Source organism: Euphorbia lathyris, chromosome 2 (assembly GCF_963576675.1).
Source record: "Euphorbia lathyris chromosome 2, ddEupLath1.1, whole genome shotgun sequence".
Lineage (NCBI taxonomy): Eukaryota > Viridiplantae > Streptophyta > Magnoliopsida > Malpighiales > Euphorbiaceae > Euphorbia > Euphorbia lathyris.
In genome coordinates, this window is record NC_088911.1 from 125,805,794 (window position 1) to 125,877,882 (window position 72,089).

General features: G+C 36.1%; 3 protein-coding genes across 3 annotated transcripts; 2 read left to right on the forward strand and 1 right to left on the reverse strand.

The window, feature by feature from the left end:
* The first annotated feature begins 10,805 nt into the window (after positions 1-10,805).
* LOC136219853 (S-adenosylmethionine decarboxylase proenzyme 4) lies at positions 10,806-12,774 on the forward strand. The gene has a single exon (XM_066007412.1). The coding sequence runs from the start codon at positions 11,373-11,375 to the stop codon at positions 12,396-12,398; it is 1,026 nt and encodes a 341-aa protein (XP_065863484.1). The 5' UTR covers positions 10,806-11,372; the 3' UTR covers positions 12,399-12,774.
* Positions 12,775-38,176: 25,402 nt separating this feature from the next.
* LOC136219854 (probable protein phosphatase 2C 35) lies at positions 38,177-42,255 on the forward strand. The gene is made up of 4 exons (XM_066007413.1): positions 38,177-39,948; positions 41,090-41,218; positions 41,441-41,647; positions 41,758-42,255. The coding sequence occupies exons 1-4, from the start codon at positions 39,034-39,036 to the stop codon at positions 41,767-41,769; spliced, it is 1,263 nt and encodes a 420-aa protein (XP_065863485.1). The 5' UTR covers positions 38,177-39,033; the 3' UTR covers positions 41,770-42,255.
* A 2,600-nt stretch (positions 42,256-44,855) lies between these two features.
* Positions 44,856-55,485, reverse strand: LOC136219855 (SAC3 family protein B). Its single transcript, XM_066007414.1, has 16 exons — positions 55,069-55,485; positions 54,423-54,518; positions 54,204-54,299; positions 53,678-53,905; positions 52,651-52,776; positions 51,694-51,927; positions 51,347-51,603; positions 50,955-51,055; positions 50,594-50,809; positions 49,582-49,809; positions 49,411-49,502; positions 49,240-49,333; positions 48,015-48,107; positions 47,124-47,911; positions 46,929-47,043; positions 44,856-46,728 (listed from the first exon to the last, which is right to left on the reverse strand). Exons 1-16 carry the CDS (start codon positions 55,230-55,232, stop codon positions 44,998-45,000), a joined length of 4,659 nt encoding a protein of 1,552 aa, XP_065863486.1. The 5' UTR covers positions 55,233-55,485; the 3' UTR covers positions 44,856-44,997.
* Positions 55,486-72,089: the final 16,604 nt, after the last annotated feature.

The window sequence follows — 72,089 nt, forward strand, 5'->3', positions numbered from 1 at the left end:
ATATGCCAATTACTTAAAAATATCAAGAGCGACAAGAAATCAGTTTGTTTATGATAATAAATAGTTATCACGTAAAAATCTGTTGCTAATTTTTTATTAAATGTTGTTGAAACACTATTTTCATAAGTTTTTTATTATGACAATTATTAAGGCAATTAGATCTCAAAATATTTAATTTCAAAACTAAATTAAGTTTGAATTAGTTAATGAGTTTGTTTAATGTTGATTATAACTTAAGCATTAAACCAAATACAATTTAAAAAGGTATTAGAAAGATTAAAGGTACAAGCTTTAATTGTGGCCCAGAATCCGGAAGCCCAGAAGCGAGAACCGAAACATAGAAAGCGTTGACATTACATCAAATCACGTCGTTCCCAAATAAGCAAAAAGACAAGTTACTGAAGTCATGTCCCCCCAACATCTCTCTTTATTATCCAAAAATGACACAATATACTTTGGCCATCTACCTAACAGGCTCGTGACTGAGTGACAAGTATGGGTTTGATCAGATATGTTGTGAATTATGCCTAAGAACCATGAGTAGCAGTAAGCGGATTGCTAGTCTTCAATAAAAGGGAAGATATCACTAGTCACTTGATTAGTAAAACTAAGAAGCATGTAGTCATACCTGAATGAAACTAATGCTTATTCGAACTTAACCAAAAGCTATAAAACAATGTCCTTAAAGTCGTAAATCATATCATAAAAACAAGTATAGAACGCAATTAAACCAAATATCTAAAAATAATAAACACAATTCACAAATAACTATATGATAATGTTCAAAAGTGAATTATAAAAAAAAAGTTTGTATTCATCCAGATGGCTAAAAATCGCCTATGGAAACAAAAAGCTTCCAAATGAACTAATCAGATAAAATCGGAACGGATTCTTGATTTCGAGTGTCTTTGCGAAACCTAGACAGTCCGAACGGCGTTCTTCTTTAACACTATATATGTATGTATATAATAACAAATTATGTTGTTAGGATTCAAAGCATACATCTCTTGGTCTAAGATGTTGATAGTATGAGAATAAACAATTAGATCCATAAATCTTAAATAGGTAAATTGAATTAGATATAATAAAAAGCAATTAATGAAGTTAAAGCATTAAAATAAAAGGAGCACATGTGTGAAAATTGTGCGCATGCAAGAGTAGAGAAGAGGAGAGGGATTAAGTATGGCGGCTAAAGGCGAGATAAGTTGGGCAACAATGTCCAACAAATGTGGGGACTAAATCAAGAATGGACCCCTTATGTGCCTACAAGTTGGGGCACACAATAGATGATGTGTAGTTCTGTGGCCCCCAACGACGGTGGTTGTCGGGGACACTTCTATGAGTGGGACAAATCATGGGTTCTTTGGGTTTGCCTGCATCATTTTAGTGGAAGGGGTGTTTTGTGTTAGGGTTCTAAACTTCACTTGTGGGCTCCATTGCTTCATTATTTTGCGGGACGAACACTTTAAAAATTTTCACTAGTCAAACCTTTAATAATTAGGTTATGTCGATTTTTTTTAAAACAATTTTACCCTTAATCTTTTAACCACAAATATAAGTTTTACTATATCTTTATTTATCATTTTACACAAACAGTTAAACCTTGTTTTATCAAACAAGTTTACAAAATAAGCTAGTCAAATCAACTAACAGCTATTTTTCAAAATGACCTATATCTTATAAAACATATTGTTAATCATATGACTTATTTAAAATGATAGTATGTTACTATCACTTAAAGCAAGTTCGGAAGTTAACAGAACATTCGGAAATATGGCAAAATGATCTTTTAACGATAGCAGGGTGGATGCTCCCTCTCCTCTCTCTAGCTTCGCCACTGGATAGTGGCAAAGTTATTCTTTATCTGCTTTGAGTATAAAAAAAATATATTCAGTCCATATAGATTGTGCTTACAAAAATTTACCCCCACGAGGGAAAAAAATAGAAAATAAAATGTAAATTTTATTTGCTTGGGATGTAATCAATTAAGCATCTCGGAGATGAAGATGAAGGAGCGGATAAGATCAAACCACCTGTATAAGTAGTGTTTCCAAAGGCTCAAAGTATGCTACTACTCATGTCGTTGGCTTCATTTTTAGACCTAAATAAGAATCATATTTTATTAATTTTGTTACTTAAATCTAAAATTGCTACATATACTGTCAATTATTTGGATTCAAAATTACTTGAAGTTATAAATATTTTATATATGAAATTTCCTAAGAAAAAAGTTGGATCTCATTCTTTAATTTCAGGACAAAAGTTAAGTTTGCCTATAAAATTATTAGGAAAAATTTCTTGTATAAAATAATCTAATTTTTTTCTTATTGTAAAAAGAATAGCTCAATTTTATCTCGTAATAAAAAAAAATCTAATTCAATTTTATTATTTCCAAAGTAAATGTTGATGAAAATAAATGAAACATTTTATGAAAAGTAGTAAAATTGAGAAAAAATTATTAGCATATAGATAAAATTAAACCACTATTTCTGGCCTTAAACTTCCCAAGAGTCTGAGTTTAAAGAAGTTGATTGTAGAATCTGACAACCTTGAGGCTATCAAAATGATTTCTGATAATAATGCTATTTGTTTAAATAGCCAAAATCTAATCAAAGGTATTAGAAGATTTTGCTCTTCCTTTGATTTCATAAATTTCAGCCATATATTCTGAGAACAGAACCGGGTAGCGGATCGTTTGGCGGCTGCTGATCATGAGGGGATGTTGGGCGTCACGATCTTTTCTTATCCTTCTGGTTATCTTTCTTCTCTTCTTTTTGTAGATGTGGTGGAGTTAGCTTTCCTAGGCTAATCTCAGACTAGATTTTTTGTTTTTATTTTTATTTTTTTTCTCTTTTCCTGTTCCTACAAAAAAAAAGGGTAAAACTGATCCTAACCCATTAGTTTACATTTTTTTAATAAAAAAAAAATCTTAATGGATTTTATTTTCTTCCATTAAAAAGGGGAAGAAGATTTAGGTTACATCTTTTGATGTAAAAGGTAGGATTTTTTTATGGTTGAGGAAGAAGAAGTTGATACTTTTGAAGTAAAGATGTGACTCGACATTTGGACTTATAGTCCAAAGTGGTTGACTATTTATATATAGTGTGATATGTATTGTATAATAAATGGAGGATATGGTTACGTCTTTGTATTTGGGAATGGAATGGCGATAGTGAATTGAGTTTGGTGGGTGCGCGTGCAGCTTAAGATGTGCCAAATGTGGTCATAATGGTAGCTGCCAGCCACATCTTTATATTGAATCATTCTCTTCTCTACCCTTCATTCCCCCAAAAACAAAATGGGAGAATATGTAAAAATACCATTAATCTTGATATTTAAAGTAATTTTAGTTGGAATGTTTAAAATAGTATAATTTCGACATTAGCATGGGTAGGTTTCATCAATTTGAAGAATAATTTATATTCAAATTTATCAAACTGTTTTCTTAGTCATCATGTTATCACTCATTAGTAACATATTACTATTATAAACATATGGATACACACTGATATCACACATTTTAATATAATACACGTTGACTAATGAGACTCGTTTTCTCAAGAGTAACCATAGAAACCATGCGGACTCAATCAAAAGAGAACTCAAGATCGCATTTGACACCATGATTGCGGAATCACAAAGCAGCCGTTATAACCGTTTCTGGTTGACAACACACTTTCACCATTAATTGACTGTCATATGGACATCGGCTCTAATTTTAGGACATCCAACCTAATTCTCCTGCAAGGTAGATAGTATACTAAAAGGTACTTAATTCATTCTCTATGCTTACGTGACCTTTACAAACTACTCAATAACCTTTTCTCTCACTCTCTTAGGCATCGAAACGAAATCGGCGATCTCTGGCCCTCTTTGATCCTTTTATGTCTTATTAAGGTCCTATTAAGCTAAGTTATTGTATCACATCAAATTGGTGCAATGAATGTGGACCTAAAAGATTGACGTTATGACTCAGTTAAATATCTTTGTGATTTTGACATCCTTTAACATTCATTCGACATCAACTCAACCCTCGACGAATAGAGTATTTGTGGATGCCAATGACAATCAGCTAGAACTTCTTCAAGTTACACCAGAGTTCAACCAGCGAATTGAGACTTGTTTGGGCTCTTTGGATTAGAGAAAAGAAAGTTCATGGATGAAATTACCATGTAGTTCGGGTTTGATCCAAGAATTCATGAATATCCTTAGAGCTGACCATGTCAGATTCTCACTAGGATATAACTAGAGACATATCAAGGGGACATGAATCCAGCCCTTGCCATCATTCCAAGACACAGCCTTACAAACATCGTCACTACTCTCATGAATCCGAATCACCTAAGCGTAAGAGGACTATTCGTCAAAACTTTATTGAATCTCATTACAGAGGTCAAAATGAGAATTGCCTCACAGCTTCGAGTCCAAGATCGAACGATCGGCGGCAACCCAAATTGAATCAAAAAACTATAGATGGTGAGACTACTCTTATCAAAGAGGAAATGTAGAACCTTATTTGTAGGTAGGGAACTTCAGAACATTATGACAGACGCCAATATTAACTTCAGGATCCCTAAAATAACGGACACAAACTCACCACTTTTGTGCATACATTTTGACCATTCCTCTACACATGAAATTCAAATATCCTGCCTTCAAAGAATATAACGAATTGACATATCTCACTATTCATGCCAAAAACTTTCGAAGGTCCTTGAAAATGGCTACTATTATAGATACTCTCATGTGCAGGCTCTTTCATGTACCACACTCAAGGAAGCTACATCTTATTGGTATGGGCAACTTTTGCTTAGATCTATCTGAACGTTCAACTAGATGAAAAATGAGCTAGTTGAATATATACTAGAGAGAAAAACGATGCAAGACATAAATTAATTGGTGCAGGAACCTCACATGGACCTTCGAATGGGTTGAAATGTTCTAGAAAATGACAATTTAAATTCGCCAGCTGAATGTAAATAGAATTGTTGATTCCATGACCTCCAAATGCATAAGCAAGGACTTATCAAATGAACTCATAAATAGACAACCTAAAACGTTTTGAGATTTCATGTGACGGGTCAGGGATTTCATGAAGTGGGATGCATATTTCTTCAATCCTTTGCTGGAAAAAAAAAATGAATCCGATTAACACCTTAAAAAGATCCAAAGATGATAAAGATAAAGGCCAAGTGATACCACGAGAGCATGTGGATGCACTAATTTCTACTTAAAAAAATACTACATTGGGTTGAAAAGAACAAACAACAAATTCAATACCTGTAAAGTTCAAATTTAATAGTAATTATCGCTACAATAACAAACTTTTGCTTTCCCAAGTTCGGTAGGAAATGAACTAGTATGTCGATGTCCTATAATGTGAATGGTCACAATCTTTTTTAATACTACTGAGAGTTTTATACATCTGATCCGACTATACGAAAATTGTAATTTCTAAATAAATTTGAAAAAAACACAATACACATGAAATATGAGTTATTTCTTTTTAACCTAATTTGATAGTTACTTGTTAACCCGAATATGATTAATTGATCAAAAGTTTAATATGTTAAAAAAGATTAAAAAAGATTAAAAAACTTAAAATAGCAATAAAAAAGATTAAAAACTTAAAATAGCAATAAAAAAGATTAAAAACTCATCTCATTATAAACTCACCATTTACCATCATTGCCTCTCCCACTCTTTTCTCTATCTCTCCCTTGCTATTATACTCAATTCATTTTGTATTGCTATAATCTTCTTTAATACTATATACTAAATAAATTCTCTTTGTTCTATTATAGATGATTTTTGTGTATTTATTTTCATGATTTATGTACAACTAGCTACGTGCTTTAATTAATTACCCTATCTCCAAACATATATGTTTCTTCTTCACTTCTCTTCCTACTTTATTAATTATTATTCATAATCTTGTTTCTAAAGTCTTCAATTAATTATAACCCAAGATGCCTCAAAATTAAATAAATAAATCAATTCCTTCTATCTAATTTGGCTTACCAACCACTATTTAATTAATTACTCTTCCATTCCAATAATACTTGTACATTTTTCACTTAACTATTGCTTCATAAATTAATTATATTTTGGATAGATATATCAATATGATGAGAAATTAAAGTTCAAAGTATTTTAAAATATGAAATGGGAGAAAAACAGATAATTATCCAATAGAGAAGAAGATGAGTTAAACAAGATTGATTAAAAGGGAAATTTGGAGTTCTTTTATCTCTATTGATGTTCAATGGATATAGGTTTTGTCATCTGACAAATTTCGTTTTGTCTTATCATTTGATAAGTTTCTTCTTTTCTTTTCAATTATTGCATCAAAAGTTCTTTTTCCATCTATGGAATCATCAAGTAATCACTCTAGATAATGCATTCTAGCAAAGATGAGAGTTTTTCAAAGAAATCCGGTCCTCAGCTAGCCGATGCCATGACTATGAAAGAAGCTTTAAGTTGGATTAAGAAGCATTGCCCCAGTGAGAAAATTCAAATTCAATCGGATTGTCTTGTCATAGTCAAGACAATTCAAATGGGTTTAGAAAGTCCTTCGTATTTAGTTGACATTATTTCTGATTGTATTCATTTATTACGAGATTTAGAGTTGTGCTCTATCTCCTTTATTAAGCATTCAGCGAATTCGGCTGCCCATGCTCTAGCAAAAGCGGTCAATTTTGTGTCCATTCAGGGTGAATCAGCATGTCCACCACCATTTCTTAACAATATTCTTTCATTTGATTTAAGTTAATACAACTTGGCATTATTTTAAAAAAGGTAATTAATTTATTAGTCCCCATATTTTGACAAAACACACTATTTAGTCCATGTATTTTCAAAAACACACGGTAAAGTCACTAACCTTTTTCTCAATGAACTGTTTAGTCTAACGTTTTTCTCGGTGAACTGTTTAGTCCCTACCGTTAGACTCTAATGAAGATTCCATTAGTCAATTTGGATTTGCATTCTTCTTTTCCTTTATTTTCCTTTCCTTTAAACTCTACTGCATCTGAAATCAACTTTGAGTGTTCTTCTTCTTGATTTTCTTCTTAATCGTTCAATTCGTAAGCATTGGGTCTGATCTTTTTCTTGTTCTCCATACAAATAGCTTATTCTTCTAAATTGGATTTCCTCCTCTGAAATTTGAAGGTAAATAGTAAATGGTAATTTAGTCATTTCTAAATTCATAAACAGTAAAAAATCCAACAAACAGATGGAAGGACTAAACAGTTCACTGAGAAAAAGGTTAGAGATCTTACCACATGTTTTTGAAAATACAGTGACTAAACAGTGTGTTTTGTCAAACTATAGGGACTAATAAATTAATTACCCTTTTAAAAAAAATATATATTCTGGCTAAATGCAATTAAATCAAATGTTTAGTAAAAAGAAAAGTTAATTAGTCAATAAAATTTTGACATCTAAGTGATTATCATTATGCATGGTTTAAACCTTTTCAAAAGTTTTTAGATTAATTAATCTCTTAATTTTGTTTAAGAGAAGGGAAACCAGCAGGTAACTTTTAATTAATTTAGTAATTAGTAATTAATTAATGGTTCCCCTTGGCTTTCATATGAAATATTGCATGGAGAATAAACATGATGTGAGTCAGTGCTTTTTTATTCACGTACGGGAAATTTTTTCCCTAATTCAAGGATATTCTCATTATATATCTGCCACGCTTGATTTTATTTATTTTTTATTTTTTAAAATTCCCTTTATTTATTTTTATGTGCATAGGTGTTAAGAGGGTTTTTGTGGAGTCATATAACTTGGAGGCCATCAATATGATTTTGGGTAGTCATGCTATGGGTTTTTATAGCCGCAACCTTATTAAAGCTATTAAGAGGCTTAGCCCCTCATTTGATATCCTTGAGTTCAGCCACATTTTTCGGGAGCAGAACCGTGTTGCAGATCACTTGGCGGCGGCAGGCCATGAGGGGGTGTTAGGTGTTTCTACCCTTACCGTTCCCCCTATCGCTCATTCTCCTCTTCTTTTAGAGGATAGGATTGGAGTTAGCTTTCCTAGGCTAATCCCGGTGTAGTTGCTTCGTTTTGCTTTGCTTTCCTTTCCTTTTCTACCAAAAAAATTAAAATTACGGTAATATATTGATGATATTTGGGCACGTCTAGCTTTTCCATTTTCTAATTTAATCTATGAAAACGACAAGCTGGTCTCTAATTTAAAAAATAAATATGTATGTAGCAGTAAATCTGTAATTCTGAGATTGGTCTGTACTTCCGGAAGCTACTTGAAAAGGTCTATAAACGGCAAATTTAATAAGATGTGATTAAAGAATTAATTAGGGTTAGTTAATTAATTAATTACTTTGAAATCCTAATAATTGTAGTGATGCATATATAAAAACATATAGCTGATCTAGCATATGATTATGTTTGTGTTCCATAAAAAAGTGTCAATATTGCGAATGACTTAGTAACAGTAGTAGTTCTTGAATTTGACCTCCTGGCCCCATTTATTATTTTCTCTGTTTAATTTCGATTTGATGTTAATCACAATTAATGTCTGATTAATCTGTATTAATTGTAGCATATAATAAAGAAATTAAAGAAAAAAGGAATTCAATGATTTGGTCCCTGTCTAGAAAAAAATGTATAATGAAAGTGAATTTTATTTTAGAGACAAAATGAATTAAAAGAGAAACATATATATATTGGAAGTGAAATCTAAATGTTCCATCTGTCCCAATAATACCATGCTATAACTTTTTACCAATTTATTAATTATTAATTTAAGCCCATCCATATGGTGTGGTATGGTAAAGTTCATCATTTGAGCTTCAAGGGGATTTTTTTTTTAAAATTGTGATTATTTTGTTTATTTCAATTGTTATTTTTTACTATTAGCTGGTTTTTTTAATAGTTATAAATGTTTTTTTTTTATTATAATCAAATACAAAAATAAAAAGTTACAAAAAAGGATAACCAAATAGAAGCAGTAATTAAAAAAGGTAAAATTTGAAAGAAAAAGTAAAATTTTATCAATTATCATTTAAAATGAGAGAATTTAGCTAAGGGGAGAGACACTTTTATAACCACTCCAACCAAGTACCAACAAGGGTATTGGTAAGGTTTAAATCTTTTCAAAAAGCATGTATATTCAATTCTTTCCTTCAACATAAGAATTGTAAATGAAATTCATTGTTTTTTTTAAAGGATAAAAAGAACTTATTTAAATTTTGCTTATTTACAAATATTTTTCAAAACAAAGCTCGCCTAGAGGCTCGAAATCGAGAATTCATTCTAACTTTTTTCCGATTACTCCCTCTAACTATTTTGTTAGCCCCTATGTGATTTTTAGCTGCATGGGCTAAGCTATCTCAATGCCGCCTAAGTGATGATGAACAAAAGCATTTTTTATTGCGAATTTATTTTTGTTTCATTATAATTCATTCTTGTCTCAATGATATTGTTATTGAAATGTTGATGTTTGTACATTTTTAAAAATATATGTTATAAATATACGTGTTTTTCTATATTAAATAATTTTATATTATTATTTTTAAATAATACAAGAGTCATTTTAATTGAATTTATATAACAATTTGTTGATTAACAAATAAAAAATATAAAAATACAAATCCGATTAATCCTCGAGAGTCCTATCCTCCCTACTAACGTCTAGCGTTTTTTTATTGCAAGAAAACATAAGGATTACATATATGGATGATAACGTGGCGAGTATCCGTATGTGATGTTTTTCTCATTCTCTTATATTTTTTATTTTTTGAACTATCTGATTCCATTCTATTACCCTATAGATAATGTTTTTTAAATTCTATACTACGTCTCATTTAATTTGTGGATGTTGGTGATTGATTTGATCTGTTCGGTGCATGTGGTAAGGTAAAAAGATGTCAGGACACCTCATCATGATGCCTAAGTTAGCATAGTATTGGATAAAGTACTAAGCAATTGAGAGTAATTGTAAAAAATGTGTATATGTCCTTGGTTGTAGCATTTTAGCTTGTATTTATAGGGTGTTTTGGGGTGGATCTATAGGGTGTTGTTATCCTTAGATTTCTCGGAAGATAGCTCGACCCATTTTAGGTAATTTGTATTATACATGATTTGGATTTCCTTGATTGTAGATGAGGTTGGCAGGTTACAATCTGAGATTGACTCAGATGTCTTTCTATTGGTCCACATGTCTGAAAATGAATGGTATTTCTATTTAGTTTGATCCGACATTTTTCTGGATTTGAAAGTCTCTGGTGATTTAGGATGAGAACGCATGTTGTAAATACAACCTAACTCACCCTAGAATGTATCTAAAATGATTAGAATTGTCTTACATATTTAAGGAGTCTCATAGCTTACCAATTTATCAGCGTGAGATGTTTAACAAGACCTCTTCACTCCCAATTCATTTATAAGTGACGCTAATATCTGCGAGGGCCCAACATTAAACCATGCTTACAATACCATAAAAACAAAGTAAGACTTACTTTATTAAAAACAAAGTAAGCATAGCCTAACGCATCCCAAAATATAACTCAAAGGGCTAGGATTAAAAGGTGAGGATTGTCTCATATATTTAAAGAGTCATATAATTTTTCAATTTAACAATGTGGGATATTTAATACATGTACATCAATGTTATTTTTATCTAATATCACACACTAAGAATAAATAGTTCATTACTACTATTCATTTTTTCCTCCACACAAGTTAGAATGTTATATGACGGATAACAAATAACGGGTATTTCCATTTCCGTCCCATAGTCACAGTTTTTTTTTTTTAAATTTCATTCCATCCCAATATCCAAAACATGTTTTTATACCATTTTATACGATATTCAAGTAGTCCCGTTAAAATCGGATGACAACTAGTCTATTTGCCAAATATACTAGTTATTTGAATATCGGTTATGATTGGAGATTGAAAGTAAGAAAGAGTGTGATAAGTTTTGATACATGTTTATTGTACTATGAATGAAGTGATTGCCTGCCAAATATAGTGCCTGGAAACCGACTGAGACAAATTGGCAGATCCACCAGAAAAACATCCCAAATCCATGCGCGTGGCCATAAAATCCATCACTTCCCTGCAACCAATTCTTCATTCGTAGATTAAAAATAAAAACTAGTAGTATTTCGTAAATTATCAAACAAAACCATATCATCATCTTATTCACTTCATTATGCCTGCAATCATGATTCTTGGTTGCCTCACCCGCATGCCCCTTTCTATCTCCTTCTTCCCCCAAACCCCACTCTCTCTCTCTCTTTCTATAAATCCCTCACTCCCCCTTCTTCTCTCTCTCACCTGTAGTTCCTCCTTCTTCTTCCTCTTCTTCAATTCTCTGTTCCTTCTTTTCAATTTCAATGGCGGTTTCCGGTTTCGAAGGCTTCGAGAAACGCCTTGAGCTTCAGTTTTTCGGGGATGATCCGGAAGGAGGATGTCAAATGGGGCTCCGTATTCTCGATTTTGATTCTCTGGTGAAAGTTTTAAATGCTGTACAATGTACTGTCGTTTCCGCCGTTGGTAACCAGTATTTTGATGCTTACGTGTTATCTGAATCAAGCCTCTTCGTTTATCCTACTAAGATTATCATCAAAACTTGTGGGACCACTCAGTTGCTTAAATCCATCCGTCCGTTGCTACACTACGCGTGTAATCTCGGCCTTTCGTTGTGTGCCTGTAGGTACACTAGAGGTAGCTTTATCTTTCCCGCGTCACAGCCTTTCCCTCACACCAGTTTCAATGAGGAAGTTTTTTACATCGAGGAAAATCTCCCTTCTAATCTCTGTTACAGAAAAGCCTCCGTTATGCCTTCCAAACTCGCTTCTCATTCATGGCATGTTTTCACCGCCGTTGATCAAACCAACTTTATCTCGTTAAATCATGATTTGTTCACTGTTGAGGTTTGTATGACGGAGCTTGACCGCGTCTTGGCGAGGAAATTCTTCCAACCGGCTGGTGACGGGAAGATCGGAGATGTTGCTGGGAAGGAGATGACGAAACTCACCGGGATTGATGAAATCAATCCCGGCGCTATCATTTGCGATTTCGCATTCGATCCGTGTGGTTACTCTATGAATGGGATTGATAACGATCGGTACTCCACGATTCATGTGACTCCGGAGGATGGTTATAGCTACGCTAGCTTCGAATGCGTCGGCTCTGTTTTCGACGATAATGATGATATTGTTCAGGTGTTAAAGAAGGCGGTGCAGGTATTCCGGCCGGCGACTTTGTCTGTTTCGGTTACATGCACAAGTCATGAAGTGTGGAGACGTGTAGCGGTTGCAGTGGAGCCACTGGGAATGAAATGCCGGAGTTGTACGGCGGATGAGTTCCCCGGGAGCGGAAGCGTGGTGTTTCAGACGTTCACTGTTCGCCGTAAATGAATCGGAAACGGAAGAAGGAAATCGGTAGATACATCGAGAGAGAGATAATTAGGGGTTTAGTGGTGAGTAGGAAAAGGAGAGAAAAATAGGGGATGAGGTGGAGGAATGTGATTGGTTAGAGGGTGATGAATGTGAGGTTGACTTGTGTAGAAAGATTTAAAAAAAAAAATTAAAAAAATGAAGAGATGAGGATGAGGTGGAAGCAATGCAAAAAGGGAGAATTTGGCAAGTATGATAATGCGCCCCACTGAGGCATGTCACGCCTAAGATTTTTGAGGTATTTTGTGTAGTGGGAAAGGTGAAAAAAAAAGTAATATTGTTTTTTTTTTTCAGGTTTATATCAACTTTTAATTTATTTATTTTTCTTCTTGGTTTATTTTTTCTTTCTTTTCACTCCCTCACTTAAATATTCTCTATTATGTTTTTAGATTAAAAAGAAATTACAATCTTCATGTATATTCTACCCCTACATTTTCTTAATTATCCTCATATCTTCTCTCTAAATATTTGATATTTCATGGTGACAATTCGGGTTGGAATACGTAATTTATATTTTCTTATGCGAATATCATGGAAATGCACTAATAATGATAAAGTTGTGTCGGTATTGCATGGGACTTAATTAATTATTTATTTAGGGGAGATATTTGTTTTGATGAAAATAATATATAGTAATTGTTTTATAATATTAATTAATTATTGGATTATTGGATAAGATATGCATATGCCCAACTTACCCACTTATCATGCTTTTCTTTATGCTCACTATATCAAAACTTGGGATGCTGCCAATATTATATATATTGGATTTAAATAAGGCGTCTATTCAATTAATTAAATATCAATGTCAAATATATATTCAATAACATTCATAAACATATGAATTCAAACATTTTAGTACTAATCCATGATGAACGTTTAAGAAATAAAATATACAAACGGAAAAAAAAAAAAACGAAAACTAAACCAAGTTGATGGATATAATTAGTTAACAGAAAAGGGAAGGTAAGATAGAGATTTTTCTTTAAGGATATATAATTATTTATTTAATATCTATTTAAGGGCTGGATATCCATACAAGCCCATATCTATTGGGCTGAACTTGTACTTGAGAAAATGATAGAGGAAATTACATAAAAAGAATTTATTTTACAATTAAGTATCCGCTATTTTTTAATATTCTCATAATCATGTAATTTAATTTTATAACATCAGATTTTGATGTAATTATTTTTAATTTTATCAAATTTACAGTTATCTAAAATTAAATTAATTATTTAATCAAATTCCACCACTCAAAAACCTATCAAAAACTCCTATTTAAAAGGGTTATCACGTTTTGTGTATAAAGTAGTTTATAATTTTAAAAATTTGACAATTTTAGAATTTTGTTAATAAATCTTATACATGTATAATAAAGTAACGAATACATGTTAAATGTGTAACTTACCCAAAATGATATTAGACTCCATTTGGTCACAAACCTATTTTTATATCGGGTTTTTTCAGAGTTTAAAAAATAGAACGGTATGATTCTATTAAGGAAGTATAACAATAAATCATATGATTTAGCCGGTTTATAACGTAATTTAAAAGTTTACAAACGATGGTTTGTTAAAGTTTCGAGTTAAAGGATGTGTGGGTTAACTTTTAGGTGAAATAATACTTGTGATTCAGTGAATTTACAAAGTCAAACCTTATACAGTAGAACCTCTATATAGGAATACTCTATATTAGAATAACCTCCCAATTGTTATACAAAAGTTTGGTCCCAAGTGCTGAGAGTCTTTGTTATACCAACCTCTATATAGGAATAACCTCCCAATTATTATACAAATAGTCCGGTCTCAAGTGTATTCTTATATAGAGGTTTTATTGTATATAGGATATGTTTTGTTAACAAAATAAAGCATTTGAAATTAAACCGGTAAATTCTTATTACAACCAAAGACATCTTTTTCTTTAACAAAAAAATTATATTTATATATTGACAAAACACATTTTCTCCAACACAGACTCGTAAACCGAAATAACAAAGCATATGGACAGAATTTTATGTTGTTTTACCAATTTAACAGTTATGAACTAAATTAATGTTTAAGTTCATTCTATACCTCTGCAATTCAATTTGGAAAATTGTGTTTTTTTAATAGGCTTAAAGCATTATTTGGTCTCTGACCTATTCAAAATTGTGGCATTTGGCCTCTGGCCTATTATTTGGTCACATTTAGCCCTTTATCTATCCCAAATTGGTGAACTTTCACCCAATTTAGATTCAAATTTAACTGAATCATTATCTCATTGATAAGTAACGATATTTTGACACTTGAACTTGAAACGTGATATTTCTTAAAGTTTCTTTTTCCACATTATGTGGAAATAAATAATTAGATTAAAAAATAAAAAAAATAAAAAACAGATCTTAAACTAAAATTTATTAAATTTAAGTGTCAAAATATCGTTACTTATAAATGAGATAATGGTTCGGTTAAATTTGAATCCAAATTGGGTGAAAGTTCACCAATTTGGGATAGATCAGGGGCCAAATGACCAAATAATAGGTCAAGAGCCAATTGACATAATTTTAGATAGATCTGGGACCAAATAGTGCTTTAAGCCTTTTTAATATGTAAATGTAGTTTTCTTTAAAGTGTTATTAATTGTAATTAGAACTTAACTGAACAATTTAAAATACTTTATTTTGTAAAAAAAACATATTGCATACTTCTATTCGTAAACTTTTAAACCACATGATGGATTTACATGCATTTTTTTTAGTTTACCCTGTATTATATTATATAATTTCAAAATAAAAAAAAAAAATATATATATATATATAGAAAGGTGGGCTTGTTTGGCTTGGCTCAATTTTGTGTTTAAGTGAGGCCTAGATTGAGCCCGGTTAAATTGATAATAGGGCTGGACTGGACTGGACTTCAGTTCCGTGTTTTTAGATGTAAGGCCGTGAGGGCATGTCCAATCCGAATAAAAGAAAAAAAGTCTACTTTCACAATTTAAAGGGTAAACTACAAAACTAGGTCAAACGAGAGGCCCATTTATATACTTAACCCATTTACTCAACCTACTAAATATCTAGACTGTTTTTGTGTGACTTTCCTATAATACCCTCAATATTTACGCGCATATGTCTCCCTCCCGTCTGACTTCGCAGATTCGATCATATACGAAGCCTGCGAAGCTAATCGATGGGTTTACTTGATGAATTTAATTAGCATATGCGAAGCCTGCGAAACTAATGTTTGGTTTACTTGATGAATTTAATTAGCATATTTGAAGCCTTGATGTGTTTTGAAGCTAATTCGCGAAGTGGTATATAACAAAAAATGCCAAACAACAACAGATTCTAACATTAAAATCATAACATTATCAAAATTTATAACAAGATTACCACAATAACAGCATTAAAATCGTAACATTATCAAAATTTACAATAAGATTGCCACAATAAACTCCTAACAAATCACTTCAAAGTGAACCTGTGTTGAAGAAAGATAATACAACAAACTGAAGCTTCCAGAAACTACAGCTGTCAACATACAGCTGTCAATATCTTCAACCAAACAAACTTACTCAGCTTGGCGGGAATTCTACAATTCTGTTAGATCTAGAAGTTGTAGAAATCCAGCTGTCAAGGCTATGTAACTTTTGTATAAATACCATCATCAACTATATTGTAATTACAACTTCAATAAATAAAATTCAGTTTTCTTCTTTCATCTTCATCATCATGTTTTCATCATGAACATTGAGATGGTATCAGAGCTATGGTGACTAGAAGAAAAAAAGGAAAGAAGAAAAATAAAAACAACAGATCGAAGTCGATAGAAGATCAATACAATCCAGAGATAGAGACTGAAGAAGAGAATCAGTTTTCAGAAGCGGAAGATTATTTCTCAGAACCAGAATCATCACAACCAGCACCTGAAGAAGAACAAATTCCAGAAATGACGAACAATTTCTTTAGTAGATCATCATCAAACAATGAAGTAATCACAGGAAATGCAAATTCAAACGCACATGCTTGTGGAAATGGAGATAATCCAGGATCTACAATTGTAAGTGTTCTTCTCACTAATGGAAATTACTTTTCCTAGAAACATGCTATGGTTAGATCTTTAACTGTTAAGAAGAAGCTTAAATTTGTTGAATCTGATGATGATCCACCTGCAAAAGAATCCACTGGCTATGATAGCTGGAAAGAATCAGATTGTTTAGTTACTGCTTGGATAATCAATTCAATTCATAAAGACTATGCAGAATCTTTTCAATATGCACCTACTTCTAGAGCATTGTGGTTAGAATTAGAGCAGCTATTTGGAGAAAACAATTCACCAATGCTTTTTAAACTTGCAAGACAGTTAGGAGCAACTATACAAGGAAATCTCAGTGTGTGTGCATATTTCACAAATTTGAAGAAGCTGTGGGATGAATTAAGTCTCTTAAGGCCATTACCTTCATGTAAATGTGGAGTTGCCAAGACTTGTGCATGTAATGCATTTAAAAGAATGCAAGATCAGTTAGATGAAGATAAGCTAATGCAATTTCTGAATGGATTGACTGATGGATATGAACATGTGATCAATCAAGTCTTATTGACAGATCCATTGCCATCCATTAATAAGGCTTTTTCAATGGTCTTAAAGATCGAAAAACAGAAGGAGATAGTGATTTCACATAATATAGAAATTGCTAATCATGCTAGTTCTTCTAATAGTTCTTTTCAAGGTGACAAGGGAAAAGGAGCTATTAGTGATCAATTGAGCAAAGAAGACAAGTTTTGTTCACACTGTAAGAAAGCTGGTCATTTGAAGATAGAATGATTTAAACTCGTAGGATATCCTGACTGGTTTAAAGATCCTAAAAGAGGAAAAGGTAGAGGTTCAAACAGGAATGGAGGTACAGACGGCAGAGGCAATTCAAACAATAGTCAAAACAACAGGTTTCCACCTCGAGCTTTCAATGTCAATGAGAACAAATTTACTCCTTTCGATGGAGATGCTGAAGAGGAAAAAGGGGAAAATATGAACTACATGATACAGGAGGTTTACAAGATGCTTAAAGGCAAACAAACTGCAGCCAGCAACACCTCTAACTCATCTGCACCAGACCTTTCGGCATTTGCTGGTTTTGCAGGTAAAGTTATCTCACAAACATCTCCTATATTGCCTATGCATAACAATCACAATCTTTGGATTATTGACAGCGGCGCCACTAGTCACATGAGTCCTAATCTATCATTGTTTCATTCTTATTGTGCTACAAGTAATAAAAGGCCAGTCGTATTGCCTGATGGCAGCAGTCAGCATGTTCTACATATGGGAACAGTTCATCTGCATACAAACTTGTTTTTAACAGATGTTTTACATCTTCCTAATTTTAAATACAATCTTTTATCCGTGAGCCAATTGCTACAACAATCACAGATTATGGTGGTTTTCTACTCAACTTGTTGTCATTTACAGGACCAGAAAACCTCTAATATAATTGCAGTAGGAAGATGTACACGAGGTCTTTATATCCTTGAACCTCAGTCTTTCCAACAACAAACAATACAAGAAGCTTCCATCCTTACACCATGTCTACCACAGCCCAGCAGTTTTACTTCTCAACATGATACTTCTCCAGATATTTGGCACCTAAGATTGGGGCATGCCTCAGATAAAGTGCTAGATCATATCTCACAAATCACCCTTACACACCCCACTGTTGCTTGTGATGTATGCCCTATAGCCAAGCAACACCGATTACCTTTTCAGTCTAGTTCAATAAAGACTACTTGTAAACTACAATTGTTACATATGGATCTGTGGGGTCCTTATAAAATAAGCTCAGTCACTGGAGCATATTACTTTCTGACTATTATTGATGATCATACTAGAGCTGTATAGGTTGTTCTATTGCAAAATAAATCACAAGTTTATAATGCTATTGAAGTGTTTATTGCTATGGTTGAAACATAATTTTCTTGTGCTGTCAAAATGATCAGGAGTGATAATGGCACTGAGTTTCTTAACTCTAAGTGCACTACTTTTTTCCAATCAAAGGGCATTGTGCATCAGAGGTCATGTAATTACACTCCTCAGCAGAATGGCACCGTGGAACGTAGGCATAGACAACTCCTAAATGTAGCTAGGGCTTTTATGTCTCAAGCAAATATGCCACTTCAATACTGGGGAGAGGCAATCCTATTAGCTACCACTGTCATTAATGATTTACTTACACCAGTTCTGCAATGGAAAACCCCTTATAAACTTCTCTATGACACAGACCCAAATTATACTACTTTCCATCCATTTGGTTGTCTATGTTATTACACTAACATTTATCCTCATAAAGATAAGTTCTCCCCTCGAGCACATAAAGGTGTTTTCTTAGGATTTCCTGTTGGCCAGAAAGGTTACAAAATCCTAGACCTTCAAACTAATGACATTCACATATCGAGAGATGTTATTTTTCATGACACTATATTTCCTTTCAACTCATCTATCTCAACATTGCCTACTCAGTCTCATGTTCCCTCAAAAGATACTCCACCAGTTACATCTTTACCTACTTCTATCCCTATGGAACCCCCTTTGTCACAAAATTCCACAGGTAGAACTCTTAAAAAACCCACCTGGATGCAAGATTTCGTTTGTTATTCTAACAACAATTTTCCTGAGCTACCTGTGGCAGTTTTGAAACCACCTCACCTTGATTTCATAGCACATGTCTCAAGTGATAAAGAACCTAAGAACTTCAAAGAGGCTTGCCAAGATCCTAAATGGGTTAAAGCTATGAATGAAGAACTTGCAGCTCTTGAAGATAATGGTACATGGACTTGTGTTCCATTACCTACAGAAAGAAATGTATACAGACAAGGTGGATTTTTAAAATTAAAAGAAAGCCAAATGGTGAAGTGGAGAGGTTCAAGGCTAGATTGGTTGCTAAAGGGTACAACCAAACTCATGGACTTGATTATTTTGAGTCTTTCAGTCCTGTGGCAAAAAATGTCACTGTCAGATTGCTTATAGCACTTACTGCAGCAAAAAATTGGTTTCTCCACCAACTAGATGTGAACAATGCTTACCTTCACGGCTACTTGGAAGAAGATATTTATCTTTCTCCACCTGAAGGTTATGACAAGTGTCCTGCACATATGGCTTGTAAACTTGTCAAATCTCTCTATGGCTTGAAGCAAGCAGGGAGACAGTGGCATAAGGAAATCTCACAAAAGTTAATGCAATTTGGTTTTCACTTCATTGTGACAATGCTTCTGCTATAGCTATAGCAAAGAATCATGTCTTCCACGACAAAATTAAACATGTGGAGATCGACTGCCATGTGGTTCGAGACTATGTTGCATCTGGTTTTCTATGTACTCCTCATGTGTATTCGCATAATCAGTTGGCTGATATCTTCACTAAGGTATTCAGTCAAAATGTTATGATGCCTTCCATGATTAAGATGGGTATGGTTACAATCGATCCAATACAAGGGAGAAGTGATTCTACTAAGCTTCAGCTTGAGGGAGGCATGTTGAAGAAAGATAATACAACAAACTGAAGCTTTCAGAAACTACAGCTGTCAACATACAGCTGTCAATATCTTCAGCCAAACAAACTTACTCAGCTTGGCGGGAATTCTACAATTCTGTTAGATCTAGAAGTTGTAGAAATCCAGCTGTCAAGGCTATGTAACTTTTGTATAAATACCATCATCAACTATATTGTAATTACAACTTCAGTAAATAAAATTCAGTTTTCTTCTTTCATCTTCATCATCATGTTTTCATCATGAACCTTGAGAACCTGACTAATTTGGACGGAAATTTCTCTCTCTAGAGGAAGTTCAGACCTTTTGGGATGAGAAATGGAAGTCCAGACCTTTTGGGATGGACGTGTCCCATGGTGCACACCAAGATTGGCACAATCTCTCCTAACCAATCATTTCAAAGTGAATGTGTCAATCTTGAGGGAAATTTCTCCCTATACAGGAAGGAAAGTCATCTCCCCTGCATCCGAGGACGTCGCTTTCTAGAAAGGGATGTTATATAATCAACCACCTTCAGGAAAAATTAATCGTGTTAGGCAAGGAAAAAGACGATTTTGGCTTCGCGAAATGAGGATTAGCGAAGCATGCGAATGTAAATGTGAAGGGAAAGAGATGATTTTACTTCGCTAATCGATGTTTTCGCGAGGTATGCGAGGTCTGAAACGTGACGATCTACGTCGCATATCGATCCTTTCGCGAAGTCTGCGAGTGAAATCATGAAATTTTCTACTTGCAGACTTCGCGAACTAATCGATTCGCGAAGTAGATCGTCACGTTTCAGGCTCTTTCTCTTTCCAGATCTTCGCGAAATCATCGACTACGCGAAGTGTTTTCATGGAAAAACGCAGAAAAAACAAGAGATACTTACATTTTTTGTGCCTTTCACCTTTAAAAGCGACAATAACAATTTGATAAACTGGGAAAAACGATGGAAATAACGTAGAATAACCATTTCTTTGATGGTAACAAGAAGAAAGAAACCAAGTAACGAGCAGGAACAGGAAGATGAAGAACCATGGCTTTCTAGGATTAGGAACACTACTAGAAAACAGCCGAACAGTGACGGAATTTTCCGTCACAAATCCTTCATTTCCGTCCCAAAATAACATTTATGACGGAATTTATGACGGATCAAAACCGTGGTTATATCGGTCGACGCAAATTCTTGTGACGGAATATTGAGACGGAAAGGTGACAGAATTCCGTCTTAAGGGGAGATGAAATTCGTGACGGAAATAAACGTTAAGACATCCTAACGTTTTTACAGACGTGTTTCCGTCACGCTTTTATGACGCATTATAAAGACAGAACAAAGCGTCTCAATATTTATTCCGTCACAAAGTATCATTCCATCACGACAATTTCCGTCACAAATATCAAATTCCTCCAGGTGTAAATATGTCACAAATTCAATCTGCTGACAAAATTCCATCTCAATATAATGTTATTTTAATATTAAATAATGCATTTAAATAAATATTTATTATATATATACTAAATACGAATACAGTATAAACCAAAATATGTTAATATAAATCCACAAGTATAAGGTCATAATTACAGAACTAGGCAAATTAGTTGCATATAGAATATTCTAGTAATCTAATAAAATGTTTTTAGATCTGAGCCTTCAAAATGAGGAAACCTCACTGTCAATCTAATATGTTAAAGTGTGTTGTCAAGGCCATACTTTTGCACGGCTCGCTCGCCCATTCTGTATCCATCTCCATATACTAGAGAAGTGTCAGATTCAATGAAAAAGTCTTCAAGCTTTCTCTCAAATGGAGATCTTGTGCCCCGTTTTGAAGATCTGGAAGCAGAGGAAGATGCAAGATTGGGGTTGAGCTGAGTCTCTAACCACATGTGTCCAAGCACCTGACAGATACCCTCTTCATCATCTTGACTCAGATGTTGGAAACCTTAAACAATTCAAAGAACAAAATGAAGCTCAGGATCACCAAAATACAGTCAACAATTGGGGTAACCTTTTGTCAGAAGAAATTGCTATCATATATTACCACAATTTATGTGAATGCTAAAAAGAATATGAACTAAAATAAATATAAATATAGGTACCTCTAAAGCCTTTTCATACTAGCAGCCATATGCAAATAACTTACAGAATCACTTGTTAGCTGCAATAGATGCAATGCAATTAAAATAAATTAAAGGAAAAGGTATCTGGGTGATATTTTTATACCCTATTGCACCTTATTAATAATTCAAGCGACACTGCAATAACATGTCCCTTAAGTTATTACCTAAATCTCATGGTATAAAGTTCAGAACTCCCAAAGATCTGTATGTTTCCTTAATAATAACTCTGCATTTTCTGACTCAAATCTGCTGTCATATAGTATTTGCATTGATTTTAACGTTTACATGGGTTTATCATATGGACTTCTTTCCATTTTTTTTACCAAGACAATATATTCTTGTTTCATTGCTACTCCACATGCTCGTTTCCTGTCATAGTTCTTGTTATAACCAGTGCTTTTATTTACTTGCAACTCATATTTCATAGAACAATAAATTTATATTGTTTACTATACCTTCGGTAGAAGTTGAATACCAAAAATATCTAAACATAAGATATACCTTGGGAGGCCAAACAATATGAGGATTGCTGTCACTTCACAACTGCGAGTCAATTTGTAAGGCTCTGTGACCAGTTCTGAGTCTCAGCTTCCTGCCCCAAACCTTGGCCGTCTTAATATCTGACCATTCAAAGCCGTTACGATACAATTTTCCCACCAATAAACACCTAAGTGCACCAGAATCCATTCCAATTAAAAATGCCCAACAAAGGTGTTGAAAGAAGTATTTCTTACCCGACTGATTGTTTGTTCTTCAGAAAGACAAAGTCCTCTGGTTTCTGGCATGTGGTAATGGCCCTGCCCAAGAAATAATCTTCAAAATCCAGCAATATATATATATATATATATAGGAAAAAAAAGACTTGATCGTATAAAGAATAAGGCCATTACCATAATTTTACTACATCGGAAACGACATGCAACGAGATTCAGAAACCAGAAGCATGCACCAATGACACACCAAACACATATGAGGCATAGATTAATATATATTTTTAAATCTAATAAGCCACTGTATTAAGAAAGGGTCATGGGGGTCTTTTCCTAATAATAAAAGAATAGTAATATATGGATTATGATATTTATCCCACCATCTGGGCAATGAAAAGTTGATAGAGCCATATAAATTATAATTGAAAAGATGCAAATCTAATCCACTGAGGGTTGTCATAATATGAATACATTTATTTGATCAAACTATATATTTGATCATACATCTCTCAAGTAATAAACATTATCTAAGTGCTGTAGAAGACTAAAGCATAAATAATCCTAATCAAACAAATAGCACTCGGGAAAAATGACTACAAACGACGTTAAGCACTAACTGTATATTAAATACATCCTTCAAAGTTTATATATTATTAAATACATCCTTCAAAGTTTATATATAAATTTAAGGAAAAATGACGTTAAGCACTAACTGTATACACCGTAACTAAGTAAGATGCTACATATCAAATTCTTTGACAACTGTAGGCCTCAGAGAACATATTTCCTACTCTTCATGATAAGGTTCGGAATGACAATCATTACATGGAATTCGATACGCATTAGTCAGCACCGATTCAACTGACACGACACCGAGTCTTGATCGAGTTCGATACTCCTATAGAGATGGCTCGAAACCTAGCTAACTTGACTAACTTATACAAATCGACTCACAACTCATACGAATTTGATAAGAGTGAGCACATGTATCTATAGCAGCCTAAGATGCTAACTTCAAACATCATTTACACTTCATCTAATGTAGCAGAAATGAAATTTGAGGGACAACTAAAATCCGACCTACTTGATATATTAAATAAACATCTCATTTAGGCACAATAAAAAAGCTGATATAATTATAACCCAAATCTGAATAGAAAATAAAGCAAATATAAATACAAAACAGGAACTATGTCTAACGGTTCAGTTAACTGGAAAATTCAGTTTGATTCATTTGGTTTCAGTTTAAAGTTCCGGCACTTTTTCTCTAGCCCCAATAATACGAAGGTTTTGTTAGTTGGCGAAATATAAGTGCAAAATCAATAAATTTAAGCTTCAAGAGATAAGCACCAACCCCTGAGAGTTATAGAACCTAAGTTGTCTTTTATGCTTGGTTGCTCCTTCTAACTTCTCAATAGGGTTAACAGGATTCAGGAAATCAATAAAGGCCCTTCTGTTGAGCATAGAAGAAAGCCAATAGCGCCACTGCAGCTAGCAAAAAAGAATCAGAAAATAAAAATCACTCACAATTAGAATTTAAAGCACACCAGTCCCTAAATCGGAAAAAAAAACAGAACAAAACCTCAGACGAAGGCCATAGACATGAAACCCTACAAAGTTAACAGCCAATCAGAGAAGGGAGCCAAAATTACTCAAAGAAATTGAAAACATAAAACACTAGAACCTTGAAAGTGGACTTACCAAGCATGAAATCAGGAAATAGTAGAAGAAATGCTCAAATCACCTGCGATACATAGAAACCCTAAACGTTTCGCACCAAAGAACATGAGAGAAAAAAATAAAATGGGAGAAAGTAGAAGGAACTACCGGACACACAGAAGATCGTCGGCGTCAAACGCACATCGACATCTTGGAGGCTAGGGTTAGGTTGAGAGGAGTTGAGAAGAAATGAGTGTAGAAATGAGGGGTTTGTTAGAATAAGACAGAAAGTATTATAAAAAAAAAAGAATAAGACAGAAAGGGAAATAGGAGGAAATGAAGGAGAGAAAGGGAAATACGTCGTCGTTTTCAAGGTAAGGAGAGGAAATGACCCACGTGACCCTATTGTGAGCAGAAAATTGTAAAGGTTCAAGGGCAAATGTGTATAGATATAATTTTATATAATAAGGTTTTTTTTACAGATAATGTTTTTTTTTTGAAGATAATGTTAATGTTAAGAAATTAAAGTAATTATATTTATTTTATAAGTCCTGGACATATAATTTTTTTGTTTTTTTTAAATCACTTTTATTTAAAAAATTATAAAAATACTTTCCATTGGACGGAATGGACAAAAACGTCTCTAAAAACGTCAACGCATTATGACGGAATAATTTTCGTCTCGCATTCTGTCACGCATGAGCGCAGGAATTCTCCCGCCAATGTGTTATGACGGAAAATTTCATTCCGTCTTAAATTTCCGTCTCAAGCTATGACGGAACACTTAGTGACGGAAATCCGTCTGAAATTTGTGACGGAATCTATTCCGTCACAACATTCCGTCACAGTTTCGCAATTTTCTAGTAGTTGAAGTTGCAAAATCAAGAGATGAAGAGAGGAAAAAGAGAAATACATTGTGATTTGGAGAAATGGTGCAGATTTCGTGCAATTTAAAGGAAGATAGAAAGATCAAAAGTCTTGGAATCATTAATGGAGGAGCCAACAGCCGTTTCGCGCACCCAATGAGAAGAGGGGAGAGAACGTTCGCGTAAGGGGAAGTGGGAAGGTTAGGGGTATTATGAGAAAGTCATACAAAATCAGTCTAGATATGTACATTAAAACCTCTATATATGAATAGCCGCTATTTCGTTATAGAAAAACGCGGTCCCAATTTGGGCCAGTTATAAATAGGAATAACCTCCCAAATGTTATTTGTTATACACTTTTCAAGTCTCACCTTTAGAAACTATGCCTCTATATAGTAATAATTATGTATATATTTAACAATTCAAACTAAATTATAAAATATAAAAAAAAACTATTAAAACTATCTACGAGTTGGAAACACAAACTACAACTTGAAATTCTAGATATTTAGTATTCTCATTGATTTTTACATTTTTCCCATAAAACTCTTCCAATTATCTATATATTGAAAACTTAAATTCTAAATATTTATTTTCTTCCATTAATGTCTATTGTTATTACATTGTATATAAACCATGCATGCCTATGATAAAAATTTAGAATTTTATGTGGTGAGAAATTTTATTATACCAAACTCTATTTAGTAATAACCTCCCAATTGTTATACGAATAATCCGGTCCCAAGTGTATTCTTATATAGAGGTTTTACTGTAGTAGGTTGAGTAAATGGGTTAAATATGTAAATAGATCTCTCATTTAACTTATTTTTTTTTGTAATTTTCCCCAATTTAAAATATGTTAAAAATGAAATATAGTGTAAACTGAAGTGACAAATTGTATCGAATACAATAATTAAAAAATCTAGCTAGATAAAGGATGAATTTGGTTCATAAATTTTGTTTCAATGATTAATATGGGTCAGAATGAATTTTAGATATTATATGAGGTGCCTTCTTTGATTATTTTGTAAAAAAGTAAGTCTTATTTTTGTGTGTTTTCATCATTGGATTAATTTTATGCTTCATCATCTAATAGTAAAAACACATAAAGTAAGGCTTACAATTATATGATATTTCAATTTAGCATTTGTGGTTAAAATGACACATAATAAAAAAATTAATACATAGCATATAAAAAAAATGTCACCAATTATACACTTGAATGGCGATTTTCTTTTGATGGGTTTAGAAGTGGGCCTTATTAGGCTTGGGTTTGGGTTTGGGTTTTGCTCTTCTTTCAAGTGAAGTCCAATTTCCATAATGGCCCAAAATCAAAATATTAAATAGAGGACAATACCATGATAAGAGAAATGGCTCTATGATTCGAACCAACTTTGGAGTCAAGTCTTTCATGCGAAATATGTTCGGACTAACCCTATAACCAATAACCTAGACTCTAATAGCACAAATGGTAAGGTATTGTAAAAGTAAAACATGTGATTGTGACAAGTTTAGATACAGAGTGGATGGGAAGAACACACTGTTTTGGATTGATAAATGGCTGAATTATTTCAACCATCAGTGTAGAGATTCTTCTCATGTAGAGGTTTAACACTGTTGCTTTTTACTCAGACTGGAGTGAATAGAGGTGGGATTTTCTTAATAAGTATATTACTGATGAAATTGTTAAACAGTATGATGATTAATATGGATCCTACCAACCCAGACAATATGTGCTGGACATTTTCTCCTAGTGACTCATTTACAAGCAAATTTGTAGAACATCGAATGTGAAAGTATTTAGCAGCTGAACTTAACTGATAAATTTTCAGAAATTCACCTATTGAGGTCCATGCCATAAAATCGATGTCGACAATGACTAGGAACCAAAAGATTCCACATCGCTCTAGCTCGCACACAATCCCTCACTATATGAAGCGTTGACTCTAGAAGCAAACACACACTACATGGATCATTATCACTCAAATGGCAAGCCCCGCGATGAGCATTAGAAAGGAGTTTGTCATGAAAGAGTAACCATAAAAAAAAACTTGAGCTTTTTGGGAACATGGAGCTTCCAAATCAAGTCCCAAGGCGAAGAAGAAACCAAATCTTGAAGCTGTAACTCTCGCTGCCCCGAAATGCAGAAACGACCGTAAAATTACTTGGGGAAGAAAGATGCCACCTCCACACATCCTTCACATTCACTTTCGGAAAAACATCAGCTGAACAAAGTTACATAAGTCTTCCTAGCGGCAACAGAGTTGCAAAATCATTCTATTTCTAACCGCATTCCGTCTGATAGTAAGATGTTATTGTACGCTTCAAATCTCCTTCATGGATTGCCCCACAAGCCACTCAATTAAAAGTATGACCCCCAATCAAAACATCGAGCCAGAATCTCGTATCCATGCCATTTCCAACAACTCGAGACAATCCCATTTTTAATAACTTCGACATCTTCACAACACGTTGCCAAATATGGCTTTGTAGAGGTCGCGGTCTGAACATATCCATATGTAACACTCGAACTCACATCGACTCGTCCTTCGAAAGCATCTATCATCCGACAACTTAATTTAGCCAATAAGGACAAATTAAAATCATGTGTTGGCCGAAGACCCAGGCCCTAGGCTTCCACGACAAGCAAATTATACGCCTATGATAAGGAGATGTTGCTCAAAGGTCCAAGGTCCACGTCCACATTTAATAATTATACCTTGTTCCATTGGATAAGAAAACTCAAACTGATATAGATTTGTCCCTAGCTTCATGACACACATTCCTTTACAAGGCCTCCAAAGATTTTTCATTATGTTCTTCATTATAAGAACTTTGATTCCCATGTAGTGAGGAATATGTCTACCAACCTCTATCTAGGTGAGCAAGGGACATTTAAAACATCATCATTTTATAGAACCAAATCTGATTCCTATTCTTCTTCAAACGTAACCTGAGCGACCAGGTCAGTCACTCACTCCACAACCTCCATCAAGAATGAGGAAAATCGAAAGGAAAACAACTAGGGAAGAAAACACAGTTTCGTTAATAATGAGACGAATCCGAAGAGGGTTTACGGGAGTTTGAGTATTCATTGGTTGTCGAAAAACGCTAAAAATTCTATAAAAACCATAAATGAGGCTTTAATTTTTATGTAAAAATATTTAAAAAAAATTAAAATAACATCTATAAATCACGATAAACAATCTAAGTCATAAATCTTGAAGATATAGACTGGTCAATAATAACATGTGATTTAGATTTAATGTTTATGTTACATGTTGACTTTGTGATATCCATATGGTAAGCCAACTTTTTTTTATGAAATGTGACATATGATCTCTTTCGTAATGGAAAATATTATGTTGGCAATAAGATAATATTATTTTTATGGAGTTACTAAATTAAAATGTGGATTTTATATCTAAATCCATTTAATGATGAATTAGTACTACGATTTTGACTTTAAATGTAATAAAAGTCAACATTTTGAGCTTTGAACAATCTTCTTCTACCGACTAGCTAGACTTTATTTCTTCATTTTCCACTTTTTTAGGTTAAATAATTTATTAGTCCTTTAGTTTTTACCTAACACACTGTTTAGTCCTTTTATTTTGAAAAACACATTATAAGCTCCTGAGTTTTTGCCAATATTAACTCATTGGTCCTTTTGTCTAGTTTTTTTAGACTTGTAACCGTTATATTTCAGTATAAATAGACATATATAAAATAACAGAGTAACATAGTCAACTTGTATTGTACTGTGGTTGTTCTAAAAGCTAAGATATGTTCGGTTAAAAATCTAAAAAAATAGATAAAAGGACCACAAAGTTAATATTGGTAAAAGATATGGACTTTAAAATTAGTTTTTTAAAATAGAAGGACTAAACAGTGTGTTAAGTAAAAACTATGAGACTAATAAATTATTTACTTTTTTTATATATAGAATTAAAATGTTAAGCTGGTTTTATTATCTTAGTTGAAGAGTACAACATAGGTTGAAATTTATCAAGAAATGAAGTTGTTAGAATTCGAAGTCTGATACTGATATTATGTTAATTAAGGAACCAAATGAATTAAAATTCAACCTGGTAGTTAAAGCTTAATAATAGTTATTATTATTATTTAAGCAAAATACACTCATAATGTAACTAGGGTCCGCCCTGGACATAGGCTAAAAATGTAGTTACCTAGAACACATGGTTAAAAGAGCATAAACCTTTTTTTTACTATATATATATATATATAATTTTTAATATTGATTCAGACCTAGAAGAGGACTAGCTAATATGATATTTTAGGTCTAAAATGAGTCTAAATTTTTATTTTAAACTTTTAAGTATAATGTTTTTTTTATTAAGGGCCTCTTATCTCTTTTTCGCCTAGGGCCCATAAAATGTCAGGACTGATACTAAATATAACATCCTGACACAATACCATATAGATATTGTCCATTTTGATCCAAATTCAATTCATTGGGCCTTACGGCTTTAAAACGAGTCTACATGTGTTGGAATCACACCTTACTAATAAACCACAATTGCTCTCTCTCCATTTTCAAATGTGGGATTCAGTTCATTCATGTTCCATCGCCACATCTTAGAGTCGCTCTTTGCTTATGCCTTCTACCTCGGCGCTACCCACTCCGAACTGGGTCATTACACATAACCTATTATATGATTTCTAAATTTCATATTTCATGCAATTAAAAATCTTTGAACTTTATAATACAGTAATATTAAGGCTCCATTTATTTGTCAGAAAATATTATGTTTTGAAAAATATTGAGTAATGAAAAATTATGAACATTTTCTGATGTTTCGTTACGACACCGAAAAACGAAAATAAATGGTGAATGATTACTATTTTTAAAAAGGTAAGAAGCAATGGATTAGAGTTTCAAAATTTTAGGAAAATATTCTACTCTTTTCATAAGGGGAAAATATTTTCCCCACTTTCTTCATAAATTTTCATATTATACCTAAAGTTTTCCGTTAACTTATTTTTCTAAGCAAATAAAAATGGAAAATTAAAAAAATATTTCCCTGTACAATATTCTCCGATAAATAAATTGGACCTAAATCTAATTTAAAGAAAATTCATTTACAAAATTAACAAAATGATAATTTTGACAAGTTAACTACATCGTTGACTCTTTTATCACCGTAAAATATGATAAAGTATCTATTTTTATCTCATGATTTCATTAGAGCATTTCTAACGGCCTCTTAAGTTGGCTCTTAAGTTAAAATTTGAGGAGAGAGAATGAAAAATCAGTTCCAACAGCCTCTTAGTGGCTTCTCAAATTACTAAGAGTCTCTTCATCATTTCTATTAATAGAGAGCATCTCTCCACCTCTTAGTGTTTCTTAATTCATTTTTTATTAATAATTTATTTATTGATGAGTCTCTCTCCTCTCACTATTGGTAAATATAACAACAGTTGATAATTTTAATATTAAAATAATAAATAAAGAGTGAATATAAAGAGTATTGTTGGAGATGATATGTCTTAGTCACTTTTAAATAACTAAGAATCAATTATTTATATTATTTTTAGAAAGTACACTAAGTCTCTTGAAAATGCTCTTAGTTTTTGTTATTATATCACGAAATTAAGTTTAAGGACTATGATATAGATATATTTTGGTGAACACATAAAAAAAATAATTATGAAATTATGAGATGGAGATTGAAGCTTACGATGGAAAGACCACACAAATTTTGGTATAGCTTAAAAGTGAGAGATGAGAAGCCTACTTTTTGGCCCCTTGTAATTAATTAAGTAGATATTATCAAAAAAAAAATTAATTAAGTAGATATTTGTTCAAAACCTTCCTTTTGTCAAAAAGCACACTTGGAAATTTGCTTTCAAACATTTCTCAATTTTGGCTTTTGCTTCTATCACATATATATAAATAAAATAAAATAATAATAATAAGTCACATCCAATATAATATAAGACTAGGAACATGCTAAAAATCCAAGCCAAAATATACCTAATAGATACCATTTGATTAAGACATCTTATGAAAAATCAAAATAAAAATCAAGGTTGGTTTTTTTTTTTTTAAGGTTGTTATTTAGAAGCCTAAATTTTAAAATTAAAGTGTATAGGTCTATGATAGCGTTAGAATTAGTAAGCCGAGTGGCAAGATCATTATGAACGAGGATGGTCAGAATTTGTGCTTTCAAGTAAGAATGTGGGTTCTCGAATCACCGAATCTTTGTGAAAAAAGATTTTCATGTTGACGTGATAGAGTCATTTGAGAAAGGCAGTGCATAAACCTTATACGGTTGCTGAAGAAACATATGTTTACTGTAAATAGAGTTTTAAGCCTTTAAGGCTAGTAGTTTTACTCTTCAACCTTTTTTCTAGTTTGTTGCTTTACATTCTCATTTTTCTATAAGTTTTTTTTTATTTTTTTTTGAGTAAAAACGGATTAATCGAGTCAAGACAAACTAATGGCAAAGACCCAAGGCAAGCCAAGAACAAGAACCAAATATTATAAATCAATAAAAAACAGAAAAATTCAGAGTTTACATCTCCTTTTTCTATATAAGTTACTTACATAAGCATCAATGATTTCTAGCCTTGTTCCCGACAGCTCTTTCTTTCTTCACAGATTTTGACTACTTTGGTCATAAAAAAAAATCAACTGCATTGAACAAAAGTTTTACTCAAAGCATCACTTATGAAATGGTGTCATGTTCGTGCTCAAAAAATTAAAGTTTTTATATCTCAATCTTGAATTATGTTATATTCTTTTAGATTACGGATTAATTAGTTGTATATATTATAAATACAATGTAGAAGTTAAGTTTATTCTTTATATATAAAGAAATAAAATTTGAGATTATATATATATAACTTATTGAAGCATATTAAATAAGTTTTATAGGGCAAATTGTAAGGACACTTCTCTTAGTAACATCTCTAGAGAAAAAAACAAGGATGTTCCGATGACTCGGTGGTATTGCCAATGACTAAATAAAATGAAGGAATTATTATGTTAGCTTTCAAGCTAATGCAAAATCCCCCTCCCCCCACCACATCTCATGAACTAGGTAGATCTGGTGAATGTTGATATGAGAGAGACAGTTCAAGATACAATTGATGTAAGATTCTAAAATTCTCGAAGAAAAAAGAATATATATGCTAGCGGACAAGGTTCCATTGATAGTGGTTGATAGTAATTGCATCCAGGGACAGATCCAGGATTTTCAACTACTATGGGCAAATCATATATGTAAAATAATAAATTCTCAAAAAGCAGCAACAATATAAAAAAACTAAAGAATAAAATAACTTAATTCAATATAGAAAAACCTATTAGTCCAAATATATATGATTTTTTATACCCTATAAGCGGAATCAAGTTATAATACTCTCTATATGCAGAATCAAATTATAATTAATCACACTCACCAAAAAAGTGGAGTTATTTGAGGAAAAAATTCTTAGCAGCAAAAGCAAAATGAGACTTGCAAGGTCTGGTTTCTTTCTTCAAAATCAAAACAAAATATGGGTTAAGTATGAATTATAGCAACAACAACCAACAAATTAGGTTCAATCAACAAAATAGCTAGCTACGTCAGAAATTAGAAACCCCATCGCACATTATAAAAATAACTTAGAATACACTGAACCAATATGTTGGCAAAAAATAATTTCCAGCATTATAACAAAAACTAAAAGGACCAAAATCAAAAGTATTGTTTTCAATTATATGTCATAAATCACCAAACTAAAAAGGAAAAAAACCAAAAATGAAAATTCCTAATTTGTATCTCATGTCTTTAATCCAAAAGGCCAAAACCCCTGATCTAAATTTCCCGAATCACCTTCAATCCAAAAAAGCCAAAACCAATACCTCTAATTTATCTTCCTAGCTATCTATGTATTCTCTCTAAAATTGATGTATTTATAAGAAAATATAGCAAAAACTAAAAAAAGTTACTGAAACTCCCTTCTATAAAATTGCTATTACCATGAAATCTGAAGAACTTATGCTCAAATCAAATGGAAAGTGATCGGACAGACTGGTGAATGGTGTGGTGAGTGGTCTTATGGATTTCAGATTTTAAGATTTTGATTTTCAAAATTCAAAAGATTTAAGAATTTTATTTTGCCTCTTTCAGTTTTGGGGACTTTGGGATTAGGGCATCTTGTTCGATATCTTACAGCTTAAGCTTATTAGATTTTTTTTAATTTATTTTATGTTTCATTTAAAACAAGATGACGTTGTCCAACCCACTTAAGTGGAACGATGCGTTTTGCTTAACAAAAAGGAAAAAGAAATTTATCCTAAAACCATCTCCTTTCTTCAACCTCTGGTCTACAAACCAGAATCAGAAGTCCACCGCCGGCAGCAACAGGGCAAACCTCCATTGTTTCAGACAATATTAGAAGGGGTTTAAATTTTTTTAAAATCCAGTAGGGGCAAGTGCCCCCATTGCCCCCACTGTAAATTTATATTGCCCCCACTGTAAATTTGTCTTTCATCTATTATTATGGTTTCTTTTTATCTTAGATAGGTACCCAGTATAAGGAGAACCAATGAAAGTCAAAGAAAGCTACAGGAGAATCCTAAGGAGGCTCTAAGGAAGTTTTAGAAATTGGAGCCGAAAAAGAGGAGCAATATACATACACTCAAATTTCTAAAGAAGAACAACCCGGACAAAGAATCACAACCTAAATTCAATATAAATCAACAAATCTTTGTGCTCCACCTAGAAAGCCTACCAAGGAACAAAAGATGGTAAGACACAAGAAGTTTCCAGCCCCACTTACACACAAAAGTGAAGGCTAATGATGAAGAAACTAGCATAAAAATACAGAACCATGGAGAAACTTGAGGTTTCGGAAAAGAAAGAAGTCCAAGAAATATATGTCCATAGTTTTGAAAGTGCAAGAAATCAAAGTGGGCAATTTTTCCATTTCCATCAACTAGCTCCTAAAAAGGGGCAAAGGCGGCGGCTCCAACTGTATGGGTTGAATGCAACATGCTCTATGTTTATACATGATGAAAATTTGTCAGCGCCTTCAATATGGGAGGTTCAACTAGGAGTTTCTTGTAGTTAAGAGCATCATTAAGGGAATTCTAAGAAAGCTCTAGGAACGTATACAATATTGTTTGGAGAAGATCCATTTGAATTTCAAACTAGTCGTTTAGAGGGAAAATGACTTCTGTCACTATCAACTTCTGACTTCTGCGCCAATAATCTAAAATGTTACTGTTGACAACTCATGGGCTTCTGTCTCTTGAGTCATGTGTTCTTCTGTCTTCCGATATGGCAGGTTTTCAGTCTGCAATCTTTATATTTATGGTATCAAAAGAGAGACGTTGGGGGACAAGACTTCTGTAGCTTATCCCTTTTGCTATTTTGGAAATGGTGTGATGTGACTACATGTCAACGCCTGCCTTTTTCCTTCTTGCTTATAGGCTTCTGGATTTTGGACTTCTGTTTCCAAACCAGAAGTAAGGCTTTGGGCCTTTGTCCTTCTAAGGCCTTTTTTCCTTGTCTTCAATTTAATGCTTAAGTAATAATTGTCATTCAACAAACTCATTAGCATAAATTAAACTTAATTTAATTCGTAAATTACATATTTTTGGGATCTTAATTTTCCTTATTAATTTTTTTTCAGAATAAAAAACTCATAGAAATTGTGTTTCAACATAGCCTACCCGTGTACGAGGAGTGTGACCCCTAAACTAGGTAAAACTCGGGCCAATAAAACCTAAATCAACCAAATTAAGGTTATCAATCCAAGTAGAAAAACATCAAGCCCCTATGAGACACTCGATTAGATCACCAAGCTTCTCGACAGCAACTTTGATGCAATTAAAATCTCTTGCAATGAGCCATGGTCTAGTAATGGAGGAGCTTAAGTTATGCATATTGTCCATAACAACACGCTTGAAGGAGAATTATGGTCGGACATAAACCGTAGTAGAATAAAAAAAGGCTTAATACCCTCCCAGCCCCCTCAAGTTGGTCCAATACTGCATCTGACCCCTGTACTTACACTTTTAACAAGTAACCCCTTTAACTTTCTTATTTCGAACAAATAACTCCTCTAATTGCTCAATTGGAACAAATAACTCATCAAGTTAGCTTATTTAGAACAAATAACCCCTAAACCCAAAAAAAAAATCAACATAATATTACATCAAAAATAAAAGATTTCAAATTATCGGTTGCTACATCTAACTAATCTAGTGATACATTAAGTAAAGGGCAAAAAAAACTTCCGAAATAACCTATTTGAGGGGTTGTTTGTTCGAAATAAGCAAGTTAAGGGGGGGGGGGGGGGTTACTTGTTAAAAGTGTAAGTACGAGGGTCAATTGCAGTATTGGGCCAACTTGAGGGGGCTGGAAGGGTATTAAGACAATAAAAAACAATACCATGCATCAAACCACCCCAACAACATAACATGCGAATGCAAAAACTGATTCATGCGTAGACCAATACTTACTAAAACCATCTGATCATCCCAAACATCCAGATTCCCCCACAAAACCCATCAGCCTTGACAACCTCCACATTGGAAAATTTTAATTTTTGCATGAGCATCTCAGCACGAGAACTAGGAATACGTGTCTCAAGAAGGACAATGATAACTCGATCATTATTTTTAACTTTAAAACTCAAAGAGTGTTAATTACTCCGATCAGCACCAAAACAATTCCAAACAATTACATACATCATTAAAATTGAAGAGATAAAGGGACTACGACACCCAATCCATCACATGGACCAACGAGAGGCCCCCTAATGTTAGGGGCATTATTCATGTCTCTAGACTTCTTGCTTCAGAGTAACGCATTAGTCATCAACTTTAAGGCTATGCCATCCTAAGGTGCTGCGGATCACCAAATGGAGAGTTAACCGCTCCCTCTTTAATGCCAGGATCAATAATCACATTAGTATTGAATCTCGTGCATTTACCAAGGCTACCACCATCCCACTGGAAGAGACGACACGTGCCATTGCCATTTCGACATCCATGCTTCCAGTCAAATCCTCAACAATAAGGTCCCACAAATGTTATGGCTGAGAGGATATCAAATCGAGGCCGAGGAGCAGCCATTCCTCCCAAAATACCACCATGCCTCGTCGCGCTCCACTATTCGAAGAGGGACCTCCTGAAGACGCAACTGATTTTGACCCAACAATCCCCATATTACCAGTCGAAGCATCACTCAAAAAGCGAACACCATGAGTATCCAACCTGTCAGGGGAAGTTGCACGAAAAACCGGGGTCACCCGAGGCACATCAGTGTTCGATTTAGGGGTATTTCGTCGAGCCCTTAATATAATAATAATCCACATAAAAGGCTTTATTATGATATTTATTAAGTTAAAAATACATAACCAAATCATACTATTATTCATTTCAGAGATCATAATTGGTGTTTAAGTGGAATGCATCATAAAAGCTTATTATTAAAAGATTAAAATCGATTACACCCTCACCTCAACTTTTCCTTGGAAGAAAAAAGAGTTGAATTTGCATAAACATAAAAATTTAACGGTCAAATATCATTCAAATAAAAAATAGAGATTTTATTTATAAATTACATTAAATATAGGTCAACAAATAACTTATTTTTAGACTATATCTTAAATTTTAATGTATCTCCTATAAATTTTTTTTGAAGAAATATATCTCCTGTAAATATAAAATTTACATAATATGATGGCATTAAACAGCACATAATTGATTCAAAAAAAAAAAAAAAACAGCACATAATTAGAAATTTCAGAATGAGACTCCTGCAATAAGTTTTTGAAATATGGTTTTTTTTAATGCTTACTATATTCACATAAAGTAAGGATATTAATAAAAAATAAATAAATAAATTGATGTGACAGAATGCATTTTATTCAAAATAAATATCTAAATTTATCTCTAATATTTTTGGGAGCATAAATATACTCCAAACATAACAAAAATAATAAAATATTCCTAATGTTTTAAATTTGGAATAATTTTTAGCCCCAATAAAAGTACATTTTACAGCCAAATAACAAAACCTATAAAACGAAATTCTTATCTAACTCGAAAAGTACAAATAAAGAGCATGGAATCCGATGCATCCACAGTAATGGTTCCGCCTCTTACTTATCCGTCTATTTTTATTTACAAGGTGATGAGTGTCACGGGGGTGACTCTGGGTCGAGCCAAAGCCCCGTGTGGCACCTCGACTTCCCCAAGTCTTGGCCAGCCAACTCCTACCGAAGGGTCTCGTCAATGTTTCTGTCGGTATTCCGTCCCGGAGGGTCTCTCTGTGGGGCAACCTCGCCCTAGAATGGGCTCGCACCATGGGCACTCACCGGCCCCATAATGTCCATAGAGTTCCCCTCTACGGAGACATCCGCCTCCCTTCCCCTAGGGCTCGCACTATGGGCACTCGCCGGTTCCATACTTTCCATAGAGTTCCCCTCTACGGAGACATTCGCCTCCCTTCCCGAAGGACGTATGCCCGACTCTCCTAGTCTTTAGCAGACTACGGTGGATCACTTAAACCAGTACCGACTGATCTAGGAGGTGGCGGATATCCATACGCCAGAATAGTCCTTGTCCCCTATAATGTTCCTTTTACCAACTCCACCTCTTCCGTCCGCGTACGTTGACATGCCTCACTCACCCCTCCATGCCAAAGCCTTCTCATAGCTTGCCAATGCTTAAGGTTGTCTATTGCCAAACTCGCCCTTACACTAAGTTCATAATTTCATCCACCGTGTAAATTTAAAATTGCTCTATATTAAAAACGTTAAAAGTTTTAGCATTTGTTAGATTATAAATTCCATTTGGACCTCATTTCTATTTTAAAAATGTTTTGATTTATTTAAGAAAATAAATTGAATAAACTATAGTCTCCTGCTGATTGAATCTGAACGCCCATACATACCAGACGAAGCTAGTAAGATCTTAGAGAGATGAATTAATGGAAAAATCACAAATCTGTGTATTTCTCTCTCTATATATCTAATCTTGGTAAACAGAAAGATATGATAATTAAACCAATTTTTGGAAGAGCTTGTTAAAATAAAATCTATGTCTTGTTTCTCTCACTTCAGTCTGTGAGAAGAAGAGTGTTATTTTTCTTGAAAGATGGGCTCTTTCTCTTTCTCTTTCTCTTTCTCTTCTGTATTCGTACAAACAAAACCCACCCATGCGCACATCGAATCTCTAATTGCGTTTGCGTCATCCCCAAAAACCATCCTTCTTTCTCAATTGTCCCTATTCCTATTCTTTTCACTTTCTTTTCTTGAGGTTTTCGTTTTCCTCTGTCTCTGCCATTGCTTCTTTCTTCTTCTTGAGCCCTGATCTGTTGCCCCTACATACCTACATTTTGCTTTGCCCCTTGGGTTTTCCCATGCCCTGTTGTGGACCCTGTTCTGTTTATTTGGGGTTTTCTAGTTCTTTTCTTCTGTACTTGTTATTCTAATCGTGAGGGCTTTGTTTTCATTGGAAATGTTTATCTTCGGTGTTTGTAAATTGTATTTCCTCTTTATAAACTGAATTTTGGAGTTAGGGTTTGTTTATTGTTTCTACTTTCCCCTTTCTAGAGCTTCCAGTTTTGGCAAAATCATCATATTGTCGAACAAGAGCTTACTTTTCCTCATTTTCTAGAATCAATTCGCTTTCTGATTCTTTGGGGACATTTTACAAACACCAAGTGTGTGTTATTCTGAATTTCTCCTTTTTGAGTCCTTGGCTTGTTATAGGACGGACACATGGGTTGTGTCCATGGCAAGTGTTGTAGCCGCTATCCATCATCAACAGATGATGATTCAAGGGACCAAAGTCAGCCTGGTTATGCTGCTGGTAGCAAGCACGTTCTGACTCAAAGATCACTGGAAGTTGTTCCTGTCCCTTCCCACAACATTCAATTGCAGTACTCTGCCCTAACTCAACGAGGTTACTATCCAGACTCACCAGACAAGGAAAACCAAGATAGTTTCTGCATTAAAACTCAGCTTCAAGGTAACCCAAATATCCATTTCTTTGGTGTATTTGATGGGCATGGACTAAATGGTGCTGAATGTTCTATTTTCGTTAAGGATAGATTAGTAGAGATATTAGCAAATGATTCCACTTTGTTGAATGACCCTGTCAGAGCTTATAGTGCTGCGTTTGCGAGGACTAACTCTGAGTTGCACAGTAGTAAAATTGATGATTCAATGAGTGGTACAACAGCAATAACAGTTCTTGTAATTGGGGATACAATTTATGTTGCTAATGTGGGTGATTCAAGAGCTGTGATTGCTGTGAAGAATGGGAACAGAATTATGGCTGAGAATTTGTCTAATGATCAAACCCCATTTAGGAAAGATGAGTATGAGCGGGTGAAAGCGTGTGGGGCTAGAGTTCTGAGTGTTGATCAAGTTGAAGGGTACAAGGATCCTAAGATCCAGTCGTGGGATGATGAGGAAAGTCAAGGGGGTGATCCTCCAAGGTTGTGGGTGCAAAATGGGATGTATCCAGGGACTGCATTTTCAAGAAGTGTGGGGGATAGTACAGCAGAGACTATCGGTGTTATTGCTGATCCAGAGGTTTCTGTTGTTCGGCTCATGCCCAATCATTTGTTCTTTGTGGTTGCAAGTGATGGAGTTTTTGAGTTCCTCTCAAGCCAAACTGTTGTTGATATGGTATGCCATTAAGACCTTTGCATCTTTTATCTGTCGTTTTTATGACTCGTTGATTATTTACTGTGCTGATAGGATAAGACCCTGCATTAAATGCTGTTTTCATTAGTACAAGTTTTCCACTACATAAATAAGATAACAATGCCTTCATGTTCTCTTGCAAATTTCTTTAACAGTCCAATTTGATTTGCATCTACACTATATAAGTTCAACATAAGGATACTGCCTGCATTGTCAAGATAAGATAAGTCATATCAAGCAAGTTCAAATTGAAGAGTTTTAGTTACTAACTTTATTAGTAATGAAGAGCATCTGTGTGTATCCTTTAATTTTGGCCTAATACATACACAAACCCCTCCAAGTTGCCATAAAAGCTGATTGTCCCCTCCAACTTTGAAAACGATCTGTTGCCCCCCTAAACTTGCTTAAGTTATAAGCTTTTTAAGTTTTAACTTGTCTAAATCTCGACTTGCTCTGCCATGTAATCATGACACTTTAATCAACTTCAAGGGGCTAATCATTCGTTTTCAAAATTAGAGGGGTCATTAGACTTTTCTGGATAAGTTTGGGGGGCTAGGGATGTATAAGGGCTTTAACTTTTGTAGTACTGCAAAAGTTGGCTGGTATGTGGTGATGTTCTTCATGCGAAACATAAATCTTTTATCATCTACTCATTTGCTGATATTGTGAATCTTCCTTCCGTTTGGTGCATTATGAAATTGATTTTTCTTGTTACTGGAGTTACGACAAAACGAAAGGTGATCCCTTTTCTGAAAACTTCAACTCATAAATTGCTGATTTTTCAAAATGTTCCAACTTCGTGTGTTATCATTTACACACGGTGGGTGCTTAAAGTTTTACTTTACTAACTAATTTGATTTGAGGAGAAGTTAACATAAGTGCTAGATGCAAGGATATATATCTTTTTCTACCGATTGAACTGGCCAGAAAATGTAGTTATCCTATTCTCGGGGATGTGGGGGTTGAAAGATTGACCGATGCACTGAAGTTTGCAGATAATTATTGCTTTCTTCTTCCTTCAGTGAAATTTGGATCAAATTTATTTTGTATATTGTTCTTTGTCTGTTTTTTTTGTTCCTATTACTGCTGTTTCCTGCCACTACAAATATTTTGTTCACTGTAGGTGACAAGATATACGGATCCGAGAGATGCATGTGCAGCCATTGCTGGAGAGTCATACAAACTGTGGCTGGACCATGAAAATCGAACAGATGATATCACAATCATTATTGTGCACATCAAATTTTCTAGTGTAAGTGAAGCTAATTAAGGGTTGCCTCTTCGGCTTCTTCTGTTTCTTAAGCTTTCGGATGTTTTAGCCTAGTTTTTGTGTCCTTGTAATGTTTTAATGTCAAAGTAAGATCTAAAATCTCATGCCTGCCAGATTTTTGTTACCCAATTCTATTCTCGGAATCTTATTAGTTGCTTATTGGGAATTCGATTTGTGTGTGTATTTTTGTTTTCTGATTTATAGTCAGGTGGCAGTGCTACCGATGGAAATGAAGTCAGTAGGCATTCATTGAGTTCCAGGACACGGAAAGAAGCTTCTGAAGTTTCCGTAGCTTCTGCATCAGAAATTTACCGTTCGGTAAGGAGTGATTCATCGGATCAACAACTTTTGGTGAATCGAAGCCCAGCTATTGTTGTTCCATCTCCATCATACCAGAGGCCCTTGGAATTGGTTGGTCTCTCGCATCAATTTTTACTTCAATACCATCCAGTCATAATTTCTTTTGCCTCCATTTGCCGTATTATTAATTGAGAATGTATTAAATTGTTTTATGGTGTCAGGATGGGGGTTAGGAGCCCTGGGAAAACCGAAGACGAGTTGTTGCAGAAGATGTACGTGCCCCAAGGATCTCCAGGCAAGTTAATAGTTCCGCTCTTGATGTCTGGAACACCGCGATACTAACCCGTAACCAACACAATAGCCTTGGGAGAACAGACTGCTATCCTTCCTGCTGTAGCCTGTAATTAAAACTCCGACGAAGTCTCGATAATAGGAGAGACATTCGTGGAGTCCGGGAGACAGCAGATTGTGAATTTCATAAAGAATATATGTATGTTATGTATACACTCTCCTCTCTTTGATAACTGTATTTAGGAAGAAGAAATATGAAGAAGTTGCTAGCTAGCATTGGTATCAGCTCAATCAATCATGTGCAATTTTGAATATTTGAATGGCAGTTTGTGGTCCCATTTTCCTTGATTAAGAGTAGCCTAGGATGACACAATTACTAACCTTAAATTGTATAAATTTTGCATCTAATGTCAATGTGGTTTTAGTTAGTGCTGCTGACATTTAAATGAACCAACTCTAGGTGCTAGGTTTGTATACTCCAAGGTTGTTCATGGGTTGGCTCCTATTGATATGGGACCCAACCCAATGATGAAATTAGAGTTTTGATGACAAAAAAGGAGGCAATGATCATCTCCAGTAAAGCATTATTGTGGCAAAAAGATGACAGTATCAAAAGAAAACATAAATTATGATGAAAGAATATCATTGTTTATAAAACATTTTTATTGTGGATGGATTTTGTGGAGAGTGTGAATAATGTAAGTATTTTAAAATTAAGTGTGAGTTATGTTAAATTGTTAGGGTAAATAGTTTGTTAGTTATAAATTTTTTCACCGTTGGATGATGGAATCCAAAAGTCAATATTCTCTTAGTCAAATAAAAAAAAAATTGAAAGATAGTAGAATTATCTTTTCTTTAAGGCGTAGCCCGTGAAGGAAACCTTTACCAAGCCCAAGGGTTTGATGAAGGAAAAGAGTGTTAGCTGCTGCATAGATAGAAAAAGACACGGTACAATTAGAACGCAAGAGGCCAGCCACAAATTTAGGGTCTTCTTAGCATAAAATTTGGTGGTTCGAGCAAAGGAACGAGCAACATGTTAGCTTGTCGCGTAACAAAATTAACATTAAAAGAACTCTCGTTTTCAAATAAGGACTGACACTCGGAAATAATGGATCCGAACTGAGAGCTGTCCTCAACGGGGAAGTTAATAGCATCCACGAATGTCTTGGCATCTGACTTGATAATAACAACTCTGTAATTTAATCCTTTAGTCCAAGAGAGTACCTCCCTGATCCCAATAACTTTAGCCTCCCTAGCATTGATGATACCACCAATGGTTAAAGACTGCCCCGCCCATAAAGTGACCCTGAGAATCCCTCAAAACTATTCCGAGAGAAGTGACATTTTGTTCTTTAAATATGGCCGTGTTTGTATTACATTTGACGAAGCCCTCTGCCACCCTTCACTGGTTGAAACATGGGTCATTGAGCTTCCAACTTTAGAGCTCTTATACCGGACACTCAGCCACTACTAAAAGAAGTCAATGGAAGAGTAAACAATTTGGGAAGGGGAAGGCGTGGCATTATTCCAAAGCTTTTCCTTTCGAGCTTTCCAAATCCCCACAGGACCCTATAAGACTTTCCTCCATCAAACTTATTTAAAATTTCGATCATCTTGAAAAACCAAGGAACATATCCAGGCTTTGAGATAAATATGTTAGGCGGAACGCTAAGCTTCTAAAGATGGCTCCAACCTATGTTTAGTCTGCGGCATCTCATCATTCATCACTAGCCAGTAGTCAGACTTCACAAAGTAATTGGCGTTTCTGGTACAAGCCCAGACACCAGTGTAGCTGCTCAATGTGGATCCCTATCATTAAAAAGTTCAGAGATCAAATTGGAATTCCACCATTTAGAGGCAAGAAGCATTAAGTCGCAAACATGCTGAATATCAAGGCCTCAACTCGATGAGGTACTCACAAACTATTGCTTGCATCTTGAATCCAAGGATCACTCCAAATACTGTGTTAGAAAAACCCCCGCAGCGGAACAAAATATTTAATTTGGGTAAATAAATTTACGACAAAATAAAAGGAAGAACAATAAAGTAAATGACACGCATAGTTCGACAGTGTGTTTACTCCACAGGCAAAGAAGACCAAAAATTATTCCACTAGAGAAACGAAAGTGGTACAAAAGAACGGAGAAAATAACACTCAAAACCCCTTAACCCCAAACACCTAAAACCTCACAATTCTCTCTTGAAGAATATCACTCAAATTAGCAATTTAGTATCAATTGCTTGGATGCTAAAAATCTATGTCAATGCATGGTATTTATAGGAAAAATGTGAGATGTGAATGGAAGAAAAAATCGTGTGAACAAAGCGAAAGAAAAGAGACTAATGTGAACTTTGACAAATTTAACTGGTGTTCAAAGTTCAACATAGTTTGAATTGAATTTTAAAACATTCATACATACCGATGAACTCCCCGTTACCTAGTTTTCAACAAACCCCTCATTCTAGAACCAACCGGGAACTCCAAATGCTTTTCCAAGTAAAGCTTGGATTAGAACCTAAACCTACTTTAAGAAACTACCTCCGGGGAGATAGCGGACTTTGAAAATTCTGGCTACAAAGAGAATCAGGATAAGTGACCAAAAACCAACTTGTTTAACTAAGAGAGCAAGTTTGAAACCGAATAATCTCAGAAGACCATATCCCCATCCTCTTTCCTTTTACACACCTTATCCTACCTAAACCAGTTTAAACCCTTCGACCATCCTTTGCAATTCATCAAGTAAAGGTGAGGCAGTATGAAAACACTACTACAATAAAGGGATAAATAGACTTAATCAATACTTCTTTCCCGACTTTAGACAAATTAATTATCTTATAAAAAACAAAGTAAACATAATCTCTATTTTATGTTTTTTATACCTTTTATGATTTTCTTTGCTCTTTGTAGTCGTATTACAAAGAAACTTTATAGTAGAACTACCTATAAATCAGTAAATTTTAAGATTCATAGTACATATTTTTTTGTTCCTCTGTTACCATGGGTTGAAAAATATTTATTGGACAGAAAAAATTTAATTGGACTATACTTTAATGCACATTTATAAAATTAGAACATATAATGTACATTTACAAAATTAGAACATCACCAACAATGATACAACACTATTTTAAAGGATATATTTACAAAAAGCAAAATCGTTTTTGTATCATCAAAAATAAATATAAAGTTTCTCATCTATGGAATTTTGCACTATGTTACATTGTTCCAACAGCTTGCTTAAACTGTCAGTTTCTTTGATACTTCTGACGGCAAACATAACTTCACCACCAGCATTCATCGCATGATCAACAGTGTCCATGTCAACCTGTTCAGTCGTTTCATCTCCCGCCAGTTCATTCGTGTCCATACTGTTCGGGACTGTCTTTGGTAGAGACTGAACAACTTTCGACTCCGGCTGGCCCCTTGAAGGTAGAAAGGGGGTGCAGCCAACTATCATTTCATCCAAGGAAGGTGCTGAAGGTACATAATCTTTAAGCCCAAACTCGTCAAGAGCGCATAAATTCGGATCGACATGATGATTTCTTAAAACATAGGCTGAAGAGAAGTCACAATTAGATAACCTTGTTAACTGCCAATTAAAGATTCGTCGGAAAACTGAGGTCCATTTTGGAATGATATAGTAGCTGAAATCGTGGAGCTCTAGCCGTGCGCTTCGTTGAAGCATTACATGTGCTTCTTTCATTGCCAAGTGGAATGTCATTATTTCACTTGATTCAGTCAAATATCTGATCAAGGAGTTCTCAAGTTGAGATTTTCGGTTCTCAATTTGAACGATGGAATTAGCACCCCCATCAAACCAGGGTATAGCATCAGGAAAAGAAGGAAGTTTAGAATCTCCTACTGCAGATAAAAGGGCTTCAATTCTTGCTGCTGAGCTCCACCCTATTCTTGGTAAGTACCAGCTTACCATCTTATGCTCCTCCGAGAAATCCTGTAGCAAAGCGATCTCAGGACAAGGCCACCTGCTCGGGTTTGACTTGGCAGCAGCAGCAATCTCCCGTAGAGACCAATCTAAGGCTTCATTGAAGACTGAGATACAGTGATTTGGACCTACTTCATGATCATCCAATTTATCAAGCATTTCCAGAGAAGGATTCAAATGGGTTAGAACCAATTCCCGAGTCTTTACGAACTGAATATCAGGCTGTGGAGGTGAATGGCTAGCCAGCCACTGTAATCCTTCCCTTAATCGTGCATCACTAAAAAAAACTTCCAAAGATTCCCCTGCTTGGTCTCCAAGAAGAAAAATCACCAAAAAGTTGCTTACCCGGGATTTGTCAATATGGTTTAGACCCAATTCACCAACTATAGTGGAGGAAGGATCTGAAGCCTCTTTGTCATATGATCCGCATAAGACCAAAAGGGGCAAAGAGGAACCAGAGGGTATGGACTTGAGCAGGTTCTGTAAATGGGCTTTTTGAACATTCCAAGGGATAGTCTCAGATACGATAAATATAACTGCACTTGCACCATCTATAGTCTGATCCAAACTGTCAAATTTAACATCCCTAACAACTGATAAGCAGCGAGTCAGGTAGTTAGTGGATGGGTCGGTAGCACATTTTTTCCATATTGAAAGGCCAGAAGATGAAATCAGCAGATCATCATCGTCCTTTTCAGAAGGCATAAGCTTTGAAAACAACCATGGGCTCACTTCCACATGCTTGACCTTGCTCCTCTGTCCCAGTTTGTATCCCTCATTGTTGATCTGACAAAACAAAAGGACTTTCCAGCAAAGGCAACCAACACCAGGATTTCTCGCAGATAGTATGTTTATAATGACATCCGAAACATTTAGCTTTGACCATGATAGTTCATGTTTTTCCCCTCGTTCCCGTATGACATGCTCAATATCCAAGTCACTAGCAAAGCTCAATTGCTACATCAGGATAATTAAAAAGAAGAAAGAAGTTAAAAAAACACTTAAAGGATATTTCTTTGAATAGAATATTAAGCAACATAGAGAAAATAATTGGAAAAAAAATAATATTTTGCAGATTAAGAATTAGAAAATTCACATATTAACTACATAAAAATGATACTGTGTAAAGAGGAAATCGGTAAATCTGAAAAGCTTACATCTGTGGCCTTTCGAATTGGTGGTCCCAGTGGAAGACAGCTTAGTGCAGCATTTGCTAATATAAGCCTCTGCTCACGCAACTTCCTTCGACTTATAGAACGTCTCTTCCAGAGTCTGACAGTACATAAATGTGAAAAATGATTAATTTTGTGGGAAAAACTAAAAGTTGGGGCTAGCTGGTTAAAGTGCCAAACCTTATGATCAATTTGAGCTTTGCTTGGGCAACTTCATCTTCAAAATTTGCCTGAGCAACTTCATCTTGAAGATTTTCCATAACTTCATCATTTCCCTTGGCTTGATTAATATCAGAGCGATCTATCTCTTTTGTATCATTAGAAACAGCAATATAAGGGATTGTATTATCCACAACATTGCCATTTTTAGCACTTGCATTTCTCTCTTGTGAAGCTGTTCTAGACTGAGGTTGCACTGGTATAAATTGCATCACAGGTAGTGTCATCTTCTCTGAAGACATTTTGAAAAGAACATCATTTGGTTTCTCTGCATCTTTAAGTTCGGTTGGCTGAAATACCAGGGGATTATGAACCATTGAGAAACCCCAAGGAGAGCTATAGGCACCTTCCATTTGATGGTCTTCTCGACTTTGTTGACCAACTTTTGGCTGCGACTTCGGGCCAGACTTTGGGGGTGAAACAACTTGTAGATCAGGCATTTCTACAGCTATTTCATGGATGGAATTATTTCTATCCACAGAAGTAGAAGCAACAGGTTTTTTCTCGAGTTTGTAGATCTTCGGCTGCTGAATCTCTTGGGGTGCTTGAGCAGGCAAGGATTCTAATTCCAAAGCAGGCGAAACATCATCAGCTATCTTTCTAGATTTTTTCTGATCAACCAGCTTTGAACGTTTGGTGGGGAAGTCCTGGTCAACATTGAGAAAAGGACCCTCCTTTACCATATATGGCTCTTCAAATTCCTTTGTCACAAACCCATGATATTCTATCAGGCTTTCAATGTCTTCTTTCTGGTTTCAACATCAAAAGATGAAACGAAATCAGCTGAACCCTTCTTGATACAAAGGTCAAGGTCAATACAATAAAATTAATGACGTGCAAGGAAAAATGTACCTCAGTTGCAAGCCACTTAGCAACATGGGCGATGGGGAGACCTTGATTATTTTGTAGACCAGAGTGCAAAGAAGTGAATGCTTGAGTTCGTAACTGATCAAAACAACAAATGCATGGAGCATCAGTTAACATACATACATGTGTCTATGTGCTCATAAGCTCAAAATTGCCATGATTAACACTAAGAAAACATATAACATTTTCACCTGCATGCATCATCCGCTTAACTCAGCATTTTTATGATGGTCTATTAATCAAAATTATATAAAACCATTGAATCAGTGAACCGAATTGGTAGCTTGTGCTACCAGAAAACCCGTTCATCTTTTTTCTTCAACCACAATATTAATAATGAACAGGAGTGTATAGGGGCGGCCCGGTGCACTACGCGTCCCCTCTGAGCGAGGGTCCGGGGAGGGGTCCCACCACAAGGGTGTACTGGGGGCAAGCCTTCCCCTGTCAATTTATTTGGCAAGAGGATGCTCCTAAGACAAACACACACACCAATAAAAGGAACTGATGAACTTTATTAATCAGAATCTCTAATGAGAAACCTGGAGACAAGGAAATAATGTAAATGAAAGTGAGACCTAAAGCATAAAAACATAGATGACCTCTACACGCTATAAGAATATTATTTGCAGACTAAAGATGAAAACATGTCATGCCTTCAAAATAAATAACAAAGACCATAATTTGAACCAATTGAACACGTAATTCTTTCTACTACACATACTGTGCATTAGATTTTCCAACTTATTATATTATCAGAGTAGGATCTCTGTGTTTTCTTACTGGTTATCATCATGGAACCAATCGAAATAAAAGCTTAAGCTGATAGTTAAAGGTCCAATTTGTATTAATATCTGACGCCCCCCGCACGGGAATGCCAACTGGGTCTGAAGCGTGAACAACACAGACACATCTTACCACATGTTAAAATTAAATCAACAAATGGGGTTGCAAGGAATCGAACCCTTGATCACTTGGTCAAAGAGGCTCTGATACCATATCATGGAGCCAATTGAATTAAAAACTTAAGCTAATAGTTAAAGGCCCAATTCATATTAATATCTGACAGTTATGATGACAACTGAAGATGAACTGCAACTTAAAGAACATAGATGCGGAGGGAATTCACTATCCTTCAATTTTATAATAATCAACAAAACCAAAATTAATAACATCTGTATCCATTCAATCTAGTAGCAGTATCAGCTCATACCTTTGAAAAGTGAGCATGCATTAAGCATGCTTGAAGGTAACTAGCTTTCCTCGCAAGCCGAAAAAAGGCAATAAAGTTACTTGTTCTACAGGCCCTGAGAAGCCAAATCACATCATTTGTAAGATAATGTTTATGCCTTAATCTCAAAATAAAACTAAGGGAAGAAAGTACCTTGCCACATCACGGGCAAATAACACTTCTGGGGTTTGCCTTATCTCTGGTGTCATCTTTGCAAGATCCAGAGAGAGTTCTGCAGGTTCAACCTAACAGGAAGTTTATACTTTTACAGACAATGGTAAATGTAACCTGTCAAAACCAAAGTTTCCACTGAATGTGACTTACTTTATAACCCGGATGCTTGTCTAGCTTCAAAAGTGCATAATAACCACGGAATTCTTTTTCAGATGGGACAATGATTCCCTTCTTCCTGTGATCATCATACATTTGAAACAGTTCAACCGAAGTCTTGTTCATCTGTTCGATATTAAGGTGCGCATCAAACCCCTCTGAAAAACCTTCTCCTTTTGTGTACTCGCATAACTCATGCATGGCAATTATGTGAAGCCTTATCTGACATAAGAATCAATCAACAATATCATTTGACCATCAGAATAATAATATTATGCTCGGACCACAACTTTAGTACATTAAAGAAAAGAAATTATATAAGCCTTCTCTTAAATAAGAATCAATCAACAAGCATTTATCAGAAAATTGATATCATGCCTCATCATGCATAACTTCAATACATAAAAAACTGGCTTAAGAACATATTTCAATGCTGAAACAAAGACAAACAAATGGAGACAAGGGCAAAAAGGGGAAAGTAGGCGAAGTCACAAATTAAGGGTGCTTAGCTGCACTCTGGAGCCCATTGGAGACTAGGTCCAAGTCACAAAACAGAAAAGTGCACCCTAGCATGCACCTGTTTGAAGTAAACGAATCCAATTTTCACTAAGCTTGGACAACTTATTTGCCACACATTCTTTAATTATCCTTTTAGTCCATTTTTATTTTGTTGTTGATTTCAGTCATTTTGCCAACTCAGTAAACAAATATACAGTAGTAACAGCCCATGCAATCTGATCCTATAATTCTGTCACCGCTAACAATTCTCTTATTCAAAACTCAGGAAGAGCTTTTGTCAAAGAAACACAATAACCTCCTCAGAATTATTATAACCCAGATACAGAAGTCAGACATGGAATTGTAGTCCACAAGTCATCAATTCAACCATCCATATGAAACTAACCACAGTTAATCATAATGAAATTACTGCATATGGCTTCAAATATTATTTGCAACTGGCATATAGTTTGGACTCTAATAAATGACCACTGTTTTGAAGACGAACCATTTGCTCCAACATGGTTATAGCCTCCTGGTTGAAAATGTGTTGCATCCTCAGGTCCATTCGGATTGCCCTCATCCTATCCCACAAGAAATTATAAATTCCAAGAAATTTACCATCATAGGGATGATCTAGTAAAGTGAGAAGGTAATCAATAGTCTTCTGCAGGACCGGCATTGGACGGATAAGATTCGCTTCCCTCTCTGCTGTCCTAGTATACTGCAGAAAAATAATAGATAGCCATTTAACAAAATTAAGTTTATAAACTTAAGAAATAAATAAAAACAACTTGGTGAGTAGTTGAATGGATATCAAAGCCCAGTTGAACAGAGAAATTATAGATGACATTGACTGCAATGGGTACCTTCTTAACAGCAATAAATTTATTGGTCTGATTTCTATCACCATCCAAGCGTTCATACTGGTCAAGATCCCCTTTCCTTTCTCGTTCTTCTCTCTCTGGCACTGAAATATGAATCGAAATACCACACCACATCAAGAATGTTATGGCCATCTCAGACAGAAGAATCATACAACTGAAGCAGCTACTTCGTTCCAGATGCTAGTAAATAATTATTAGGGCAGGCATGTACAATTCCTTCAATAGTCAAAATGGTAGATTCTTCTCACAGCCAATACACAAGACAATCCAAATACACTGTCCCACGGAGTTAAAATCCTAAGACCTCAAAGATTGCAAGCGAATATTATTCTATAAGCATGATTTCTCCTAGATTGAGCAATTGAGAGCCATACCCGGGCACATATCTGGACACAAGCCAACAATAATACTGGATGTTTTCAAGCCCTCAAAATCAGATGGAATATTGTTATTGGTGACACCCCCTGCTGATTCCATGGAGTAACTACCAGCAAATTTTTGCCTTTCCAGCATAGACTGCTCACGCCTGCTAGCAGAAGCCTTTTGTTCAGCAATATCCTGTTTACTTTCAGAACGTTCAGTCAATTCATTCTTGAAGCGAGCATACCGCTTCGCCTTGGCTTGTATTTCTCTGCATATTGCATATCAAAATGTAAGCTGAATGCATGATGATATATATAGTCATCTCAATCATTAGATTTTATGCACTAAACCTGTTTACCGTTCTGTATCATCTTGGATGGAAATATAGGGGTTTCGCTGAATGACTTTATCAGCAGCAGGCAAAGGAGGTGACCTTGTTCTTTTTGCAACAGGATGGTTGGTGGTCCTGGTCGAAGCATCTTCAACAGCAGAATTGCTGACAGCTGAAAAGGCTCTCTGAGAAACGTCAGAATAAGATGTACTCTGAAGAGTATTTGTTCTTGCACCCATCCTAGGAGGAGACATCGAAGGCCTGGCGAAGTGCACACACTATGGGTCATCCACATGTCAAGAAGCAGCAAATTTTCATACAAAAACATCACTAGTTTCCCCAACCACCAAAAACTTGTGCAATATCTAAATTCCAAAAGTTGTATAACACAATTTCCTATTTCTTTCTGACACAGTAGAAGATTTTACAGTTGCTTCTTTCAAGGATTCTTCCATTTCTCTTCCTCATTTTTCTGTATCAATAATATTATCAAAATGACTTTTTTTTTCTATCAGTTACACAGCTCTTCATCTTTTGAATTTCTAAAATAAAGCAAGAATTTTATACTACTGTGTCATACAAATAGATGTATCTTAAAAATCAATACATGAGAAACTCGTTATCAGGCAGTGTAGACAATAGAAACTCATTTTCAGGCACTGTTTTGACATTGCTACAGCTCATCTAATCCAAGGAACTGAATAAAGATATTAGAGTTTTGACAAGCATATTTGTAAGCTAAGATTTAAATTCCTTATAAAACTAACCATAAAGATATTATGTTTGCTTCAAAACAAAGCAGGACTCCTAGAATTAGACAGAAAAACAACCACTCTATGAATTAAGGATTATGTGATTAAATTAATTGCAATTTCAAATGATCAGTCTACTAAGAAAATTTCAGAGAAAAGAAAAGAAAACTCCTTCCCACCCACCTAACATGTTTTCACAATCACATAGTTGTAACTTGTATCGCATACTTACTGTTGGCCTTCACCAAAAGCGAGATGACCATGCTCTATGGAATTATCATTTCCAAAAGGCAAATGAGGTGGTCGTGCTCCTGCACTGTCCAAGTGATTGCTGTTGTCGGTACGCACGTTGAAATGGCTACATGCCAAGCAATACAAAAGTCAGAAGTTACAATGTGGCTAATAAATTGGTAGGCCACTAGTCATTTTTGAAGTTGTGATGACTCTTATTGAAATCCACATGGAGAATCTCCAAACTAGAAAATAATGACTGGAGCATTGTCAAAGCAGATAACTGTTCAGTTTTTTAATAGTATCAGATACAAAAGCAGGATATTTATTCACAAAAGGCAGGCACTATAAGGAAATGAGATGCATCTTAAGCAGATAAGAATGCTAAGGGGAGAAGGATTTGAAAGGAAAAAAATTACTTTAGAATACATACTTTTGTAATTTGTACCGGGCCCTCTGTAGCCAGGTTGTAAAATCTTGTACCTAAGATGGAGTTGTGAAATGTACAATTTGTGTAGACTACAAGGTTTTCTTTTTTTGTGTTGGTTAATAGCTACCACATTCCCTGAAGTTGTAACCCCTTCCGCTACATGACAAAAAATGTGTGCAAATCTATAATGGTATAACACATGGAGGATCCTATAAACTCAGTCTACACTTGGATTAGCTGGATCTAGCCATTATCAGATGGTCCCTACATGTATAGAAAAGTTGAACAGTGCATAACTGGAAAATTCTCTAAAGAACAACTCAGTCCCAACATGCTCTTATTAATGGGAATATTAAAACCAATTCAAGGACATAACTGGAAAATTCTCTAAAGAACAACTCTGATAAGTAAAAGTAACTGCAGACTCCAAACAAACTGCAAACAGAACAAAGTGGGACAACCAGTTACTAGTGTCACATAACGGACAGTTATCCAGTAGAATCTGAAGCAAGACTGAAGGAATTAATCTCAGTTTACTATCTCCATCAATGAAATAAATAAATGCATATAGAATTCAAAATAAGATAACAAAACTCACCTTTGAAGCAAAGTTCGAGTGGAATTTTTAGAAATATCTGCATCCAGTGTATCTGATGGAGGTGATCTAGTCCTTTTCAACTGTTGAAATCTGGAGGTGGAAAGCTTAGCTGGGATGCTAGTTCCAGAATTGCGTGAAACAGTAAAAGAAGTGACTGCAGTTATTTGGTCATCATCTTTAGAAAAATATCTCTGCCCATTAACCCATTGAGGAGGTGATGAGGTGGGTCTGACAAGAAAGTACATCTATCAATGGGAATTACTTGTATTCTAAGACTCAAATCATGAACAAGGATAATTGGAGAAATATATTAAATTACAAGTTTAGTTACAAAAAAGAAAAAAAGTTCCATCATGGTTGAGGTATAATCTCATTCAAGGCCAAGAATGTTCATAGCTTTAAGGTTTATGATAAATCTATTTCCCCATTCTCAACATGTCTCCTTTAACATGACAAATTAACTGCCTTGCACTAATAATGCTATCAGAGAAACAAGTCAAAGTAAGCTACAGAACATTGTTCTCACCCTTGGGCCCCAACAGATGAGTAGGGACTTCCAACAGGACGCATGCTTTCAAAGGAGGAAGGAGCCGAGCCTACAATTTCTCGAGCTTCAGTTTTCCTATAACCCAATGAGAAAAAGAAAGAGATCATTAACCATGAGGAAATAGAGACAGCAGCTTCTGAAAGTTGTCCAAACTGGGTCAGGAGGATCAAGAGAGTATATATTTAATTGTGTTCTTACCTTGGGGTTCCAGTTGATTGGTAAGCACTAGGAGCATGAGCAAAGCTTTCATAAGTCAAGGCTGGTGACCACACGCTGTTTGTAGGTACAGGATTCCTAAGATCAAAGGTCAAATACCAATTTCATAAACCCGCCACAATATCATTGCCTAAAGGCATATATCAATTGGTGAAAAAAACAAAAAATCTTCTACTGATGCAACAGCAACACTACCAACACCAGTAACACCAAAGCATAACAGCTCAAACTAAAACCAGCAAATATAGGACAGACAAAATCAATTTGAGGTTCAACTGTAACCAAAATTTCGTAAACTCGTGACCACAAGAAACAGCAAAGGGATTTTTTTAATGAAACTGTCAAGTGAAGTTATGTAACAAAATACACCCAGAACCGCTAAAACCCAGTTCGCTTCAGCCGGAAGTCAGTGAGAAATCCAGTACCCACTTCAAAAATCCTTAATTAAACATTTGGCGCGTCTTAAGCAAAAACAAATAAAGTAAAGGTAGGAAACAAAGAAAACAGCAAACAGTTATATATTTTCAAAATACTGGTAAAGAAACGAGATAAGCAATGAAAAAATAAAATCGCAGAAATTTGTTCCATTCAATGAATGAATTGATAATGCCAAAGAAAAAGAGATTACATGGGAGATCTTGCTGGGCCAAAATGAGGAAAAGGCGGTGATTGGTGTGGAGCAGGAGAAGGGGAATGAGGGTGAGGAAAATCCCCAAAACGCGGCTGAGACGAAGACGGTGCTCCTGGTCCCGAATATTTATTGAACCCTCCTCCGAATCCGAACCCTGACATTGCTCCGTCTTCTTCTTCTTCTTCTTCACCTTCTTTCAGCTCATATGTGAGAACTGTGTCCAGATCAACTTGTTCTATTCCAGGAACCAGAAAAACCAGTTACTCCGTTTCACAATGAAAACGCCGCCGCCGGCAACCTCAGGGAACGAAAAAATCAGAATTTACTTTGATGGGCCTAATATTTGGACTGAGCTTGTTAGCCTAACCCTAATTATGAAGATTGGAAGTGAAATCGAATGACCCAACCCAATTCAGTGTGTGAACAATGAAGACTATGATTGTAAGAGCATCTCTGATAGACTGTCAGTGAGCTCTCTATAAATAATATAAATAATTGACTCTTAATGATTTAAGAGTGGCTAAAATATATCATCTCTAACAATGCTCCTTATATTCACTCTTTATTTATTATTTTATTATTATAATTATTCTTTATTGTCACATTACCAATAGTGTGAGGAGAGAGAAACACCAATAATAAATTATTAATAAAAAATAAAGTTAGAAGGCACTAAGAGGTGGAGAGAGGCTCTCTATTAATAGAGAGGATGGAGAGGCTCTTAGTGATTTGAGGAGCCACTAAGAGGCTGTTGGAGATGAATTTTCATTCTCCCTCCTCAAATTTTAACTTAAGAGCCAATTTAAGAGGCTGTTAGAGATGCTCTAATTAGGCTAGGGTGCCTGAGAGGATCTCTATCCCGAATCTAACAAAAAAAAAAGATAAATAGTTTGTTCTTGACTTGTGGTGATTCCAACAGGAATTTTATATACTATACAACAACAACAACAACAAAGCCTTAGTCCCGAAATGATTCGGGATCGGCTAACATGAACCATCATATAAAACCGTGAAAGTCAAGTCGTGTCAGCGACACAGATTCGCTCCCTCCAATCCGTCCTATCCACTACCATATTTTCCTCAATTCCCAGTAAACTCATATCACTCTCGATCACCCTCCTCCAAGTTTGCTTAGGTCTTCCCCTACCCCTCACCACTACATCCCTTTGCCACTCTTCGGTTCTCCTAACCGGCGCATCAAGCGCTCTACGTCTCACATGGCCAAACCACCTTAGTCGGTTTTCTCTCATTTTATTCTCAATAGATGTGACCCCTACTTTTGTCCTAATTATTTCATTACGCACCCGGTCCTTTCTCGTATGACCACACATCCATCTCAACATACGCATCTCCGCCACCGACATCTTATGGATGTGGCAGTGTTTCACTGCCCAACACTATATACTATATTAATTTAAATTTAAATTTATAAAATAAAGGCCTAATACACAAATAACCTCTTGAACTTGTTCAAATATTGCAACTGTCCCCACGAACTTTCAATTGTAACAACTTACCTCTCAAACCTGTCCAATTGTAAAACATAACCCCTCAAACTTGTTCAATTGTAAAACATAACGTCAAATTGCTGACATGGATTGCAATTGAAGAAAAACGTGAAATACAAAAGTTGCAACGTCCATAAAGTGTGATAATCAGATCTTTGGTGTGTTACGAATTCGGGGAAACGTTTTTACGGTTGCTTCAAGTATGGGGTAAAAAATTCTCAATTTTGGGTTATGTTTTGCAATTGGACAAGTTTAAGGGGTAAATTGTTACAATTGAAAGTTGGAGGGGGCAGTTGCAACATTTGGACGAGTTCAGAGGTTATTTGTGTATTAAGCCTAAAATAAAACACCAGATTAAATTTTTTTTTTTTTAGTAAGAAAACACCAGATTAATTAATATTTAGAAAATATATACTACATATTCTCGTAGAATTGCAGATGGGATTTTTCGCGCAATAAGTAAACTTTTTTATTTTGTTTGGGAGCTTAGAGATTAATGGGGTGAGAGTTAAAGAAGGTAATGGAATAGAAATGGAAGCGATGGAAATAAAAGTAAAAAATTAACGTTGTTTGGAAATTTATAGAATATAAATGAGAGTTAAAAGTTTAACTTTATTTGGGAGTTCAAATATACATGGGAATGAATGTTAAATTTACTCTGAAGAGATAAAAAAAAATTTAATAAACTTTACGTTACTTCTGTTAACCTCCAATTTAGAGGTTAGAGTTTTGAGGTTAAAGGAAGTAAACATTTAACTTTCATTAATCTCCATTTACTCTCCAAAAATAACTCCCAAATAAGGTTAATGTGATATTTAACTTTCCATTACTTTCATTTACCTCAATTAACTCCCTCCCAAACAAGGGCTTTATCTCGACCTTTTGTTTGATAATTTGAAGGTTAATGAATGTGAGAGTTAAATAGTGTAATATGAAAGTTAAAAGTTAATTTAGTGAATTACTATACCCAGCCCTGAATTTCCACCCCTAGCCCCGTGAAAAGACCGAACTACCCTTTACCCAAAATTTGAAAAAACACAAAACCTCTCAAACACACTACACACTCTTTGATCAAATTCGGACTAATTTGTGAACCAAAATATGGAGCGTAACAACAACCGTAAAGGGAAAGCGAAAATGATAAAATTTACCGTTTTTGTATTTTGATTTAAGCTTAAAAATGGAATCTGTGGGCGATTTTTCAAAAACGCCAGAATCGCAGTCGGGCGTATGAACATCACGCCCGACCTACGGTTCCGGCGTATGAATATCACGCCCGACCTGTGGTTCGGGCGTGATAGCCTCATGCCCGCACCATAGGTCGGGCGTGATATTCATACGCCGGAACCGTAGGTCGGGCGTGATGTTCATATGCCCGACCTATGGTTCGACCGTGATGTTCATACGTCCGAGGGGTTTTTGAAATTTTAAAAAAAAATTATATTTACATTTTAATTAAATTGTTAAATGTTTAGATTAATTTGGAGTTTAATTTATATGTGAAATTTTGATATTAATTTGATTATAATTTATATGTTAAATTTTTAGATTAATTTAGTGTAATTTTGTAGATTTTTAGTTAATTTTAATTAAATTTTTGTAATTTTTCGTTTGTTTAATTTAGTTTAACTAAATCTTTATTTTGTTAAATTTTTATTTTGTTAATTAAGGTATTTACGGGTTTAATTCAATAGCGGACTAATTTTTTTACGGGTTTAATTTAACAGCGACCTAATTTTTTTTTACGTAACAGGTATTTACGGGTTTAATTCAATAGCGGACTAATTTTGTTTGCCCTCCCGATACGCGCGCATGTGGTTATCACGCCCCACCGTGAGGTCGGGCATGTGGCTATCACGCCTCACCGTGTGGTCGGGCGTGTAGCTATCACGCCCGACCACACGGTGAGGCGTGATAGCCACACGTCCACGTATCGGAAGAGAAAAAAAATAGCATTTTCCCACCCTTAACCCATGAAAGGGCATTTTCGTCCTTTCATGAGGCTAAAGGTGGGAATTTGAGGCTGGGTATAACAACACCCTTAATTTAAGGTTTTAATAAGGCTCTGATACCACTTGTTGGTCCCGTGTGATTAGTTCCAAGGGGGGGAGTAGGAACTAATGTAACTTTTTCGCTAAATAATGCTGACTTAATTAATTCTTTAAGTTACTTAACTTAGTTTAGGTCAGCACGCCCGAGAAATGTAAGACAGCTGTAGTCAGATGCTGACTAGAACTGTTTTACTTGTGAGTTGGGAATTAACACTTGAGGTCAGCTTCCAACTCAGCACCAAGATTACTCAGTGTCAGCTTTTGCAATTTATATTCTGAGCAATTTAATCAGACAACATATATATAGATATATTGAGAGAGTTAGAGATTACTCAGCACGACTTATCCTGGTTCGGCCTCTCCGCCTACGTCTAGTCCCCAGAGTCCCTCCGGGCTTTTTCAATCCAATACTGAGCTCTTTAAAGGTAGAGCACAAACCATTTACAAGGCAGTTGAATATGCAAGAGTACCTTCCTCTATTCGTCTACTCAACTCCTACTAAGTGCTATAACCGAACACCTAGATTTCTCTGCCGCTGAGTACTTAAAACCGAGTACTCAGCACCACTCTCTCAATTTTACAATTGATACAAACTTGTTCTTTCTAGATGACGAACACTTTAGATGATTACAAAATCAATCTAGCTTTTACACAGAAATGGAAGTTTGGTGTAAGATCTTTTTCTTGTTTAAATGTGCTTTGTATCTTTTCTCTTTTTCTCTTGTATTTTTCTTGGCAAAATCGGCTTGGGATCCAAGAGTGAACTTGTCCTTTTATAGTTGAAATCTAAAGACACAATCATTTGAATCTGGAATTATCCGTTGGATTCAAACGGCTCTTTCTTGCGACATTGTTCTGGTCAGCTTCAGATTTGCAGGCCAATCCTGTCGTCTGAATTCTGCAGGCGTCAGGCTTGTCTTCTTCTCGCAGGTTCGTCTTCTAGCGCCAGTTTCGTCTTTTAGCTAGAGGACAGTTGACCCATGCGTCTCAAAACTATATCCTTGCATGATTCCAAAGCTTCTGAATTGGCGCAGATCACTGTCGGATCTTGTCTTTTAGCAAACGGATCATTGGTGCTGTCCTAAAGAGCACTCAACTTTACTTTGATAGCCGTTGTCTTTGATCGTTGCTATTTACGATACTGAGTTGCTCTTTACTCAGCTTTTATGGTCAGCTTCGTTGTGCAAGATATTGTTCCAAAGAAGACTTTTCTGAGTTAAGTTCTCCTCAGCTTCTGTGGTCAGCTTTATCTGCAAGTTTCAGTTCTGAAGAAGACTTTCCTTCTTTCATACTGAGTTATACTTTACTCAGCTCGTGCTATGTTATCATGTTGACTACGTTCTGTCTTACTTTGATTCCTGTTCTTATATATATATATTCTCAATATTGAACAAACGCATTAGTACAATTAAATCAAAGCACATAAATTTAATTGTCTTAATCATGGATTAACTTAAATAATTTTGTCAAATTAAAATCATGTGGAAAGGTGTTTCAACAAACTCCCCCATTTTGATGTTGGCAAAATATTTAATTAATGGAACTCAGATTTGAAATTCCCCATAATTGAGTTATTTTTCATTCTTCTGAAGTTACTCCCCCGTAAGGGTTGCATCTATTGACTTAACTTAACTCTAAACCTTCTAAGATTTAATTGAGTAAAATTAAGACATGCCTATACTGACTTAGTTCAATTCTAGACCTTCCAAGATCTAATTCATATGAGCCTAGGTCAGTTTTCAGAAGAGTTCAAAATTTGAAACATATTTTTACTCAGTTTGATACACTGTCAGTTTAGGTATCAGAGTTATGAAGAATTATATCAGAGCTTATTTAATCATGTATCAGAGCAAATGAAAGGATATATCAAAGCAAATGTGTATTGAGTATATTTTACTTGTATGTCCCCTTTTTAGTTTTGTTTGTTTGTTCGTTTAAGACAGATCAACATATAGCACAACAAGTAAGCATCGCATATAGATAAGTCAGTTTTAAATGAAAAGATGCTTAAAATAGATAGATTGTCAGCATACAAATTATGAAAGAACATGCCAGATAAACTACAAGTCAAGTACTAAAACTAGACAGTCTATTTCTTCCTGTTGACTTGAGCTTGGTGAACAGGATTAACTTTGCCTTTTCCTTTGGCAGTTCTTTGTTGCTGACTGTGATTTCCTGAACCAGATGCTTCTCCCATATTCTGCTGAGTTCCAGCAGCTTGCAGTTCTTTCTCCCCCGTTTTGCCAGCATCAGATGTAGGGATGTAAACGGGGCGGGACGGGGCGGGGATTTGGTTTCCCATCCCCGTCCCTGCCTAAACGGGGATTCCCCGTCCCCGCCAGCTAAACAGGGACAAAAACTGTCCCCGTCCCTGCCCGCACGGGGAAACCGCGGGTACGGGGAATCCCCGTTTACCCATTTAGTACAAAATTATCAATTATAGTAAATTCTAAATCAACTTTATAATTTCATAATTCCATTAAAAAAATTCTAAATCACCTTCATAATTTATAGATGCTATTGTATAGATTAATATAAAAATACACCCACTGAATTATATATGTAATAAAATATAAATATATAAATAGACCCAGAATTGTGCTGATTTAGTGTTCTTTGTTTGTTACAGAGAATACAAACCATATATCATATCAGCTAAATTTGAGTTCTTATAAATTTGATGACAGAATATAAAAATGGTTTTATACTGCTTTGTCTGCTTCTCATTATGTAATATATATAATTAGACCTCACCATGGGCCGATGAGCCCGCCCGCCCGGCCCGAGCCCAGGCCCATTTAGCCGGGCTTGGACACATAAAATCAGTGTCAGGCTCGGCCCGGCCCAAGCCCGATTAAGCCCGCTAGTAAATGGGTGGGCCTATGCTATGTAAATACCCGGCGGGCCTGGCCTGGCCCGGCCCGGCCCGACCCGTTATATATATTTTTATAAATTTAATTATTTAAATTAAATATCTCATATATATATAAACTTAATTAATAATTATCTAACCCTATGCCACAAATTGTGAATCACAGAAATCCCGCCTCTCATCTCCTCCCTCACACAAATCCCGCCTCTCATCTCCTCAACTCGCCGCTTCTCCTCAACAATCGACCGCCGGCTTCAACAATCGACCGCCAGCTCTCCTCAACAACCGATCCCCGCCTCTCAACTGACCGGCATATCGCGCCCTCCCCTCAACCGTCCTTCGACCGTCGCGCAAGAAATTGGTGAGTATTGCTTTCTATTTCGACCTGGACAGTAGTGTTAAAATGATGAGGCTAATATTTTAGATTCTGGTGTCACAGATCTGTATCCCTCTCCTTCTGATATTTTTAAATGATGGATCCATGTAAAGAATAGTTTTTTTTTTGAAACACATGTAAAGAATAGTTTGTGAGTTGTTGTTGTGAATAAGTGTTAAAGTGATATATGATGATAATTATAAATTGTTGAAAACGTAAGACAAGAGATTTTAATCTCTTGTTCTTCTACTTGTTCAGATTATTGATGACAGATTAGGTAGCTTCAAAGGAGTAGTTTAATGATTTTTTCTGCTTCCATTATCCACATATGATGTATTAGATACAACGATTTTTCTACTGTCTCTATTTTGCTACCAATACCAGTCCTTAACCATGGTTATTAACTATTATGTTTATTTTTTTATTAAAAAAATTGTTATTTTATTTTAATTGATTTTTTTTAATACATATGGGCTTGGGCGGGCGGGCTTGGGAATCCTTTGTTAGGCCCGAGCCCGCCCGAGCCCGAGCCCGACTATATTATTGTGGGCTTGGGCTAGGCTTGGGCTTATCAGATTTGATCACAAGCCCGGCCCGAGCCCGGCCCATGCCGAGGTCTATATATAATATATAGTGTCCTTTTCATTTGAAATCTAAAATGTAATTAGCTATACCTGAAGCAGATTGTCTTTTGTCTACTTTGAGAAAAATGATAATTTGATGACATTCTCATTCTATTATATATGTACGTACCTACTCCAATTTTTGTACAAAAAAATTCTCACAATAATTGATATTTTCTGTCATTTATCAATTTTCATACGGGTACGGGTACGGGGATCCCCACGGGGCGGGGATACCATTTCCCGTCCCCGCCCCATCCCCGCCTACGGGGACCATATTGGTCCCCATCCCCGTCCCCGCCAAAAAACAGGGCGGGGCCCCGACGGGTACGGGTATTCCCCGCCCCAGTTGCATCCCTAATCAGATGAATGGGGAATAAAGGTCTCGCGAAGAACAACACGAGCCAGTTTTACTGAGTATGCTCGGAGTTGACTTGTACTCTCCCGAAGACCGTCGAAGACAGCCATGCCATCGTCCAGCGTGGCAGCAGGGATCCTAATATTAGCACTTAGCATGCTCAAGAGATACTCCTCTGATTTCCCAATCCAAGTGATGGATTCTGTCAGCTTGGCATATGATTGATGGTACATCTTGAGCAGAGCCGAATCATAGAACTGACGTTGGGCATTTGTATAGCGGACATGGTTAAGTGTGGCTTGAGAATACTGCAGAATCTCATTTGTCTTGACTTGGTCAGTATCCATTTCTTCTTTACTCAAGTTGAGTAGGCGAACAGCTTCGCTAATTTGCTCAATGGAACACTGGGAGGAGGAGGAGACTAAGTCACGAGTCCCGATCAGCTCAGAACTTAGCTGGGTGAAAAGCTGATTAACCTCAGCAGAGGTTGCATAGAGTGAGTTTGCAGCTGACAAAGTGTTGAGTTGGCCCTGGAGGGAGTTCATATGATTGACCATTGTCAGCTGGAGTTCAGCCAGCTTTACGATTGATTCTTGCTTGGGTTGTTGAGATTGAAAAGATGTCATGACACTCAGTAAGTCCTTGAGACCCTTGATTTCAGATAGAAGCTGAGTGACAGAAGATATGTGTTGAGGCTCAACATGGACAGACCCAGCAGCATCGACATGAGATTGGTTAATGTCCTGAAGTAGTGATTGAGCTGAGTCAATGATTCTTCGCCCATACTCAGTTGCGTGCAAGTAAGCGTAAGTCTCATCAGGATGATGCTCAGCGGCCGGAATTGGAATAGCACCGGATGGAGGAGGACTTTGGTGCTGTCCAGAATTAGATGTGCCAGCATGGTCAGCAGCTGGACTTTGATTCAGATTACCAGTAGGAACTGACTGGTTTTCTTTCTGCATCGAAGGATTTGGAAGAGGTGGATCGGTAGAGATATTGACCTGTTCAGAGTCAGCTTGAAGTTGAGTTGAAGGTGAAGGTAGATAAGTGCTGACCTGAGCAGGATTTTCCTTTCCTAACTCTTTGTCTTGAGCAGCAGGAACTTCGAGCACTGGCTCGATAGGAATTGGATTGTCAGGGGTCTTGGCTTGTTCCTCAGCTTGAGAAACAGTGGCTTGCTTTTCCTTGAGTTGGTTTAAATTTGGTTCAATGGCAGCGTTGAAGAACTGGAACTGGAGTGTGATAAGGGCAGAGATTGGTTCCCTTAGCAGAGAATCGTCCAGAAGATCAATGGTAGGAGATTTTTGAGCTTTTCGCTTGAGGCGTTTTCCTGTGATGACTTTTGGAGGAGAAGGATCAGCAGGAATGGAGTCAAGTGACTCAGAAGATGAGTTCAACCCAAGGTCAGCATTGAGATCTTCCATAACTATGTCTTTCTCTGTGGACTCAGCATCAACTGTCTTACTCAGCACAGTTGGATTCTCAACCTGCTCAACATCATCTGTTTGGTTTTGCACAGCATCAACTTCTTTACATGGCTCAATTTCATCCGTCCTCTCAACATCAAACTAACCTTCATCATTTCTCAGTTCTTCTTCTTCTTGGTCAGCAGGAGTTTCTTAAGATCAATCTCTTGACTTCTTACAAAGTATGAGTCTTCAGAGACTAAAAAGTCTAGAGGAGGTGCATCAATCGGTTTTAACCCAGAAGGTTTCCGCTTCTTTTGCAAAGGTTGCTCAGGAGTATCCTCACTCTCTTCCTCAGGCTCAACTTGCCTTTTCAGATTTTCTGCTGACTTAGGTATCTTCTAACCTTGCTCAGCATCAGCTTTTCTCGCACTGGATACTATTCTTAGCTTTTTCGGAGCCGTGTTCACATCCTTTACTGACTGGTCAGCTTTTCGCTTTTTGTCCTGCCTAGTGCGGTCAGCAGGTGGTTTCACCACAATCTTCTTTCCCTTCTTGGTTGGCACATCCTGTGCTTCTTCAATCGCAGCCCCTTTTCCTTTCCTTGGTATGATAGGTTGGTCATAGGCCAGTCCGAATAGAATGCCGGCAATTATTTCTGTACCCCGGACTTGAATTTCCTCTGCCAAGCTTACTCGGTGGTCTTGGAGAATCTTTGTGATGAGGGATCCCAACCTGAGTGTCCTAGTGCTCCGTTGAAATGCACCGATAAGAAAGACGGGCATATTGAGTGGTTGGTAGGTCAGCATGTGCCATATGAAGCATTGCTCGAAGTTGGATGCGGAGGATTGGGAGTTGACCTTAGGGAATAAGAAATTGGTCAGGATATAGTGGGCCATTTTCTGATTTTGATCCATACAGGTGCTAGTAATTTCTCCTGTGTGATCCTTCGGTTTACAGAACTCAATGGGGTAGTCAATTTTACCGGAATCGTTTGTGGTTCGGAGCTTGGTGCGCTCATTCCTCAGTTTGAGTAGTGTAGCGAGATAGGGAGGATTGACAAAGATTTTCTTTCCCTTGACCTTGGTCACCATGTAGTCATCATCATCATCAGCAGCTTTTAGGTTAGCATAGAATTCCCTTACCAACTTAGGATAGGTGGCTTCATGGATAAAAAATAGCTCGGTCCAGCCATTTTTGGAGATCCATTCGCAAAAGGGTTGTTCAGCCTCTACAAACCCCTTAGAAAACCAGCGAGAATGATCGATCTTCCAACCCCTTACGCTATTAAAGACTGGAGAATAGGTTCTTTCCCTTTGTTTCTTTTCCTTCTTTTTCTTCGCCTGTTTGGACGGTGTCGCTTGGTCAGCTTGGGGTTTCTTACTCGGAGTGATGAACTTAGATTGGTCATGCTGACCATGTTCTTGAGACTTGGTGGGAGTCTCGACGTATTCCTGCTGAGCAAGAGATGAAGGGTTTTCATCGGAGCGATTTTGGTCATAATCGGCACCAGAGATGTTCTGAGAGTCCGACATGTTTTTCTCAGGGATTTTTTAGAGTATTTGAAGATTTAGGGATTTAGAGAGAGATGGAAATCGATTGCCAGAGATTTCAAATGTAAAGAGAAGTGAGTGGGAATTCATTCACTATTTATTGGTGTGTCGAGTTGATATGATACATTGGAGTAGCCGTTTTACCTCGAGATGATCAAACGACAACATTCTGACATTTATGACATGTTCGGCGCATTTGTTTTCTAATTATTGTGCTTACATCATCCTAGGTGGCTATTAATGCGCGTGCTAGCATTTATTGTGTATAAGAGTTTTACTCAGTTTTGATAAGCCTAATCGTTTGAGATTCTAGGAAGTCAGTTTTACGTAGAAGGAATGTTCGTGCTTAGTAACTCAGCTTATATTAATCACTCAGTATGTATGTCTACTCAGCATGGAGTGATATAGTTCATATTTAGCTCAACATGCAATAGTTACTCATATAGCACAAATCACTCAGCATGGTAATCGCTCAACATTCAATTTAAACATATAATTTTAGTGAAGAGGATTAGACATACTGATAGCTTCCCTTAGTATGTTAAATTGCTCATGAGCCAGAGGCTTTGTGAAGGTATCTGCAAGCTGTTCATCTGTAGGAACGTAGGTCAGCTTGATCTCACCCTTGAGTACATGATCCCTTATGAAGTGATGTCTTATGCTGACATGCTTCATCCTGCTGTGTTGGATTGGATTTTTGGATAAGTCAATGGCACTCTTGTTGTCACATTTGACTTCTATTGTTTCTGTTTTTACACCATAATCCTCAAGTTGTTGCTTTATCCATAGGACTTGAGCCACACAGCTTCCAGCAGCAATGTACTCAGCTTCAGTTGTTGACAAGGCCACTGATGATTGCTTCTTGCTGAACCAGGATACTAGACAGCTTCCAATGAAGTGACACCCTCCTGAAGTACTCTTACGCTCTAGCTTATCTCGTCCATAGTCAGCATCAGTGTATCCAATGAGTGTAAAGTTATTTGTATTTGGATACCATAAACCTGCATTAACTGAGCTCTGCAAATATCTGAAAATTCTTTTTACAGCTATAAGGTGAGATTCCCTGGGGTCAGCTTGATATCTTGCATAATAACATACTGAGTACTGAACGTCAAGTCTACTAGCAGTAAGATAAAGTAGAGAGCCAATCATACCTCAATATAATTTACTATCTACTGACTTACCTTTCTCGTCAGCACAAAGGACAGTGTCAGTACCCATTGGGGTAGATATGGGCTTGCATTCTTCCATATCGAATTTCTTTAACATTTCTTTGGCGTACTTAGACTGACTAATAAAGATGCCATTCTTCCCTTGCTTGATTTGAAGTCCAGGGAAGAAGTTGAGTTCGCCCATCATAGACATCTCGAACTCAGTTTGCATCTGTTTACTAAATTCTTTTCATATAGATTCGTCAGTAGCACCAAAAATTATATCATCTACGTAAATTTGTGCCAGCAGGGTATTTTTACCCTTCTTCTTAATGAACAAGGTTGTGTTAGCTTTACCTTTGACATAGTTCCTGGTCAGCAGGAAATTGGTCAACCTCTCATACCAAGCACGAGGTGCTTGTTTCAGGCCGTACAAGGCCTTCTTGAGTTTATAAACGTGGTTTGGAAACTTTGGATCTTCAAACCCAAGAGGCTGACTAACATATACCTCTTCGTTTATAAATCCATTGAGAAAAGCACTTTTAACATCCATTTGATATAGCTTGAAATTCATGAAACTAGCATATGCACATAATATATGTATAGCCTCTAACCTAGCTACGGGTGCAAAGGTCTCACCATAGTCAATGCCCTCTTGCTGACTATAGCCTTGGCTACAAGTCGGGCTTTGTTCCTGACTACATTGCCTTGCTCATCTAGTTTATTTCTAAAGACCCACTTAGTTCCTATGGTCTTTTGATTCCTAGGTTTAGGTACTAAATCCCATACCTCATTTCTTTTGAACTGATCAAGCTCCTCTTGCATAGCATTGATCCAATGTTCGTCGTGCTCAGCATCCGAGAAGTTCTTTGGCTCATGTACTGAGACAAATGCAACATTGCTGAGGTATTTTCTAAGCTGATCTCTCGTCATCAACTTGTTTTCAGCAGCATCAAGACTGGACTTCTCCGAGTGTCCTCTTGGAATTTTGATTTCTTTGGGCAATGTTGAGTTGTCTGGAATAGGTGTTTCTACAATATCTGCAGGAGTAGATTGGTCAGCAAAGGTAATTTTGGGTTCGTGTTTACCTTTGGTCAGCCCTTGCACTGATGACTCAGAGGCTTCATTTTGGTCAGCGGAAGCTGAGCTTGGTTCATCTTCGGCAGACTGAGTTGTCTTTCCTACAGGGTCAGTTTCATCGAACTCGATATGGATAGACTCTTCTACGACTTGAGTTCGTTTATTATACACCCTATATGTTGTACTGTTAGTTGAGTACCCTAAAAATATCGCTTCGCCAGCTTTAGCATCAAATTTAGCAAGGTTATCTTTTGTGTTGAGCATAAAACATTTACACCCAAAGGCACGAAAGTAGCCAATGTTGGGCTTTCGTCCTTTCCAAATTTCATAAGGGGTTTTCTTGAGTATAGGTCTAACTAAAGCCCTATTCAGTATATAACATGCTGTGTGGACAGCTTCACCCCAGAAATACTTTGGAAGCCTATTTTTGCTCAGCATTGTCCTAGCAATTTCGACTATTGTTCTGTTCTTCCTTTCAACTACCCCATTTTGTTAAGGCGTCCTAGGAGCAGAAAAGTTATGGTCAATGCTACTGACTTCACAGAATTCATCAAACTGTTGGTTTTTGAATTCTCCGCCATTATCACTTCTAATATGAGCTACTCTTAGGTCTTTGTCATTTTCAAGCTTTTTAATCAATGTTGTGAACATCTCATATGTTTCATCCTTGCTACTCAGCAAGATGATCCAAGTATACCGAGAGAATCGTCTACAATGACTAAGGAAAATTTCTTACCTCCCAAGCTGAGTGGCTGGACAAGTCCGAAAAGGTCCAAATGTAGTAATTCCAATGGTCGCTTGGTTGAGACAACGTTTTTACTTTGAAAAGACTTTTTCATTTGTTTACCTTGCTGACAAGCATTGCATAGTTGATCTTTTTCAAATTTAAGTTTGGGCAATCCCTCAACTAATTGCTTTCTTGCTAATTTGGCAAGGAGGTCCATGCTTACATGACCAAGTCTCCTATGCCATAGCCAGGAGTTATCCTCCTTTGTCACTAAGCATATATTTTTAGAAAACTGTTTTTCTAAACTCAACATGTATACATTGTCAACACGAGGGGCAGTTAGAATTAAATCGTTTGTTTTTCCCTCGAGTATCCGACACTGAGTGGCATCAAATACAACCTTTCTACCGCTGTCACACAGCTGAGCTACGCTCAATAGGTTATATTTGAGACCTTTAACTAAGGAGACTGACTCAATAGTAGGGTTACCTCCGATAGTACCTGATCCAACTATCTTACCCTTTTTATTGTCTCCAAAGCTTACGTTACCACCTCGTTTAAGCTCAAGTGTGATGAACTGAGTTTCATCACCAGTCATATGCCTCGAGCATTCGCTGTCAATATACCAAAGCTTTGACTTCTCTACGCACCTCAGGCTCACATGCATTTTGAATCATTCATCTTTAGGTACCCAATTCTTTTTGGGTCCTTGTTGGTTAGCATAGACAGGTGCTACATCATGTTTTAATTTGTGACGGTATATATTTATGGTGTGGCCTTGTTTACCACAGAATTCACAATGAGTTACCCTTTTAGGGTGACTTTGTCTTTGGTCAGCACAATTGTGCTGAGCATGCCAACATACCTTAGTGGTATGACCTTTCTTTCCGCAGAAGTCACATTGGACAGTCCGCTTATTATACCAACACACATCTATTGTGTGTCCTCTTTTCCCACAACAGTTACACTGAGTGAACTGTCTACGCTGACCAGTACCTGAGTACTTAGCGTGGGATTTATTTTTAGCTGAACCTTTTATTTGGTTCTGTAGGGTTGTGACATCCTTTCTCAGTTTCTTTGAATCTGATTGGACTTCCGAGACAAACTTGTGCATGATTTCCATGTTGTTATGCAAAGTTGAGTTGTCTTGGAGAAGATATCGAACGTCATGAGTTTGACCTTTTCAATCTCCTCACACCGCCTGCTGAGTGCCTTTATTTTCTTGTTACACTTTTTAGTCAGTGTATATAAATCACTCAGGGCGTTAACCATTTCATTTCTAAGCAAGTGTAGAGATGTTATCTCATTGGAATGTTCCTATTGGTTAGAACTGTCAGAGAGGTCAGCTTGCTCAGATTGACTTTGGTCAGCAGCATTGATAACATTGGGATATTATCACGAGGACCAAAAGAGATAATCGCCTTAAGTATGCCACGTAGCAAAGGAGGTTGGCTGGCGGATCTCCCTGGATTAGCTCTAAGAGATCCGCTAGCGGATCTCTAAGGTGAATCTCTCCATTCACCTCGATAACGGCTGGCCGCCGTCTCTGCCATAAATGACCATTAAACGAATCATTAATTGTCTTAACCGCCAGGTTAAGAGTAACTTGTAACCGCCATTAAAATGAGCATTAATGGAGACTTTCTAGTTACCTAGAGGTTACGAATTTCCCAACTATATATAGCCTATCTTTCTAGGCTATCAAGGTACACTTACTTTCTTACATTCTCTAAGCTTCGTCAATATAGTTTATTCTCCATATATTCTACTGACTTTGGCATCAGAGTGTCCCCCGCCGATCCCAACGGCGCCTCACAGGGACGTGATCCGATCAGAAGTTTCTCCTGTGTTATCAATTGGTGCGGTGATCGTGGAATCCTTGATCAAATAAAGGATTTTTTCGTTCACATTGAAACATCATGACCAATGAAGGACCAAATCCCTCCTCTGGGATTGAATCACCGATAATTACACCATCTAGTGCTGGACGCACAAGCACAACTGCTCCTACAATAAATATTGATGGAAATATGCCCACTGCCTCTTTCATCGATATGTGTGCTCAGGATATTGAGGCACGATATGGGCTTGAGATACGGAACCGCCTACGGGCATCCATGACTGTCCCTCCGCGTTGGAGTACGATATCTACGACAGCTGTCTCATCCTTACCTCCTTTAAACTTTGGTCTGGGACCAGGTGCCCATGGCTCTTCATTCCTTCAAGCTCATAATACTGATTCTATGATAACCACTACGGCATCAGGTGACGGACGACAGGTTATCAGGGAGTTATTTCCAGGCGAGGGAAGTGGAAGGAATGATACGGACCCTCCTGGCGGATCGGGGACCCCAAGGTTTAATCTTGATGGACCAAATGTACCCAGGCGTCCGCGGACAAATTCGTCTCTTGGCGGATTTAAGGAGCCCATGCGTAAAAAGCATAAAAAGGATAAAAATAGGCGAACAGGATCCCCACGCCGTGGCAGATCACCTCCATCTACTGGTCGTAGAAGAAGTAAAAGGCCAGAAATAACATCTCATATAGGTGGACCACCGCCACACCCATCTTCGGGAACTATTAGACACACCTCGTCTGGAGGCTAGCAAGGAGGAAATGGTCCAACTCCACCAGGCAGAGATTGAGGCGTTGTACTTCTCTGATATTCCGAGGCGATTGCATTTCTATGACTGCTTTGACTTTGTTAGGATTTGGGCTAATTCCTCTTTCGCTGATCATGAATCCTAGAAATTTGCCATATGTTGCCCCGAAAGTGCATTTCTCTGGATTCAGCTTGATGTTGTGGCGGCGAAGTACGTCTAGTACCCCCCTTATATCCTCTACATGCTTCTCTACAGTTGTGCTTTTAATGATCATATCATCTACATAGACAGAATAATTATCATTCTTACTGTCCGCAAATATCTTGTTCATCATCCTCTGATAGGTAGCTCCTGCGTTTTTGAGCCCGAAGGGCATGACTTTAAAACAATAAGTCGCTTGATGCGTTACGAACGAGGTCTTGATCCTGTCTGAGGGCTCCATTGGGATTTGATGATAGCTTGACTTCACGTCAGTAAATGAGTACATTGCGTGACCAGCAGTTCCATCTACAAGCATGTCTATGCATGGCAAAGGATAATTATCCTTAGGGCAAGCTTTATTGAGATCCGTAAAGTCAATGCACATGCGGTAAGATCCGCCAGCTTTCTTGACTAGCACTACGTTCGCCAACCACTGAGTGTAAAGTACTTCCTCAATGGCATCCGCCTTTTGGAGCTTGGCGATTTCTTCTTCTATCACTTTTTGCCTT

Excerpts from the sequence above, each read along its gene's own strand:
- LOC136219853 (XM_066007412.1), top strand. The coding sequence starts at position 11,373 with ATGGCGGTTTCCGGTTTCGAAGGCTTCGAGAAACGCCTTGAGCTTCAG.
- LOC136219854 (XM_066007413.1), top strand. The coding sequence starts at position 39,034 with ATGGGTTGTGTCCATGGCAAGTGTTGTAGCCGCTATCCATCATCAACA. Across the intron at positions 39,949-41,089 it reads GCCAAACTGTTGTTGATATG|GTGACAAGATATACGGATCC; the intron begins GTATGCCATTAA and ends TGTTCACTGTAG. Across the intron at positions 41,219-41,440 it reads TGCACATCAAATTTTCTAGT|TCAGGTGGCAGTGCTACCGA; the intron begins GTAAGTGAAGCT and ends TCTGATTTATAG.
- LOC136219855 (XM_066007414.1), bottom strand. The coding sequence starts at position 55,232 with ATGTCAGGGTTCGGATTCGGAGGAGGGTTCAATAAATATTCGGGACCA. Across the intron at positions 54,300-54,422 it reads CAATCAACTGGAACCCCAAG|GAAAACTGAAGCTCGAGAAA; the intron begins GTAAGAACACAA and ends ATTGGGTTATAG. Across the intron at positions 46,729-46,928 it reads CAATTCGAAAGGCCACAGAT|CAATTGAGCTTTGCTAGTGA; the intron begins GTAAGCTTTTCA and ends ATCCTGATGTAG.